General features: G+C 35.4%; 1 protein-coding gene across 3 annotated transcripts; it reads right to left on the bottom strand.

The window, feature by feature from the left end:
• Positions 1-28,898: 28,898 nt before the first annotated feature.
• Positions 28,899-71,151, bottom strand: LOC131030365 (protein WHAT'S THIS FACTOR 1 homolog, chloroplastic). Of its 3 annotated transcripts, XM_059216713.1 has the most exons (6): positions 69,142-71,151; positions 68,910-69,031; positions 68,595-68,730; positions 68,058-68,100; positions 67,627-67,728; positions 28,899-29,042 (listed from the first exon to the last, which is right to left on the bottom strand). In XM_059216713.1, the coding sequence occupies exon 1, from the start codon at positions 70,624-70,626 to the stop codon at positions 69,187-69,189; it is 1,440 nt and encodes a 479-aa protein (XP_059072696.1). In that variant the 5' UTR covers positions 70,627-71,151; the 3' UTR covers positions 28,899-29,042; positions 67,627-67,728; positions 68,058-68,100; positions 68,595-68,730; positions 68,910-69,031; positions 69,142-69,186. The 3 variants fall into 3 exon arrangements, with proteins under 3 accessions (XP_059072696.1, XP_057817144.2, XP_057817146.2); XM_057961161.2 differs by lacking the exon at positions 28,899-29,042 and having other exon boundaries at positions 67,444-67,728; XM_057961163.2 differs by lacking the exon at positions 28,899-29,042 and having other exon boundaries at positions 67,444-67,728; positions 68,595-68,639.
• Positions 71,152-72,089: the final 938 nt, after the last annotated feature.

Raw genomic sequence — 72,089 nt, 5'->3', positions numbered from 1 at the left:
CTTCATAGCACAACTATCACTGCCATAAAACATATTTTCAAGAGAAACTAATCTCTTTGGAATTTTTTTGGTTTTTAACAAGACCACTTCATTTCCAAAAACAGTTTGTTTACCATTTTCCTTCTTAACAAATGCATTGAAATCAATCTCCTAAGTTAAATATTGATCAATGTAGTGTAATAAATTGAGCAGGTCATTATCATCTTCAAACACCTGCCAATTGCAAATGTTGTCAAGTACAAATGGTCTATTATTTGTTTCAACCTTTGATATCCCTGCAAAGGTGGTGTCATCACTCTTCAATACAATATTAACCAAAATATCTACCATAATATTTTTTAACCTTTCTACCCAATCAATAGCAAAAGCATCAAAAAACTCAATAATGTCCCAGACCATGAATTTGTATTGCTCCAGTTGCCTATTATATTGGCATTACAATAAGTTTGTTGGTATGATGATATTGAGAAGGTTGTTGGAGATTGATGATATAATTGATAAAGGATGATTACTGTCTTAATAATATTATTTTGTCATTGATGTCAAGCAATTGATTTTCTGATTCAGCATGATGTTGCCATATCTTAAAGAGTATGTTTTGATGAGTATAAAGATGTCGGTAAGTGACACAGAAAGAATGTGAAAATGAAGGGGAGTAATAAGTTATTCAATGGGCAACTATTACCGAGTTAGACAGTGATGAGATTATGTTATTTTGATTGTTTTGATATCTTATATATGTGTATTCGAAGACTGAATAAGAAGGAGAAAAGATTTCATGCATCGGAATGAGTAACGGTTTGATAATGTTCTATTTTACCAAGCAAGGAGCTAGTCGGTAAACACCAAGGTTATCAGTGTCGGTTAAAGAAGAAAGAAGCTACCAAGATAGTAATCGAGACGAATATAGAATGTCTATCGAGTAAAGTTCAATATTTACCGAGTATCAACCAAGCAGTAACAGAATGCATTGGATGAATAAATACACTATTAAATGAAGGATGCCAATGAGCTGGAGATTTATAGAAGATTGGAATGTCGTGCAAGAAGTTTGTTAAGGATCAACGACAATGAAAATTCAAGAGTTAGATCTATAGCATAGATTGAACAGTCATAACCGAGCACAAGTACCAAGGAAGGAATACAAGTTTCAAGGCAAGATAAAACATTTTCCAGTTCAAAGGATTCAATGAACCTAGTCAAGTTTGAAGGTCTGATGGCTAAGATTAATCATGGGAAATGTGATTAAGGAGATTAAGCGGTTAGGAATTGCTTATAAATAAAGAAAAGTTGATGAACACTGTATGCAGGAAAATAGAAGAGTGGCGATACTACAGAGGTGATTACCGAGTACAGAAGATTGAAGATCTTATTGAAGAACATATTGAGGAGCCCAGTAAAGAGGAAGATAAGTCTTATGACAAGATTATTTTGAGCACATAGAGTCTACTTTAACATTTCAAATGTGAAGTTGCAGATATATTTTATTACTGTAATTTATTTTGTAAGTGACAAGAAATCTCTTAACCAAGTAGACCTAACAGTCTTATTTGTAAATCCTCTAGCAAGGTAACATTCTGAATGAGTGTTTGAAATCCTTTGACAAGGTCACTTCTAACAAAGTGCAAGATTCTGATAAATCTGAGGGAAATCCCTTGACCGGGTCACATCTAGCAATGTGTTTATGTAATCTTTAACAGGATTGGCTTTTAACCAAGCATACTCTAGAAGAATATATTTTCTTAGTGGGTCTAAAATCCCACAGTGGTTTTGCCCTATTTGGGTTTCCACATTAAATCTAGTGTTAAATGTGTTTTGATGTTTCAAGTTTATCTGTTTATGAGTTTGAATGATTTACAGTCATAGTTGCATATCAAGTAAGTTCTACCGAGGTTGAATCTAATGAATATTTTGTATTGTGAGTTTATCTGATTCACCCCCCCACTCTCTCATCTAACTAACAATTGGTATCAGAGCTAGAACTCTAAACGAAAAGTTTAAAGGAACTTGAGGCAAGATTCGGAGATGTATAAAAGGGATGCACCAAAGTTGAACAAGTCAAGTTTCTCTACATGGCAGAAAAGGATGAAGTTGCACTTATCAGGATTTGGAGAATATGCAACATATTATCTAGAGAATGATTACACTGCACCTAGCACCTACCCGATGACAATGGAAGAGATAAAGGCAAAGCAAGAACATATTCAAGCAATGATTGAAATAACATCAGCATTGATCGACTCGGAGTTTAATGATCTAGAAGGTTGTAATGATGCCAAAGCTATGTGGAATAAGCTTATATCTATGTATGGGGGTGATGAACATGTTCAAAGAGCAAACGTAGACAGTCTAAGAGGACAACTTGAATCCATGAGAATGAATGAAGGTGAGAACATAATCCAATACAATACAAGGTTAAAGGAAATTGTCAATCAAATCAAAGGAGCAGGAGGAACTATTGAAGAAAAGGATGTAACAAGTAAGTTGCTGAGAACACTTCTACCTGCTTATGCCATTCGAGTTTCTATAATTAATGAATTAAGGTCTGTACCAAACATGCCAGTCTCTTTAGATGCTACTATCGGTAAGCTACATGCTTTTGAGCTAAGTAATTTTGATAACAGTGGGTCTTCGGTAAACAAAGTTGAATCTGCATTCACTTCTTTTCATCTTGATGAATCTAATGATTACAATGATAGAATGTATAAGTATGCTGAAGGAAATCACAGTGGAGCAAGTGAGAGATTTCACAAAAACATGGAAGAAGTACACAAACTATATGAGAAAATTAGAAAGCAAGAAGAGTTTGAAGCATTATTGGCTAGAAGGTTACCGAGAGGCAAAGGTAAGCATAAAGGAAAGTTACCTTTAAAATGTTTTAACTGTGATAAAATTGGACATATGGCTTCTAACTGTCCTAACAAAGAATCTAGTGAAAAGAGAGAATACCAAGATGACAGACAAAAAGACAACCAATACAGAGGGCACTGAGATTTCAGAAGGAGAGATAGAAAGACATTCCTAGTAGTCGATGAGGAATCCAATGATGATAAATCTGATGGGACTGAGACAGAGGAAGTTGTATATGTGGCTATCAAAGATGGATCAGATGAAGAAATGTATGAAGAAAAATCCTTAATATCACACATAAATAATAATGATTCTTGGATCATAGATAGTGGATGCTCACATCACATGATAGGTGATAAACACAAGTTTCTTAAATTAGAAGATTATGATGGAGGTTATGTAAGATTTGGTAATGATACACCATGTCCTGTGAAAGGTAAAGGATCTATCACACTTATTAAAAATGCTAAATGTGATGATGTATATTGGGTTGAACGTCTGAAATACAATTTGTTGAGTGTAGCACAACTAAACAATACAGGATACCGAATAGAATTTCAGAAAGGAATTGTCAAAGTTCATGACAAACATGGAAAGTTGGCTGCTATCGGGACTCAAACAAGAGGTAATACATTTCATCTTGACTCAACTCAGAACAATTGTCTGTATGCAAAAATAGAAGATACCTGGTTATGGCATAAAAGGTTTTGTCATGTAAATTTTGATAACCTAATCAAAATAAGTAAGAAGCACCGAGTAAGAGATCTACCGAGCTTGGAAAAACCTAAGAATGCAATATGTCGAGGATGCCAGATGGGTAAGATGACAAAATCAATTTTTACAAGTAAGTCTTACACTTCTAAAGGAATTTTAGATCTTGAACACATTGATCTTTGTGGTCCTATGAAAGTTCAAAGTTATTATGGTGATAAATACTTCATATTATTTGTGGATGATTACTCAAGGATGATGTCAGATATGTTTTTAAAAGAGAAATCAAAAGCCTTTCAAATGTTCAAATGCTATAAGGAAAGAGTTGAAAATGAAACAGGAAGATAGTTGAAATGTCTAAGATCTGATAGAGGAGAGTTCATTTCAGATGAATTTAACTTATTCTGCAATGATCCTAGTATAAAGAGACAAGTGTCTGCACCGAGAACACCACAACAAAATGGAACAGCTGAAAGAAGAAACAGATAAATTGTAGATTGTACCAGAACTTTGATGATAGAGAAGAGAGTACCTCAAATATTTTGGAGAGAAGCAATAAGCACTGCAGTTTACACCCTGAACTGAGTACAACTGAAGAAAGGAACTATGAAGACACCGTATGAAATCTGGTATGACAAGAAACCAAATGTAAGTTATTTTAAAATATTTGGAAGTAGATATTATGTTTACAAAGATGACAAAAATGGAAAATTTGGTCAGAAAAGTGAGGAAGGAACATTTCTTGGTTATTCCTCTAGGAGTAAAGCATTTAAATGTCTGATCAAATCAGCTAATAAAATAGTGGAAAATGCAAATGTGAAAATTGATGAATTTGCAGAAAGGAATGATGAAGGAAATTCCAAAGAACCAAAAGATTATGAAGAGTTTGTATATGTACAACCGAGAAGTTTTATCGAGCAAGCCGATGAAGAAAATACTCAATTACCGAGTGATGAAGAAGATCATTCAGAGCCTACCGAGCCTATATTAGCAAAATATGTCAGAATAAATCATGCATCAAGTCAGATTATAGGAGATAAGGATGATCCAGTGATGACAAGGAATAAACTGAGACAGAACACATGTCTGATATCCGAGTTTGAACAGAGGATAGTAAAAGAGGCATTAAGCAATGAAGATTGGGTGAATGCTATGACAGAAGAGATTGAACAAATCAAGAAAAATGAAACATGGACACTGGTCCCAAGACCAAAAGAGAAAATGTAATCGGTACAAAGTGAATTTTCAGAAATAAGCTAAATGAAAAAGGTGTGTTCATTTGAAATGTCTTGCAAAGGTTATGCTCAAGAAGAAGGAATAGACTATGGTGAGACTTTTGCACCAGTGGCAAGACTTGAAGGAGTGAGAACATTGTTGGCATATGTTGCTTACAAAAATTTCAAGGTATATCAAATGGATGTTAAATCTGCATTTTTGAATGGTATACTAGAAGAAGAAGTTTACATTGAATAGCCTGAAGGATTTATTGAAGAGAAGAATAAAAATTAGGTATGTAAGTTGAACAAAGCTTTATATGGCCTAAAGCAAGCACCTAGAGCATGGTATAAAAGGTTGCACTCTTACTTAATCAAGATTGGATTTATGAGGACTAGTGAAAACAGCAACATGTATATGAAGAATGATGAGGATAATGGAATACTGATTTCAGCAATATTTGTTGATGATATTATTTTTTGTGGAAATGATTCTTTATGTAAGAACTTTGGAAATGAAATGTGCAAAGAATTTGAGATGTCATTAATTGGTGAAATAAAGTATTTTACAGGTTTACAGATACTGCAAATGAAAATGGGATTTTCATTACTCAATCCAATTATATAAAAGAAATCTTGAAGAAATTTGGAATGGAGGATTCTAAACTTGTAAGTACTCCTATGACTACTAATTGTAAACTATCAAAGAATGATGAATCTGCATCTGTTGATGAGACACTTTACCAATCTATGATTCGAAAGTTGCAATATGTAGTTCATAGCAGGCCTGATATAGCACATGCAGTAGGTATAGCTACAAGATTTTCTGCAGATCCCAAAGAAACCCATATGACAGCAATCAAGAGAATTTTCAGATACTTGACAGGCACTGAAGATTATGGTTTACTATATAAAAAGAGGAATGATTTTGACTTAAAAGTCTATACTGATGCTGATTGAGCAAGAAATATTGATGACAGGAAAAGCACAAGCGGTGGAGCTTTCTTTTTGGGAGAAAGGCTAGTGAGTTGGCTTAGCAAGAAACAAGGATGCATTTCACAGTCAACAGCTGAAGCTGAATATGTCGCTATAGCATTGAATTGTACCAATATAGCATGGATCAAACAATTGTTGGAAGGTATGAATGAGACAGTTACCGAGCCAGTAACTATATTTTGTGATAATACAAGTGCTATTAACATTTCAAAGAATCCGGTAATGCACTCTAAGACAAAGCATATCTCTATAAAGTATCATTATCTAAGAGAAGAAGTTCAAGAAAAGAAAGTTGTGTTGGAATACGTTAGCACAAAGGAACAAATAGCAGACATCTTCACAAAGCCACTGCCAAGGGACACTTTTGAGTATCTCAGAAGTAAGTTAGGGGTATGACCCCTATCTAGTCCTCACTGACAGAGTTCGGTGAAAGCATCAATTCTATGACTCTACAAAATACTATTTGTGAGTTGATGTTGATTTACACACTTTAGAATGTTGTCTAAAGTTGTGCAAGAAATAGTGAATGAAGACAAGTTGCTCTGACCAGGACTAAGATGATACATTTCTATATGTTTTAACAGCAAGGAAATTACTTCACAGGGGAAGTAATCATGGATTAGTTTTACTTTTCGCATTGTTGTCAAAGGGGGAGAAGACTAATGGCAGGGGGAGAAGATTACAAGAGAAGAATAACAGCAGTTCGAAGCAATTGGAATAAATCAAGTTGGTATTGCCATCAATGCCAAAGGGGGAGATTGTTGGTATTACAATAAGTTTGTTGGTATGATGATATTGAGAAGGTTATTGGAGATTGATGATATAATTGATAAAAGATGATTACTGTCTTAATAATATTATTTTGTCATTGATGTCAAGCAATTGATTTTATGATTCAGTATGATATTGTCATATCTTAAAGAGTATGTTTTGATGAGTATAAAGATGTCGGTAAGTGACACAGAAAGAATGTGAAAATGAAAGGGAGTAATAAGTTATTCAATGGGCAACTATTACCGAGTTAGACAATGATGAGATTATGTTATTTTGATTGTTTTGATATCTTATATATGTGTATTCGAAGACTAAATAAGAAGGAGAAAAGATTTCATGCATCAGAATGAGTAAAGGTTTGATACTGTTCTATTTTACCAAGCAAGGAGCTAGTCGGTAAACACCAAGGTTATCAGTGTCGGTTAAAGAAGAAAGAAGCTACCGAGATAGTAACCGAGACGAATACAGAATGTCTACCGAGTAAAGTTTAGTATTTACTGAGTATCAACTGAGCAGTAACAGAATGTATTGGATGAATAAATACACTATTAAATGAAGGATGCCAATGAGCTGGAGATTTATAGAAGATTGGAATGTCGTGCAAGAAGTTTGTTAAGGATCAACGGAAATGAAAATTCAAGAGTTAGATCTACAGCACAGATTGAACGGTCATAACCAAGCACAAGTACCAAGGAAGGAATACAAGTTTCAAGGCAAGATAAAACATTTTCCAGTTTGAAGGATTCAATGAACCTAGTCAAGTTTGAAGATCTGATGGCTAAGATTAATCATGGGAAATGTGATTAAGGAGATTAAGCGGTTAGGAATTGCTTATAAATAAAGAAAAGTTGATGAACACTGTATGTGGGCAAATAGAAGAGCAGTGATACTACAAAGGCGATTACCGAGTAAAGAAGATTGAAGAACAGATTGAGGAGCCCAGCAAGGAGGAAGATAAGTCTTATGACAAGATTATTTTGAGCACATAGAGTATGCTTTAACATTTCAGATGTGAAGTTGCAGATATATTTTATTACAATTATTTATTTTGTAAGTGACAGAAAATCTCTTAACCGAGTGGACCTAACAGTCTTATTTGTAAATCCTCTAGCAAGGTAACATTCTGAATGAGTGTTTGAAATCCTTTGACAAGGTCACTTCTAACAAAGTGCAAGATTCTGATAAATCTGAGGGAAATCCCTTGACCGGGTCACATCTAGCAATGTGTTTATGTAATCTTTAACAGGATTGGCTTTTAACCGAGCATACTCTAGAAGAGTATATTTTCTTAGTGGGTCTGAAATCCCATGGTGGTTTTTCCCTATTTAGGTTTCCACGTTAAATCTGGTGTTAAATGTGTTTTGATGTTTCAAGTTTATCTGTTTATGATTTTGAATGATTTACAGTCATAGTTGCATATCAAGTAAGTTCTACCGAGGTTGAATCTGATGAATATTTTGTATTGTGAGTTTATCTAATTCACCCCCCACCCCCCCCCTCCCCCCCCCCCCCGCTCTCATCTAACTAACATATTCTTGGAGGAGTATTTGGATCTTATCTAAGAAACAACCGGTTCTAAATCTCCAAATACAGACAACATTTTAACATTGTGCTTAATAGCTAAATTAAGATCAAGAAACAATGCCTCATAATCTGCAATGTTATTTGTACATTCAAATGATAGAAAAAAGGAGTACTTAAAAGTTTTTCTATTAGGTGCAATAAAAACTACTCCAGCTCTAGACCCTTCTCTACTGCAAGCCCTGTCAAAATACATTTTCCATAATCCATCCTGATTAGTGGCAACTTCATCAATCATAGGGTTCGTATTTTGCAACATTGGTTCCACGGGTTCTACCCTGAAATTATTAGTATCAACATCAGAAAAACATACCAATTGGTTAGGGTCAATCTTGTCTATGACTTGTGTAGACCTCTTTTCTCTGTCAATCTGAACCAACCGGTCTCCTACTAGAATAGTAGCATATGATGTATCTAATTATACATTGCCTCCCACTGATGTTGTCCACCGCCTAGATAACAGCAACCACAATGTTGGGCAATGTCAACTACAGTTATGTCCATCTTATAAGAGGCTTTAGGACATTATGCCAACTTCATCTACAAGCCTTGTATGCCTCCTATGACTAGCATTGACCTATTATCTATTGCATAGAACTTTCCATAGGGAGTATCTACCTTCAATCCTAAGTCCTTAATGACTTTGGTTGGCATTACATTAATGGTTGCTCTGGAATCTATCATAAAATTTCTTACAAGCTTGTTATTTATTAGCAAAGTCAAATAGAAAGGATCAATCTGAGATGGGCATTGGGTGATGGTTGAACCTAAATAAACTTCAGGTGTCCTCATCTTATCTGTTTGACTAATATTTATTTGCTTACCTATTCCTTCTTGGGTTGACACAACAGGTGACAATTCATTAGGACAATGAGAAACATTCGAAATCAAAGAAATTTCCATGTTCTTGTACTCCTGAAACTTCATCATTTCCATTAAGGGTACAGATACTTTTATTTGTGACAAAGATTGCACCATATCTAATGCAAGAAAATTTTGCATAGGTAATAAGTTAATACTACTTACCTCATTCAATACACCCTTCTTCTTTTGAGAGGAAACACCAGGTTTGGTAATGTCAGTCTCATGAGTTTTGTCCTTTTGTTTCCCATATAGTTTTTCCTTTTCATCCGACTTCTGGTTCATCATTTTCCCTTTAGCCTGGGGCTCTTTTTCAAATAAAATCTCGGGCTATCCTTGATCAGAATTTATAGTTCTATTTCTTAATTGATAATTTCTTCTAGCTTGGGTCACAATAGCTATCATGAGTGCTCTGATTTCTTCTTCAGAAGGTCTTCTCAAGCTTACTCCCCTTGAAATTCATCCAAGAACCATTGTTTCTATTTCCCCTGCAATGTGATCCTCAGAATCAGAGAACACTTGTTGCTCCAAGATAGCCTATTGTTGCCTTTTATTATCTATATCACTACAGTGAATCTCATCATCTGATGAATCATATTCATGCAAAACAACATTAGACCCTAAGGATAACATATTTATGGTATGCTCATCGTCACATAATTGATTATCATCTTCATCGGGATTCTTTATAGCTAGAGAAACACTACACTGAACGAGGGAGTGAGGAAAATCACATGCACAACACCAAGGGGCTTCATCTACCATATTAGTGTTTGGCCTTTTCAAAGGATCAGAAGTGTCTTTGTTAGTAATTCCTTTTTAAAGGATCAGGATCAAGTTTGTCTTCCTCTTTCAATTGTTTCCCTTGATGCCCCTTTTGGTTCTGTAGGATTTGTATTTCATCTCTCTTTCCAATTTTGTCTACAGCCTTTTCATTGTTCTCAATGCTAATTGCTAGACTTTGAAAGCATGTCTCAAATATGGAGGTTCTCTAGACCTAGGCTCATATCCAAACTTAGAATCAAACGCCTTCATATAAAATATGAGGCACATCTGATCATTTGGTGTTAGGTGATGCGATATTTTATTTAAGATCTTCATAAACCTTGTATTAAATTCTGCCACCATTTCATTTTGATTTTTCTGATTGGTAGTAATTTCTCCCAACTTAAATCTCGCATCAGTGTGATCGACATACTATTCTCTGAATACTCATTGTTCAATTCAAGCCAGTTGTTGATATGCGCATTTGGAAGGCTTCTATACCAATATCTGGCATCATCCACTAATGACTTCATAAAAAACTTCATTAGGACATCTTCATGTTCCACCTCAAAGTTGTCCATGATCTTCGAGCAATTAGTGCTTCAAATTCATCCAGCTCCCTCTCTTTCTCTTCCATCTCTCTTGTCTCTCTTTCATATGTAGATATTTTGCACTCATCAGGATCATATTTCTTCTTACCAGATACACATGTAGATGCTCTAAATATTGTCTCAGAATTTCCATGTGATTAGCCAAATTCACTCAGCTCAAATGCAACAAGCTTTCCAACCAACATATCTCTTGTTGCAGTATTCACACTTTGGATCTCATCAATAGAAGCAACCTTATGTTTATAGGCATAAGGAAAAGATCTCAGCACCTTAGCAACAATTTCATCTTCCTCAATAGTTTCACCGACACATCTGATACCTAGGACAAGGTCATTCACCTTAGCCATAAAAGATTGTATGTTCTCATCATCTCCCATCTTCAGTGACTCGTACTTTCCTTTTAAACTCTACAACATAGAAACCTTCACTTGTTTACCACCTTCATACAACGCCTCAAGCTTCACCCAGATCTCATGTGTGGTCTGAAGTCCCATTACATTTGTCATCTTAGAATTAGTCAGGGCACTAAGTAATGCTTCCTTCTCTCTAATATTATGTTATGCTTCCTTAACCTCATTAGGAGTAGATGGTCCATTCTGAGGAACAACATAGACATTCTTTTTAATCTTCTAATAATCTTCACCAAGACATTTCAAGTGCACTTCCATCCGGTCCTTCCATAGAGCATAGTTACTTCCATTAAATCTCAAATTGTCCTTCTTAAAGATTACACCTTGAGTTGCCATTTTGGATCTCCTCAAGTGGTTAAGCTTCTACCAGAGGATCTAGCTCTGATACCAATTGTTAGCGGCATCAAAGAGGGAATAGTGAGAGGGGGGTTAATCATTCTTCACTGGAATAACAAACTTAACCACAAAACACAGATTTGATAAACTGCAGCAATAAGACAGATAAGCAAATTAACAACATAACACACAACACCAAGATTTTGGAGTGGAAAACCCAGTTAAGGAAAAAACCACGATAGGAACCTACCCACAGTAAGATGATACTCTACAATAGTATGTGAAAATATTACAATGGGGAATGCAGGGCATTCAGGCACACTACCTAGATCTCACAGCTCAAAACATATTTGTCCAGAAGGCTACAACCCTTAAGAAAGTATCACTGACTTACGATAAGATTTGGATTACAATCCGGAATAAATGAACTGAAAGAATAGCATCTCCAAATGCCTGATTATAGTTCTAGTTAAGCATAGATGTCTGCCCTGCAACACCAATCTCATGACAAACTCAACACCGAAGGATAAATCACGTGTTCACACACAAACCTCTCTCTAATAATACAGACACAACATCGACACCTAAACTACATGACTATATCATCTATATATGCAATTCATCAACCTTGATAACAAGGTCAACTAAACCCTCAACCCTCAATTACAAAATTACATCACAATATACAAAGATCGATCACTGGACCAATATAATATTTTACATATCATAGCATGGTCCTAAATTAAATTCCCAAATTTGCAACTCCACCGAAAATCATGCCAAGATTAACCGCAACACGCTACACCACTAGAAATACCGCATAACACGAAAATCATCACTGATTGATAGAAACCACCAAAAAATTGCACAATGATAAATGTGGATCACCAAAACAAATAGGAAATTACTAAGAGACACCAACAATCACATTAGAATCATCTGGAACAACTGCACCAACACCACTTTTCAAATCTTCATCGGTCAATGTCTGAAAGCTCAAGAACACAACCAATCAGCAACTGTCACAAAGAAAGCTAACTTGCGAAGCACCAAATCATGATCCAATTGAAATGAAGATACACAAGACCATCCCAAGCAATATCCCAAAAGCTTGGCACTAGATCTGATCACACTAGAATATACCAGAGGATATACCGAACTCTGCAAAACAGTGATCAACAAACCAACACTACAAACCGGATCAAAAAAACTTCCCAATCTACAATCACCGGAGATAATCATAGGAATATGTTGACATCAATGACAACATGTCCTAGCAGCATCAATAATCAACCATATCCAACAATCTCCCCCTTTGGAATTTATGGCAACATATGAATATGAAAAACAATCAATGCAAAGAAAAGAAGATATCTCCAGATAACTCCCCCTAAGATCAAGACTTAGAAAGAAGTTTTTCACATGATCTCTCTCCCCCTTTGACAACAATGTCAAAGCTCACAAAGAACACAACCAAACTCCCTCCCCAAAAACAGAAACATGAATCTCTCTCCCCAGAAATATATAACCAAATCAACAAACTACTCCACCAAAGGAGCAACACCAACTCACCAATCCGAATAAGAAGACAAGGCTTTGAAATCCATCGGATTGATGCAACTAATGCATCTAGTTCTCATAAGAAGGGGTGGATACCCCTAGCTTGTCTCTCAAGTAGAAAAACATATCTGCAGGCAAAGGTTTAGTGAAAATATCAACTATTTGTTCCTTTGTAAATACATACTCGAGCTTCACCTTCTCTTCAATGACTTTCTCTCTCAAGTAATGATATTTGATTGACACATGTTTAGTCTTTGAATGTTTCGACAGACTCTTTGACATGTTGATAGCACTGGAATTATCACAGTATATAACAGTAGGCTCATCATAAATAACTTTGATATCCTTCAACATTTGCTTCATCTAAACCACCTGAGTGCAATTACTAGCAACAACAATGTACTCAGCTTCAGCAGTAGTTAAGGACATTGAATCGTGTTTCTTGATAGCTCATGAAACCAACTTCTTACCCAAAAAGAATGCTCCACCAGTAGTTCTCTTCTGATCATCATCACCAGACCAATCAATATTAGTATAGGCACATAGCATGAAATCATCATTCCTAGGATACCATAATCCATAGTCCACATTTCCCTTCAGGTATCTGAATATCCTCTTCACAGCAGTGACATGACTCTCTTTTGGATCAGTTTGATATCTAGCGGCCATGCACACAGCATGCATAATGTCCAACCTAGTTTGAGTAAGATACAATAGTCCACCAACCATAGATTTGTACAAACTCTGATTATCTTTAGGAGATTCATCATTCTTAGACAATTTACAACTAGTCACCATAGGAGTTCCAACTCGTTTGGAGTCATCTAGTCCAAACTTCTTCCAAAATTCCTTCACATACTTAGTTTGAGATATGAATATACCTTTTCCAGTCTGTGCAATCTACAAACCTAAGAAAAATTTCATTTGACCAATCATAGACATCTCAAATTCTTTCTACATATCACCGGCAAACTTCATGCTCAAGTTATCATCACCACCAAAGATTATATCATCAACAAAGACTTCAACAATCAGGATGTTATCATTTTCTATTTTATAGTACAAATTGTTGTCAGCAACACCTTTACCAAATCCCAATTTCAACAAGTATTTATCTAGTCTATCATACCAAGCTCTAGGAGCTTGTTTTAATCCATAGAGAGATTTCTTCACCTTACAAACCATGTCTCCATCATCTGATAATGAAAATTCATCAAGTTACTCAATGTAAATTTCTTCCTCAAGATCACCATTCAAAAAGACAGATTTGACATCCATCTAATATACCTTGAAATCTTTATAAGTAGCATAAGCAAGCAACAGTCTAATAGCTTCAAGTCTGGCAACAAGAGAAAAAGTCTCCTAATAATCAATCCCTTCTTGTTATGAATACCCTTTGCAGACCCGTCTAGCTTTATTTCTGACAACTTCACCGGTTTCATTAAATTTGTTTTTGAATACCAATTTAGTACCAATAACATTCTTATCCTTAGGTCTAGGCACAAGTTCCCAATTGTTATTCTTTTTAAATTTATCTAGTTCTTCTTTCATAGCTCTCATCCAACTTTCATCTTTAAAGGCTTCAACAACATCTTTAGGTTCAACTTTGGAAATCAAACATACTTCTTTAGCAGCTAACCTTCTTCTAGTCATTACACCTTTATTTTTAGATCACCAATAATCTGATTTTCAGAATGATTCAATCTTACATACCTTGAAGTCTTCCGATTGTTCTGAATTTCAAGTTCATGCACTCCTTCACCAACAACATTGGAATTCACAATCTCTACTGGATCATTTTGTTTAGGCTATTCAGGCTTAATAGGGGCTAAAACAATATGTTGACCATCATCATAACCACATGCTCTGATCTCTTTCTCAAGCCTCTCATCCACCTTCATATTTGCACTTTCTACTATCTTTCCCAGTCTCTTATTGTATCACTGGTAGGCCTTGCTCTTTGTTGAATATACCAAGAAAATACCTTCATCACTTCTAGAATCAAACTTTCTTGTATCCTCATCTCTTTTGATATGAAATTTGCTACCAAATACTCTAAAATGTCTCACAGTAGGAACATGACCAAACCAAAGCTCATAAGGGGTCTTACCGATATCTCCTTTGATGTGAACTCTATTGAATGTGTAAACATCAGTACTAATAGATTCTCTCCATTAGATATTAAAAACATTCCCTTCAATTAGCATAGTCCTTGCACCATCCAAAATAGTTATGGTCTTCCTCTCAACGACTCCATTCTACTGAGGGGTTCTAGGAGCAAATAATTGTATTCTAATCCCATGCTTCTCACAGAATGAATTAAACTCACCGGAATAGAGTTCCCACCTCTATCAGATCTCAGACACTTCACCTTCAATCCAAACTCAGTCTCAACCTTAGCTTTGAATATCTTAAATTTATCAAATGCTTCTAATTTCTCCTTCAAAATGACAACCCACATCATCCTGGAATAATCATCAATTAGCAGCATAAAATATCTATCACCCTGCACACTTCTAACATTTGTAGGTCGACATAGGTCAGTATGTACAAGATATAGAAATCCAACAGATGTATATTGTTTGTTTTTGAAAGAAATTATTGTTTTTTTACCCAACTAACATTCCTTACATACCAGATTAGCAGGCTTAACAATCTTAGGTAGATCTCTAACATGTGTAGAACAGATCTTAATCATTGAATCAAAATTTACATGACACATTCTCCTATGCCATAACCAAATCTAATCAATTTGAGAAATCAAATATCTTTTATCACCAGCATTCAAATGAAAAATGTTACCTTCAGTCTTAGTTCCAGATGCAATCTCTATAACGGAGGCATTTAAGATCTTGCATTTACCATCCTTCAATTGTAGATCATAACTCTTATCAACCATCTATCCAACACTCAAAATATTATGCTTCAAGCCTTCAACATACAAGACATCATCAGTGTTATTCTTACCATCAAAAGAAATAGAACCTCTCCCACGGATCACACGGGCTTTATCATCTCCAAATCTGACTATTCCACCATCATATGTTTTCATGCTTACAAATTTGTTTTTATCACCAGTCATATGATGTGAACAACCATTGTCAATCACCCATTCATCTTTCTCTTCAACTTTAGCAGCTAAAGCTTTCTCCTCAATAGTACAGCTAGTGGAATCAACAGGTACAGGTCCATCTTCCTTAATAGAAAGGAATACGACTTCATCTCTTTCAGATTCTTCATCTGTAATACCTTCATCGGCATCATAATAACAGTTCTTTTGATTCCTATACTTCCAATTAGGCTTGTAAGGCTTGTCATACTTCTCATGCTTGTCATATCTATCATTTGTATCATGCTTATCAAACTTATCATGTCTGTCATACTTAGCCATTCTCTACGGGCATCTAGAAGCAAAATGTCCAATCTTGTTACAAGAGAAATATTTCAAAGGCAACTTTCCATCATACTTATTGGCACCTTTAGCCAATCTCTGGGCAATCAGTGCTTCAAGTTCATCCAGCTCCCTCTCTTGTTCTTCCATCTCTCTTCTCTCTCTTTCATATCTAGATATTCTACACTCATCGGGATCATATTACTCCTTACCGGATACAAATGCAGAGGCTTTAAATATTGTCTCAGACTTTCCATGTGATTCTCTAAATTCAATCAGCTCAAATGCAGCAAGATTTACAACCAACATATCTCTTGTCATAGTAGTCACACTTCGGATCTCATCAATAGCAGCAACCTTATGTTTATAGGCAAAAGGCAAATATTTTAGCACCTTAGCAACAATTTCATTTTCCTCAATGGTTCCACCAACACATCTGATACCTATGACAATGTCATTCACCTTAGCCATAAAAGAGGGTATGTTCTCATCATCTTCCATCTTCAATGACTCATACTTTCCTTTTAAACTCTGCAACTTAGCAACCTTCACTTGTTTATCACCTTCATACAACACCTCAAGCTTCACCCAGATCTCATGTGCGGTTTGAAGTCCCATTACATTTGTCATCTCAGAATCAATCAAGGCACTAAGAAATGCTTCCTTCGCTCTAATATTATGTTTTGCTTCCTTAACCTCATCAAGAGTAGATGGTCCATTATAATGAACAACATAGACATTCTTTGTAATCTTCCAATAATCTTCACCAAGATATTTCAAGTGCACTTCCATCAAGTCCTTCCATATAGCATAGTTACTTCCATCAAATTTCAAACTGTCCTTCTTAAAGATTACACCTTGAGTTGTCATTTCGGATCTCCTCAAGCGGTTAAGCTTCTACCAGAGGATCTAGCTCTAATACTAATTGCTAGCAGCAACCAAGAGGGAAGACTGAGAGAGAGAGAGGGGGTGAATTAGTCTTCACCAGAATAATAAACTTAACTAGAAAACACAGATCTAATAAACTACAGCACTAAGACAGATAAGCAAATTAACAGCACAACACAACACCAAGATTTTGACGTGGAAAACTCGGTTAAGGGAAAAACCACGGTGGGAACCTACCCATAGTAAGATGATATTCTTTAGTAGTATGTGAATATATTACAATGGGGAATGCACAGGCATTTAGGCACACTATTTAGAGCTCACTGCTCAAAATATATTTGCTCAAAAGGCTACAACCCTCAAGGAAGTCTCACTGATTTACATAAGATTCGGACTACAATCTGAAAGAAATGAACTGAAAGAATAGCATCTCCAAATGCCTGATTACAGTTTTGGTTAAGCACAGATGTCTGCCCTATAACACCAATCTCACCACAAACTCAATACCGAAGGATAAATCATTTCTTCGCACACAAACCTCTCTCTGATAATGCAGACATAACATCGACACCCAAATGACATGACTATATCACCTATATATGCAATTCATCAATCTTGATAACAAGGTCGGCTAAACCCTCAACCCTCAATTACAAAATTACATCACACGATTCAAAGATCGACGATCGGACCAATATAATGGTTTACATAGCATAACATGGTCCTAAATCAAATCCCAAACTCACAACTCCACCAGAAATCACGCCAAGATCAATCGCAACACGCTACACCACCAAAAATATCGCATAACATGAAAATCATCACCGGTTGATAGAAACCACCAAAAACTTGCACAATGATCAATGTGAATCACCAAAACAAATAGGACATGACTAAAAAACACAAACAAGCACATTAGAATCATCTAGAATAGCTGCACCAACACCACTTTTCAAATCTTCATCAGTCAATGTCTAAAAGCTCAAGAACACAACCAATCAGCAACTGTCATGAAGAAAGATAACTTGTGGAGCACCAAATCACGATCCAACTAAAATGAAGATACACAAGACAATCCCAAGAAATATCCCAAAAGATCAGCACCAGATTTGATCACACTGGAATACACCGAAGGATATACTAGACTTTGCAAAACAGTGCTCGACAAACCAACACTACAAACAAGATCAGAAAAACTTCCCAATCTGCAATCATCGGAGAAAATCACAGGGATATTTTGACATCAATGACAACAAAATATCCTAGCAGAAGAAATGACCAACCATATCCAACAATCTTCACCCATTAACCCAGCACTTCCTGAAAACTTTGGCAATTCTATTCTTATATCATTTTCCATGAGATTAGGATACCTTGAATCCCAGTAAAATCTAATTGCCTATATCTATCTAGATGGAGTAAGGGTCTAGCAAAAGGTTTATCCCCTGCATTTTGAAGAGCTCCGACCTCTTGGTTGGGTTCATTTTGAGGCACATTAGGGATAATAGGTTGTGGGCCTGCAATCTGAGGAACTATATTGGCAACAGGAGCTTGAACACCAGCAACTGCATTATGTTGTTGATCCTATGTATTTTGGAATTGTTGCACCAACTAATCATATTGGTTTTGTTGTTGTAACAATTATTGATATAACTGATTTTGTTGATCACTCAATTGTTGAGGCATGGGTATTTGGTTAACTTGAGGTATTGTATTATTATGGTCACATAAGTGGGAAGCGGGATGATTCAAAGGAATATAAATAACAGGCACATTGATGGATGCAGATGAGGTGGGAATAGGCATTCTTGTATTCACACATTCTATCCCTAAAGGTTGTGTACCTTCTTCACCTGTCAACAATCAATAGGGGACTCACTTGTGCCATTCATTTTAAACTTTAGGGAGGGTGAAGATTTAGTGTCCTTATGAGTCAATTTGTCTAAATCTAACATCCATTTAAGAAGCTCAATCTTTCTTACTAGTATATCTTGTCGAGTGTCTTCTTCTTCTAATTCCTCAACGTCTTCTCTTAACTCATGGTCAGTAAGCTCCCTAGTCTTCACTTTTGAGGTTGATCACATATTTATGTCGGTCAAAATAGTCTTTCCTTTGTCTTGAGACGTTGTGGTATTTATCAAAGGCGCAATTGATATGAGGGGCTCCATGACATGATTCACACGCATATCAACAAATAAATCTTCACTCTATCTTTTCCTTTCTTTTGGCTCACTTCTCAACTGACCTTTGCAGGCCTCCTCATCCAACTCAACCTGAAAACCTTTCATCATTTTCTCCAATCTGGCATTAAATTCTCTTACTCTATCTTCATATGTACTCTAATCTTTGGAAGACCTTTTAGGGGGCTCAATGTAAGAGGTTATCTTAATTCTCTCCTCTCCATCATAACAAATCTACTCACCATCATCATTATAATGATAATATCCAGTTCCCTTTGGAATTTCAGAATAATATTTGCAAAATCTAGGGGATGGTTCATTATAAAATGACCTTTGATGGCCAGACATTAACGGAGTTGAGGAATCATACTCAATATCAACTATATCATAATTCAAAGTTAGTGAATGAACATTTTTAGAAGAAGAAGCGTACCTTCCTATGTTCCCTTTAGACTTCCACCTCTGATTCTATTCGTGTGGGGTGAAATAGGGTGCCCTTGACACAAGAGACCTCCTCCCATACATCTTGCTTTTCTCTTTATTCACAGAGAATTGTAATCTTCCGGATCTGAAGCTATTGGGAAAGACTTTACACACCATCTCTCCCTCTGTCATATGAGATTCAAGGCTTCTTCAAGAATTTTATCAAAGTCGCCACCCTTTCACGGGGACAATTACAACTACAAACAATGCTTCTAAATAGATTCAGACATATTACCCATTCAACTTATGACTCAAGACCAACCCAAGTGTATCTTAAAATACCAAGTAGAAATACTTGTTAAAAGAACAATACACAATTTCTTTAAGAACGATGGTAAGATAAATCTAACTAATCAAACCCATATCCAGATCTTGAATAGATATTAAATCATGACTCGGCCCCCAGCAGATTCGCCATCTTTTTGGTCTTTCCAAGTGATTTCAAAGTCTCTCTAAGAATTACCCTTCTTCTATCAACAAGAACCTAAGGTCATTGGCCAATTGACAAGGATTCCTACGGGATGGATAATCCTCCTACACTTTGGGCTTTGCAAAACCCAAGTGGGTTAACCTATGGCAATACTCACAAATTTATACATACTAGACCAGTATTGCATTAAAACAGATAGTTCTCAATGACACAAAATTGAAATACTAATAAGCAATTTAGAATTGGCCTATTTTGCTTATTACACAGGATATTGTCACATGAGAATAGGGATCTTCAACATAAACAAATAACAAAACAAACGGAAATGATTGATTTAAAGATACTATGACTACTAAACATGCATATCATCGGACCAATGTCTTATTCATGAGCACAGAGTCATATTTATGATAGATAAACAACAGTCACACATGTATTCCTAAATATAAATGCCTTACAGATATATCCCACTATTATCCCCATGGATCATTCTTAAACAATCATATAGCTATCCTAAAACCGTTGTAATATGCTACCAAAATTTAATTTCTCCTTTGTAATTTGGAAATGGTAGTCTCATCTTCCAACAATAATTTTTTTCATTTTGCATCTCCCATTGCTTCCTTCAATTCATTATTTTCTCTAGTGATCTGTGCAAGTTTTTCTTTTAACTCCTCAACCTTGGCTTGAATAAACAGGGCATTATTTACATTCAATTCTACTATGTCACTAGCAGAAACATCTTTAAGCCTATAGACCATGAATTGTCCCATTATCTCATTCATATCATTGATTAACCTTCATCATTTCCCCTCAGGATATACGCACCATGTGGAAAGAGTTTTATATGAAGGTCTAAATTCTGAACCAGAACAAAGTTTATCATATCCTTCATCAGTGAGATTACAATCAAACTTTTATTCCCTTCTCAAGTTGTCAAAGATGATGCTAGAGGATATGTCCATCCCTGGGATGATTAGACATCCAGCCTCTTTAAGCAGTTGCCTTCCATTTTTGGGTGTGATATGTTCAAACTCCTCCCTTAGACCTGCATAAAACTTATTGTTGTATTCCTCTCATTGTTCACTAGGAATTTCTCTCTTCCCTCCAGCTATTTCTCTTCCCTTCCATTTGTACATGAACAACCTAAACTCCTGAGAGTGAATCAAGTCATCATCAAATAGGAAAGTTTCTAATGCTTTTCTTCTCACATCCTCTATTAGATACTACTTATTTGAATAAGGTCATCATTATTTTCATCTGGTGGAATGTAAGGTTGCAACCTTACTTTGTGGTTCACTTCCATCTCTTCTTGATGATCACTTGTATCACCAGCCTCCTGAGATAAAGCAACACATGAAGATGGTGTTGGAGACATTCTTACCAATGGAGAAACATCAACAGGTCCTCCTACTGCATAAGTTGATGGAGTTGAAGATTGGGGTGGAGGAACAGATAAATTGGCTAATAGGAGAGGGGCATCTTGAATGATCTTTTCCATCCTCTTTACCCTATCAAATTCATTTGGAAAGATGCCTTCATAAGAAGGGTCTTCAAGTCATTTTCTACTTTCAATCTTTTGTACTTTAAAGTACGCTAACCTCCTTGCCAGAACATCTTCATAAGTAGTACAATTTCTCATCAATTCTTCTCTTAATTCAAATTCATGCTCGATTCTCCCTAATGTAGATGCCCTCTTTGCAAAAGAGTAATACCCTTCCGAGTCAAATTCTCTTGCCTTCAATCCCAATGGTAAGTGAAAATATTTAAGCAATTCAATGGCTTGCTCAAAGCCTTTGTTTGAATTCATTTCAAAGTCGCCAATCTCAAGATACATTGGCAAAAAAGATCCCTTTTGTTTGTCTCTGAAAGGAGCTCAAGCTTCATACATTTGCCACACTATCTCCAGAGCAGCTAGTCAATTTGGTACTATGAATGGCAAAATGTGTGGCATCCCCTTAAATCCATAAATTATAATATATGAATACATCTCATGTAGATACCATTCAGCCCAATTTTGATCAATATTCACCTTGAGTTCCCTCTCTTTCTCTTTCAGCCTCAATAAATTCATGACTTGTTTTGTTAACCGAGGAACCTCTATACCACATGCAAAATAAATTCTTCTGACAAAGTGTTTCTCAAACACAAGAACCTATGAATGTTCATACCTACCATCCCAGATAGAAGTCCATAGTTGGATTGGTACTTTAACACCTTTCTAAATAGGCCTTACACAAAGGGTTGGGTTCCACACACCATAGTTATGTCCCTGAAATGGTAACATGTGCATTAACAACGAATATCATTTGAAGGTGATCTTGGTACCTCCCTGGTGTATTTTTACCAATGAATTGTGTATTGCATCTGCCACAAATTTGGGGTAATCATAAGTTCTATAATTAGTTTCAATTTGGACATCACAAGCGAGTAACATCAACTCTTTGGGCATCATAGGGTCTCCACTATACCCTGGTACAGTTTGATATATTGCATAATATGTTAACTCAAAATATATGTAGAATAAATCAACCTTGTATGGGGGTTTCTCAATTCTGGAAAACTGTTGCAAATCATTTTGATATCTCGGCCTGTGGATGGGCAACCACTTTCTTAGAAAAAGCCACTCTGTAGCTTCATACTCTACTTTCAAATCTTCCAAATCTATGGCCGTAATACAATCCCTACAATCCTCTAGGTCAAATACCTCTAGAATTTTGTCTCTATTAATATCTAATAAACTTCCATTGTGTAACATGCTGAAATGAATTAACATGTTAAAATGAAATAAAAACAAATATGCAACATGTTGATACAATTATAATTGTTAGCAAGAACATTGCAACATAACGTATAAAGGATGAGATTTTTTTATTTTTTTTTTGAGTTGAACAAATATCTAAAAGTAACTAGCTCTAACTAGCTTTCAACTCAAAATTACATCACAATGATTTAAACCAAAAACATGAATGGAAGATATGAAAGTAATTAACACATTGCATTAAAATGAAAGAGAGAGGGTTTAGAGAGTACATTTCATCTGATGCTAACATTCTGAACTTCATAACTTTATCAACATACCAGTGAGGAGGGAAAGTATCATTAGGGCATTTTTCTACCCAACCACAGACTTCTAGTCCCTCGTGCCATATTCGACTAGATTGGCCCGACCCTTTACAGGGAGGTAACGGGAAGTGCAACTCATGCCATTTGAGACATGGTGTTTAGGACCTACACAAGCTATTTGGTCATACACTATGGGTAACCCCCAACTAGTATGACACTCTTGACTAGAGGTGTATCCGGTACTAATGATCTGACAGTAGCTTGCAATATGCAGCACCACTTTGGCCAAGGTTTAAACACTGCAAGCATGATTAGACGTGATGTCAATGATCACCACCCTTCTCAGCATAGGTCTAGGGTCAAGTAGGTTCAACTGGACTCATTTACGTACTATGACCAAATAATATTTTAATATTCTTTGTTATCAGTACTACTACTCTTAAAAGTTACTGTTAAATTTCTTCTCATTCATGATTGCAAAGACTTGTGTTGATCCAGCTAATTCCCTGGAATGGGAAAGTAAAGGGCATAAGAGCCGCCAGTTGTCCATTCAACCCTTAAGTTTGGATGGTTCCACCATGCTTGACATGACTCTGTTGTGAAGGCAATTTTGAAGGTATTCTCTTAAATGGTGATGTTATTTACATCAGGGTACAGTTGTGCCATTCTACCCACTACCTTCCTAGGCTAGGGTATTAGTTTAATTCATAATCTAGGGATGGTAATCTCAATCAGATAGTTTATCCTCATTATTGTTTGACTTTTCAGACAAACAATTCAGAAATAACTCAATAAGGAGGTAATAAATCTTCTTATTTCAGGTCTTAGGAAGAGCACCCTCTCTAATCTGAGAGGTATGGTTTGAAAACTCTTTACTACTTTACTCTACTAATTATTAGTTTTAAACCATACCGGTATACACTTACAGGAATATGTTAAAGTACATATACAATTTTACATAAGTACCTTCACACATACATATAAGTATTGTCAGTTGCTTCAGATAACAGACTTTTTTTTAAAATGATAAGATACATATTGTTCTTATTCAAGGGCATTTAAATTTACTCAGTATCATTAGACTACTGCTACAGTCTAAGGATTTATAACAGTGTAAATTTATTAAAAACTAAACATAGAGATATATGTTGAATAGGAGTAGTATTTAAGAACTCAGATAACCACAGATTGCCCTCTAATTCTATGAAGAAACAGAGGTTATGTCGGAATGCATTGATGCCCTCAATATTGAATACGGATCATGGATCATACCGCGATCAGGTAACTATCTCATCCCATATGAATGGCTCAAGGGACTATGACTACAGATAGTTGCCCTTACGGTCGAGGGCTCTCCCGTTGGTCGAGGAGAGCGGTTCGCTATGCTCACGCCTCGATCTAAAGTTTGAGTTCCTCGTCCCATCGCCTGTAGGTTTATAGGGGTGCCTCGACTTCCTGAAGTCGATCGAGAGCATGCTATATATAGTAAGTCCCCTGACTATGATTATACAAGGAGGAGTTGACAGCAGAATCATACCAGAAAATAAGATGTATATTTCCTTTTTATTTGCACACAACTCAAACCCTTTTCCAAAAATCAGAAGTGCGGGTACTTTAATACTTTTTCTCTCTTTCTAAATCAGAATTGCGGGGACAGATTAGTTATCCTCAGGTGTATACATGTATATATATATATATATATAGCCAATAGGCTTTGTTTTCACTGGACTTGCTCCACTACATCTTCCCCTGAAAATCCTCGCCGGAAATAGGTTGTTGGTAATCAAACGGTGACGTGATGGTTATCTCCAACAACACCTCATGGATGACAACAAATTTCAACTCCTCTGCACAATGTCGCTTCAAATCCAGAAATGGCTCTGAAATTTATCCAATTGTCTTTGTAAATTTCCCCAGAAAGTGCCAAAAAAGTTATAAATTCCATCAACATCTGCGCGAGAGGAATATATCAATGGCATTAAGCAACAACAGTACGGTTTTAGCACACATACTCAGTAATAATGAAAGAGCAGACAGCGTCTCATCGAATATGATCAATGGGGATTACAGAAAAATGGGCATCCTCATGAAGTAGACATATTCTTTCACCATATGCGACGAACAGGCCTCAAACCATATCAATTCACATTTGCTTGCATACTCCCAAACTGCGCCAGTATGGGAGATTTTGAACAGTGTATGGACATCCGTCAAAGCATTGAAGATAGAGGAATTTCTTCAAATCTTGCAGTTGCAGTTGCAGTTGCAATTGCCCTTGTAGACATGTATACGTGAACTGTTTGACAAAATGCCTCAAAGAAATGTGGTGTGATGGACTGCGATGATCGCAGTATATGCACAAATTGGATTTGTTGAAAAGGCTTTAGAAACATTCAAGCGAATGCAATTGGCAAGTGTAAAGCCAAATTTCATAACCTTTGCCAGCGTCCTCCTACCTCTGCCAAAATGAGAGTGTTGGAACAAGGCATGGACATTCATCAAAGCATAACGGAATACAGAGGAGGTCACTAGGCTCCATGAATAATCATAGCCTTAATCTGCAACATTAGGATCAATTCATCTAAATCCTCAAAAGGCATATTACTTATAAATTGTGATTATTTTGTATCAACAAACAAAAATTCATCTTGGACCTACAATATTAAAAACATTTTTGAAAAGTTTGTCAGATAAAGAAGAACCTCCTTTAGCGAACGTAAGGGTGATTCTTTTGCACTAGTAAATAAAGACCGTCTTTATATTTAGATCTATAATAACAAACTAGCAATGCTAAAAGCACTCTTGAAAAGTTTGCTAGGCCAAGACAATTCTCCTTTAATCAAACTCAAAGATAACTATCAATTCGTTTGTAGATGGTAAGAATTTGTTAAAAACTAAATATGTTTTATTTACTTTAACATTTAAGATATAGTGAATCATTGTTAAGATGAAAACAAATTATTGAGTAGTCAATATAACTAGCAATGTTTATAGTATAAATATGGTGAATTGAAAAGAGAGATCTATGTGATAAGAGCAAATGCATACCCATTCTCCATTTTGAGGATGTGTTCAACCACCATTAGGTCTTATTACAACTATTATCACACTACCTAGTGTGATCCTTTTTCTTATTTCATCAAATCATCAAATCCTAAATAATGTTCTAAATAAGTATGTAAATCATTGTGGTTATCAAATGGGTGATCACCTTCTCTTACTGCCTTCAATCATGCACATTTTGCAGTATTCATCTTTCCTCGACTTCCTCTTTTGCTCTACAACCTAAACAAATGTTCATGCATTTAAACAAAAACATAAACATCGAATCAATGCACAAATGCACATTGTAGCCACACACTTTACATCTACAAATTCTCACATCTCTACAACTTATTCATTTATTGTTTGTTGGATAACCTAAACATTTTTCTTGGGCAATCAATCCATATATCACTATTATACTATTGCATTCACTTTTTTATTCTACTTAATGTTATGATTAAGTTCCCTTGATTTCTTTTCCAACATACACATTATTAATGTTTGGATATTTGGTTTCCTTGGTTTGGTAAAACTCTCTTGAAGCTTTTTTATGCTATATTTTGTGATTATCAAATTTAGCGGGGATAATATAATCTACTTATTTTTTAATGCTTTACTATGTCCCTTTGTAATGTGAATCGGGGTCTCAGTTTTGGAAATTGGTGCCATGGGTGAAGAAGCTAACACACATTTTTTTTATTTATATAAGATATGCCTTTAAATAACTTCATATAACTACAAATTTCACACTATAGAAACTATGGATAAAGAAAGATTAATTATTTCACTTAGCAAATTTTTTTAATTTCTTCACGTATCTTTTTTAAGAAACTTATTCGTAAATGATAAGTCATGTACTAATTTTATCCCATTGAAATCTACTTATCCATAAAACATCTAATCACACCTTGAAAAGGGTCAAGGCTGAAGATGTTGGCTTCAATTTATTGGCCTGGACTGTCTAAGGAATGTCTATCCAAGACCCTTCAATCAACACTATGCCTAATAATACTCGTTTGTACATTCATTTGTTTCATCCATGAGTAAACTGTAAACATCTTCCACAGAAAGGATCAAGTCTCCATCTATCATTTTAGTAAAGCCCCACATTTAACATACCTCCACTAGTCAAAGTTGATGTACACCTTGTCACAAAATGGCCTTGAGCAATGATCTCCTCGTAAATATTTCTAGCCCTTTGTTAAAATGTATTCAATCAAAAAATTAAGCTACCATACTAAAACTTTAATTAATATAGTAAAATTGAGTATGGTATATTTAAAATCTTTGTTGTGCATTTCCCTTAACGAAGGAATATCCACAAGTAACCTCTATCATACCTCAAGACCAAGAAAAAATTGCAATAACCTGATATCATTCATATCAAACTCGAAGGCCAACTCCCCCTCACACCATGTAATGAGCTCCCATTGCTACTTATACTAATACAAACTATATCATGAGATAAGTGTAGACAAATACCACTATCCATGGCATGGACTATCAATCAATTATATCATGTTATTCATGTAATGGAATATGGCTAATTAAGTTCTTCAAATGAATATGATTATTTCAAATAGAATGAGAAAATTTAACAAATTTTGAAAAATTGTTGAATAACATCTATATCCAATTATATGTTACAATGATTATTTGTACAAATCAAAATTTATTGACATCATTGATAATATAATACAGTTTGTGCAGTTGAGGTAAGTCACTTGCCAGGGTTTTAGTGAGTTTAATTTTTTGAATTTGTAATTGGTTAGATCATTTCTTTATTGTGTTTTATTCTCTTTCCAACATCTAGCTTGTCACAAACACAAGTAGAAAATATCATCAAATAATTTGAGTAATTTCATAGCATGTAGCTCCTAATTTTGTAAGTCTTTTGTCCATCATGTTTTGTTGATTAAAGACATGATAAGAATAAACAAGGCAGCTTCAAATCATTCCAATTTATACTAGATGAAAGGAGTAGTGTAGGTTAAAAATTATTATCAAAACATGTATGAATTTGAATTATCATATAAATAATTATATAACATTAAAAAATATTTAAATATTATTTTTAATTTCCTATCGGCGTTTCCCATGAACCTCCTATAGGTGCATCTTTCATGGTATGAGAAAATACATTCAATAACTATTAAACCCTTCATCGATTAAAAGAAGATTAGGAAGAATAAGAAATTTAATGTATTTTGTGCTAGGAAGGGAGGGTAAAATGTTTATTGTATATCTTTCCATGCCAATACACTTAGCTTAGCAATATTACCAAAAAGGAATTTGACCCATGGTATATATATATATATATATATATATATATATATATATATATATATATATATATATATATATATATATATATATATATATATATATATATATATCTTTTTATTTTATTTTAAAAAAATTTAACTTTATCATTTTTACTAGAATTTTTGTATAACATATTCATATATTTATATATATGAATATATACGCCTTATGTATCCATGCCTATGGGAGCACGTATATTGTTGGGAATATATACTCTCATATACATGTTATGCATAAGATATAAATATTGCTATGTACATATATAAATATATTTACACAATAAGACATGAGCCTCTGCGAAATTTAATAATAATTAATTAAAAATTCAATATTGATAATAGTAGCAAATTGCCATGAAAATGCAATCAATAACCTAGGGTTGTGAACCCTAAAATCTCTACACAACCAAGTAGGGTTACCTGACACGACGACAGATGAAGTTTGACAAGGTCAATCATGAGACTACCTGACTCAGAGTTAGGGTTTCAGATGGCATAAGTTCATCCTTCTCTTTACCTCCCGACTTGATGATACTTTCCCTCCCTTCGTAGAGGACGACAATCTCCTGCACACACTTGGCCAATTCAACCAGTTAGATCAAGATCTTGTCCTATTCTGAAATTTCATTAATCATTGACAAGGGTAAAACATCATGTAATAATGTTAACTATCTAGTCATCAATTTATCAAGTATGATTCATCAAATCATCATTCTAAGAACAATTGACATCATTCAAATATGCATAAAAAACTAGGGCACATTCATTCAATTTAAACATGAAAAACTAGGGCACATTCATTCAATTTAAACATGATAAACTAGGGCACGTTAAACATCTTGCAAATATTGCATAAATACACTAGGGAAAACATATGTCATGGCGTAATCATTGCATATTAACAACTAGGGCACAAGTGGGATGTAACACATTTATGGCTTTGATGTATCGATCCTCGGATTGTAACATTTGGCAAGGGCCTTAACCAGGTCCACGCTGACAAAACATTAGGGACGACTAACCTAGCCAAGCCTAATCTCCAAGGGTTACACTCTAGAATTTCATACTCAGATTTCATAAAGAAACATTTGAATATATGGTGTCCTCTTACCTTAAAATAACTCTCCCTATAGTCACATTGTTTATAAAGAATTTCGGGACACTAGCCCCTGTTTTAGGCCTTTAAGATGATCTGAGTAACTGAGTAATTGGGTCATCATGGAGATTTACCTCCTTTTGACTCTTGGCTTTTCGTTCTCTACACTGCGAGGTTTTCGAAGGAGTAGACATTTTGAAAATTCACCAAATATTAACCTAGACCTTAAAATTACTCAAACTAGGGCTACGATTGTTTACCCTACAAGGCCCTTCAAAATAACAAGAGAATCAAGCAACAGAACTTACAGGATTTCGTTCATACCGAGAAATTCTTGTAGCAATTGGATCCCTTCATACGGAACACGACTCAACTCCTCAACTCTGCATCAAACCTTCTTAGCATTCTGCAATTGAGGAATTTCAAGTTGCTTGATACTTAAATTTGTCAGTTTTTTCTTCATAAATGTGGTTCGTGTGAAAAATGGTGGCGCAAACGGGTCTCACACAAGTTTAAACATGCACCCTTGATCTCAAACAATCGACGAGTGGTGGCAAAATTCAAGTCTCCCTATCCAAGGAGATCGTCGGTCCCATCACCGCCTCACTTCTTTACTTCCTCTTTCTCAAACACTTGCCAAAGCATAAGACAAGGACTCCACGAGTTATGAGTTCTTGATCCTTTCAGCTCAACTCAGGACTCAGGAAAACCAAGAAAGGGTCCCCACCGAGCTCCCAGTTAACAATATGGAAACCAATTGTCTTCCACATCAAACAGCTCAGCACAAACACAAGCACACTGATGCGCATGGCCCACCTTAGGATGATTTAAACATGTGATCAAACGTGAGTCTTTAAGTCATCATGCAAAAGGGATTAAACCTAATCGACCTAAGGATATAAAAAGACATAACCATTGAAACATTTGCCAAAGTAATTTCCAAACGAAAACCATGACAATAGAGCTTTATTCAAAAGGGAAGGCGCTCAAGACCCAAAAAAAAAAAATCAAAAATGAAAGGAAAAAACTTAACTAAAGCAAAAGGAAAAAACCTGCCCAAAATAGTTCTAACACATTCCTCATTTTTGTAAACCCTTTTCAATCACACTCATACCCACACCTATTTCTATATCTTTATATAGGCATGCTAATCATATGTCTTAACCAATTTATACACCCCCCTTGACCACTCATATTCTCATTTTTTCCACCCCTTTAGACAACTATTCTCATTATTTATTTTGTCCCACTCCACTATTTCCCACCAACTGGAAACCATCATATGGGTGAGTTGAAGAATATGAAAGCATGTATCAATTATTTGCAAATGATTATAAAAATAATTTATCAATGAGTTACTACATAATGCTTTATCCTACGGTATACTTGCTTATCTATTACCCAAAGTGTCTATAGTGCATTGTTTTGATTTGATAATGTTAATGACAAACCCCATAACTAGCATACTATATTTTAACATAACATGCTTAGACTATTACGCCTAGAGGCGTACTACTACAACCGCAACCATCCGTCAAAATTTGTATTCGTCCTCATATTAATTCTAGGCAATGATTTTAATCAATGTCATTCAATGAGAATATTACCTTAAGTTCTTGCCAACATGTGAACGACATCATAAATGAAACTGATCTAGACCAAGCAATAGAAATTCAACAAATTGTCACTATGCAAATTTCAAAGTGAAAGCACTTTAAAAATTCTTTCAAGAATTAGAAGGATTTAGAAGGATTTGTTTTTTTCTTAAATGAGTAGATATACAAAGATATGTAACTAAATATGTATAGTGTAAAGTGTAGTTTTTATATTTAAAGTTAGTTTGCATGTGTAAAGATACTACTTTTTGCAGAGAGGATATATTTTTATATTTTTATAAGTTTAAGTATTTTTGTAATTGTGGATATTTATCTAAAATTTGAGTACTTTTCCAATTTATAAATGTGTTTTTTTTGAACTACAGAAATAATTCTATTAAAAAAAGTGTACATGTAATAAGATAATATTATGTTATAATATTATATAATATAATATATAATATATAATAGTATATAACATAATAAAATAAATTCAATTAGAAACCTTCAATAAATATTATATAACATGCTAATTTAATATTTGAATACATTAATAATAAAATGACTTTAATAGAGTTAACAATTAATTCATAAGACTTTGTTGTTGATTAAAAAAACAATGATGTCTAGCTTTGTGCCCTCCAACGACTCTCATGCTCTTTTAGGTTTGAACGAGCCTACTTGTTATGCGAGAGGATTCCCCCCTTTCCTGTCAGTGCCAATGATGGTGCATTTGGTGGCTTTGTGTTTGGTTCTGGCAGTGCCTCAGTTGCAGCCTTTGGTACTGCCCCAACTACTAAGGTTGCTCAAATCAATGGTAATAGCCAGCCTTTGGTGACTGACTCTATTGTGGGTACTAGTAATAGGGGTATCGTTGTTACTGAGGGAAAGGAGATCGGTTCTTCTACAGTGCATGTGTTGTTACCATTGTTGTCGTGGATGTTCCTCCCAAACCTCCTTCCTTTGCTAGTGGGCGAAGCTTTGCTCGCATGGCCAGCTCTACTACTCACCCTCCTAAGGGAATTTGTCCCCTCCCCTGTGCCAAGACCTCCCCTGTTGTGGTTTGTGGTCAGGAGGTTGTGGAAAATGTTGATTTCTTCCAACACCTCGCTTTGGTTTGCAGATTTACTGGGTTTTGGCCTTCTCTTTTGTACCTTCATTGTTGGGTGAGTAACTCTTGGAAGTCTTTGGTTGCTCACAACGTAGAGCTTTTTCCTTGCGCCAAAGGCTTTTTTATTGCTTCATTTACTTCTAATCATGATCTTGATTTGGTTCTAGGTAAGTTGTGGGCTTGGGGAGATCATTCTCTCTCTATTAAGCCCTAGATAACTTCTTTCAACCCCCTTACCGAACCTCTTAATGTTCGTCTAGTTTGGGTCTACCTCCTAATCTTCCCATCCATTTCTGGGAGCTTTCTTGTTACAAGACCATTGGTAACTCCATTGGCACCTTCTCGAAGGTTGATGATGCCGCAACTTCCATGGGTCATTCTACCTTTTCCCAATTGTTTGTCGATATCGACATATTTGTGCCCCTCCCTAGGGATGTGGTTCTTATGGTCGGGGATAGGCCATGGATTCAACTGTTGGATTATGAGGGTCACCCCTTTCGATGTTGGAGATGCTTCTCAATGGGTCACGTAGCTTCAAATTGTTCTCTCTCACGCTGCAAAGGTGTTGCCACTTGGTCGAAGGATGCTATTGATGATCACCTAGCAGTTAATGTTGTTGTAACTGATTTTGTTGACTCCTCTCAGGAGGAAGATGGCTCCTCCTCAGACAAGATGCACCTTATTGATCTTGATGCCTCTGTCAAACCTCTTGTTACTACTATTGTATCCTCCTACACCCATGAGGCTCCTACTCCTATTGCTCCTCCTCTGCAACCTACTCCTGTCGATTTTGCTCCTAATGTTGTTCCTTTGCAACAGAATGTTGTTGTTTTGTAGTAGCCTACTGCCAGCGCTACTAATTGTAACCCTACGGAGCCCCTCCCAAATGATCTCTCTCTTGATGGTCCTAATGACAGTATTGCCTAGACTATGGTTTGTCATAAGTGGAAGGGGAATTCTTCCCCCCTCCCCCAAACTCCTCTGTGTCAAGGCTTGGATGCCTCTACCCCTCCTTGATTTGGGTTTGGGTTGTTGGCTTGACAAATTTTTCTTTTCACTTGTCAACTTGTTAGTTTATTGTGGTAGTGTCGTTATGGAAAGTTTTGATTTTGTAGCTTGAAATTAATGTGTTGTTAATGTGTTACTACTAGTTTTCTGATTGACTTCACACCCTCTGGGCTATTGTATTTTGGGTCAGCACCCTTGTTTTGTTGCCTTTAATATCAAAATTCATAAATTAATTTAATAATTTTAAACATTACTTATATAATGTATATTTAATATATTAAATAATTAATAAATTACTAAATTTAAAATGTTAAGCAATATTATAAAATATATTAAGTGGTATATTTGGGTGATCCCATAATACTACGTTACACTTTTTGGTACATCTAAATTTTTGTTAAAATCATACATTTTTTAAAAAATATAATGATTTAAGGTTTAAGATGTCTCATTTGAAGAAATTGAGGAGAGTTAGATCAAAGGCTCTTAAATCAAAATTTCTTGGATAGAACCTCTCTACCTCTAAATCACACCTACAATGGAGTCTCCTTCACACCTATCAAAATGCTAATAAAAAACCACTTTTACATTAGCTTTCAGGGGATCAAATGAATTCATTTTGAAGTTTATTTTTTTAAGTATTTAGTCCTTACTATAAGCTTTCCAAATAGTATAATTTTTAATATATTTATGTTTTATTTCTTATGAATGTAGGTTTTTCATCGAATATTATGGATTGTGTTTCACACGTAAAAATAAATAAAAAATAGAGGAAAAAAATGTAAAAACTATTTTTTCCCTAGGTATTGATATCCTCGTTTCAACACAAAAAGAAATTAATTCAAATGCATACAAAAAAAGTTATGCATTATGGAATACACCTCTGTCCAGATTAAAATTACTTTGTCTTAAAAAATTAACTGAAACAAATATATGTAATTGTAGACACCTAAAATTGTCTTGTCTAGTTAAATAAATATTTTTATTTATTTAATTATTTTATCTTAAGTCTTCTATTAATTAAATAAATCATTATTTATTTGATTAATTCATTAATACTCTTCTAGCCTTTTTCTAGTTTAAATAAATACTTTTATTTATTTAAATTGTCATTTTCCTAAATTAAATCAATATTTTATTTATTTAATTGATCCCACTTCCTCTATTAATTAAATAGATCTTTATTTATTTAATTAATTCATTAGCCTTTTCTATCCATGACACATGTCATTCATCTCTTAATTCCTACACCACCTACCCTCTCATTATTTTCTTATTTTCTCTACCTACCCTTGAATCCTAGCCGACCATTTATCTATACACATATTAATCTTATCCTTCCATTTCCTAAAGTGTTCTCTATATAAAAGGATACTCTCTTTCATTATCAACCCTACTAACCGCGTCAATCAAGCCTTCTTGCGATCTTGAGCTATCAACCACATTTTTGTTCTTTGTTGAGCTCTTGTGCACACATAAAATCTGAGAGCAAATGTAGATCAAAGAAGATAAATGGAGATAGGAGACAATGGAGATTGAAACCCTACTAGACATGTGAATGGTATATCTTGTTTTGTTATTGCTTATTTGCATGATCATAAGTATCTTCATTTGTGTATGGTGGATGTTTTTCATTGTTAGGCTAGGGTTTTTGTGGTTGGATCTTTGTTAATCTTTCAATATTATTATTTCTATCATCACTTTTCACCGTATACATTTTTGCACGCTCGGTGGGACTCTTGTCCCTTTTATTTTGACATCTTGTTTGTAGATTTGTGTTTTTTAGAGTTGCAGGTTCGACATTGCGACGATTCTGCGTTTTTTCGCATCTGAAACAGATAAAATCGTCTATGGTTTCTTTTCGTGTATGTGGCAGTTCTGCATGCGTTTCTGATTATGTTATTTATTCCAAATCACAGATCCCAAAATCGCGTCTGTGACTTTTCTAACTATGTTTTTGTTTTATTTGGTGTGTGTCTTCTATTTTCGCGGACCTCTATTTTTGTAAGTCATCTTGTTGTTTTGCAGGATAGGTTTTTTTTCTAAAGTCGCATCTATGGCTGGTGGAATCACATTTTTGTTCATAAATCATGTTTGTGCATCTTTCTACCACGTCTACGTTTCTCTATATGTTTTGCAGGTCTCAAAGTTGGAATCGCGTTTTCATTTTGTATTTATGCATCTGTGTTCTATAATCGCATCTGTGTTCTATAATCGCGTATGTGTCAGATGAAATCATGTCTATGATTTTCAGATTTTCATTTCGTTTTCCTTTAGGGTTTTCAGATTTTGGTTATAATGAAGTGGTGCAGTTGTTTGAAAAGGAGAAAAACGTCTTGTCGAAGGCCCCTATTTCACAATATTTTGGGATTTTTAAAATTTTACCTAACTTGTGTGATTGCAAGAGGGGTATCATTTTAAAAACTACTAACAAGTTTGGTGCAGGACCTTTGGCAAAGATTACATTTTGAAATTGCTTGCTTTGTCTTCTTTAGTCTAGAAATCACTTCAATTGATCCTCTAAAATTAACAAGTGTCTTTTGTGTCTTGAGCAAAAGACTCTTTTTGTTTTACTTTTTAGAGGGCTTGCCTCCCGAGTAGCCCATAAGGCCAAGTGAGAGGGAACGACCTAAGTGGTAACAAGCTAAAGCCAAACTCTTCCAAGCCACTATAAATAAAAGTATTTGTGATGAAAGTTGCAAGCAACGAGTGTTACATGCTGCTATAACGATGTTATGACTCCCCATAAACCCTATAGAGCGTAACCTCTATAGGTTGAGAGGCCTTCCATTTAACAGAGTGTAACATGTTGCTGATTATAGCCACCTGAAGGAATGCCCTTACTAGACACCTTTTTGTGTTAGAAGCCAAAAACCTTCTAGTTGTTGGTACAGGAGGTCGAACCTCTGATGTCGTCTCACATTCTTATGGTCTTAGTAGAGATTCAAAGTTCACCACGGGGAGTTTTCATGGGGACTGGTGCTTGGCTGCCCAGAGAAGTGAGTGTCCTGGAGGGGACCTAGTGGGGTCAAGCATCTAAATATCCGCTCTGAATAAGCATAGTTGGGAAACCAACTAAGATCCAACAACTATTGTCCTAGTCAGCCTTAGGATTTGTTCATGTCTTCATTGTCAAATAACCAATCAAACATTTTCAAACATTGTGTCCATTGTGTTTTCCAAGTGCATGCAAAACAAACAAGGACATTTTACAGTCACACTTGAAATTAAAACACTTTATCATTTTTGGACAAAAACACCTTCACACATTGGGTCTTCAATGTTTTGTTGTGTTTTCTTGCTACTAAAAGTCGTAACATTGAGATTTGGTAACATTCAACAACTTTACAATTGGATAGAATTACAAAACATTTTCTTAACCGCATATGTGTCAGTTTAAACCGCCTATGTGTTGGGAAATCGCGTTTGTGTAGAGCATAATCACGTCTGGGTATCAGAGAAATATACTGCCACATTTACCAGAGAAAAACTTAAAAATTGTGTTTGTGTTGTCAAAAACCACATCTATGTTGGATTTTTGTGTTTGTGTAAAGCAGAATCGTGTCTATGACTTTCAAGCTTAAAATTGTCATTATCACTAGAAATCGCGTCTATGTTTATTGTAACTGCGTCTGGGATAAAAAATCACGTCTAGTTTTGCTAAAACCACATCTATGATTCACAATTGAGAAATTACAAAAAATGTCAAGAGAGAAAAGGACTTAAGTTTTCAGACTCAAAGAGCTTCTAATGTTACTTCCTATAGGGCTTCATTTTTCAGTCAACCTGTCTTGGGTCACACATATTCAATCATTTTCCTTCACTTGCATTTCCTTCATACATCTTTTCTAAATTTGAGTCAAAAGGTTACTTTTATTGTCCTCATCACACTTTGCCAACATACTACAACACAACACTAGGTGATTCTTGCATCAAGATCTATCATCTTAGGGTCTCATTTGGTCTTCTTGAGTCAATGTCAACTTACCTCATCAAGAGGTCCATCATCTTTTTGGAAGCCACACCTTACCCTCAAACATACCTACTTTGGTCTTACACTCTTGGACATTGCAAGTTTACCCTAGATTCATCTACACTTCATACACCTCTTGGTCTTCCATAGTCTTTGCATTTTCATCCTACCTTTCATTTTTGGTCAAGACTTTAGTCTATGGTTGAAACCCATTCACAAAGGTCTAGAAGGGAAGCCGAAGAAGCTTTAAGGTCTATAAACATGAGTACCTATGAGTTTGATGGCGACGAATTTTATAATCCATTTGACAATCGCAGTAATATACCAGACAATGACAATTACAACAATAATGGAAATGATGATGATGATGACAATATATCTGTGGATTCTCTAGAGGTTGAAGAAACCATCATGGATCCCCATTTTAACAAATTGGTTCAAGAAATCATGAAAAGTGATAGACAATACTTCTTTCAAGTCATGGCACAAAGCGGAACAAGACTACCCCATGATTTTGATGTCACAAATTTTGGAGGATGATCCAAATCAAATAAATCAAGCTAATACAAGGCATAGGAGGCCTAATAATGGTGGTAATAGGAGAGAGCGTCTTGCGCTTGAGTCACCTTCCTCCCTATTTCAAAAACCTGAAATTCCAAACATATACTCATTCTCATGCCAGTTATGATAGTGTTGGGATCCAAGAACACTGAAAGGAGGGGGGGGGGAGGTGGGCGGGTGAATCAGTGTTCTACCAGAATGGATAAATTTAACCTTATTAATGCAACAACTCAGCAACCAGTAAACATAAAAGCATATAACAATATGCAACAATGCAACCACAAAGATGAACATCATAACACCACAGATTTATACGTGGAAATCCTCAAAGAGGAAAAACCACACTGGAATTGGAGACCCACAATATCTATCCACTGATCAAATGAATAAATATTACAATAAGGGTCCTACAGATGCAGGAAGGCCAACAGCCTAGAGCACACTGCTCATCACAAAAGGAGTCTCACTGACTACAGAAAACATCGGACAACAATCTGGAAAGAAGATTGAACTGCAAGTATAGCATCTCCCATGCCCGAGTACAGTTTCGATTAAGCTCAATACTAGAGGTCTTAAACCTCTTGTATAAACCCAACATGATCACCTATGATCGACCAAATCCACTGCATTAATTATTATTAAATTATTCGCTTGCATACCATGATCTCATGAACCTACAAAGAGATCATGCACATATATATACAAACCCGGGACCTAAACAATTAGGTTGGCCATCCAGACAATGAAACCTATTACATAATTATAAAACATGTCGGCGTGAGGCCAAACAAATATCATCCAATCCATAAGTCATCCTAGAAACACATCGAGAAGTCCCAACAACACGTTACATTAAGTCGGTCCATAACGTAGATAGCACACGACCCAATTTAGGTCCACACACGCTAAAGCAATGATCCCAATCAGTCAACGCTCGAACACGATCACCATCAACATCTTGAATCCCTACTAGAAGCCGCACCAACACCACTTATGCATAATATCAAAAGATCTTCAACAAAGCTCTATCAGTGAAACCCTCATCGGATCAATAAACTAGGCTTACCAACATATAAGATAGCATCTGATCACCAAATCAATACCAACTGACTAAACATATATCAAAGTAGCATGAATAGTATATCTAAGCCAATTCCATAAGCCAAAGCATACCGGAGTACCGGATCAACATGATTGTACCAACCAGAAACCAATCATCCTACCGGGACTAACCGGATGTCGGTAAACAACCAAAGCAGCTAGTGTTGACATCAATGACAAACATCATTGCAACACATAATCAATTCCTTCAAATTGCCAACAATCTCCCCCTTTGGCATTGATGGCAACACTAGATGTGAAAAAAATCCAAGTGCCAAGAAATTCCAAACAAGTCTCCCCCAATGGAAGACAGTCAACAATCTCCCACAAAATGATATGACAATGAGGTTCTGAACCAAATATCTATGTACTAATTAACCATCCATAGACCTGAACCAAACTCTCCTAGTGGGATCAACCAATCTGAAATTTTGTTCCTCCTCCTTGTGCCAATAATCTCCCCCTTAGACTAATATCTTTGTTAAGATTTGTTTTACACATAAGTATCTCTCCCCCTAATGTATATAACTCCTTAAGTTTTTCACATGAATATCTCTCCCCCTTTGACATCAATGCCAGAAATCTGACATAAACATCAAAGAAAAATCATAAATCCTCTGAACCATATGGCTGACTCCTCCCTCTGAGTAGTAGCACCAACACATCAATCGAGAATGAATAATAGCTCTAATAATGCATATTAGACTGATGTCAATCAACATCACTCGGGTCTCTACCAAAGGGGCATAGAACCTCAACCTGTCTCTCAAATGATAAAATGATTCCTCAAACCAATTTGACTTCATTTGCTTCCACTTACTCCTTCAGAAAATTGTACTTGATAGAAATACTGGATTCTTTGATATGTCAATAGCAGCAGAGTTATTACAAGGAATAACTACCGGTACATTACAATCCAACTTTATATCCTTCAACATATGCTTCATCCATAGAACCTGTGTACAGTTAGCAACAGCATCAACATACTCAGCTTTAGCAGTAGATAAAGAAGTACATGATTGCTTCTGTTGATCCATGAAATAAGTTTCTTTCAAAGAAATAAAGCTTCACCGGATGAACCTATCCAGTTACCTATATCTCTAGCCCAATCCGCATCTGAACATGCTCAAGGTGTAAAGTCATCATAAAACAAAAACCATACCAGAAAATCCTTGAAAATATCTGAAAATCCTAGCTACTTGAGCAAAGATTCAACATAATCAATTCCTTCCTTCTGGAAATATCCATTGCAAACCAATCAAGCCTAGTTCCAATAACATCCAAGTCCATGTGTTGTCCTTTTCTAACTGATCCAATTCCTCTTCCATATCTTTCATCCAACATTCATCCTTACAAGCTTCAATAACTAATGCCAGTACAATTAAACAAATTAAGCATACCTCATCAGCTGCCAACCTTCTTCTTGTCCAATTATCTGATCTTTTGAATGATCCAGCCTTACATACCTAGGAATCTTCTGACTTCATGTTCCTCTTCCTTGATCTTCAATTATTGTTGAATTTTCTGATACTGTCGAAGTAACTAGTTCAGCATTTTGTTCGGGTAAAGGTGTTATCGATTCAGTTAAGACCATTTCCACTACTGGTTCTTGCTCATAAATTCTTATTTTTCTTGTATTCTGCTCATCCACCTTGACATTAGTGCTCTCCATAATTCTCTGCAATCTTTTGTTATAACATCTATATGCTTTGCTTTCATTAGAATAACCAAGAAATATTCCTTCATCACATCTAGGATCAAACTTGCCAATGAAATCATCTCTCTTGATATAACATTTACTACCAAAGATTCGGAAGTACTTAATTGTAGATGTATGACCAAACCATAACTCATAAAGTGACTTACCGATAAACCAAACTAGATCCAAATCCAAGAAATATTTGTCGGTTAACCTTCAAACTGACTTCCAAAGATCTGAAACAGGCTTTCATACCACTACTAGGGGTAATGCAAGATCTGTCATCAATTTGCTTCCCCCTAAGGCGAATGCCTTAGTTACCGAATGAGTTTCCTGTCGGTTCAGGAACATTCTGCTATGTCGGTTGAGGGGATATCCTTCAGCCAAATGAACATCTAGGGAAATTGATTATGTCGGTTGAGCCTCAGACTTCATAACCCACTTCGTCTCATGCTCCTTCCGAGTGTCACCAACCTTTTGCTTTCCCTTCAGAGTGTCATCAACCTTCTGTTTTCCCTTCTCATTAGATTTATCACTTCCTGCCGATAGGTTCTTGCTTCTGCAAAATTTAGCAATATGTCCTACTTTGTTGCATGCATAACAAGTGACATTATTCTTCTGAATTGCCTTACTGTAACCTTGACCATTCCTTGACCTGCATTGATTAGCCATATGTCCAAACCTTCCACATACATGACATTTCACATTCATTCTACAATATTTTGTCCTATGACCATACTTCTTACAATTTGAACATTGACCGGGAACTCCATTATTATTCTGATTAGCTCTATTTCTACAATGTCTAGCCATATGACCAAATTTATTGCAAACAAATATCTACCATTAAATTTATGTGCATTGGGTTGCCTTATCGGTGACCTCTGATTCCGGTTGACCTTCTGACCGAATGTGTTATCCTGATTTGCAGTACCAGAGCGTTCTCCATGCTCAAATCCAAGACCTCTAGTGTCTCCAGTGTCCCTTTGATCCTTCAATAATTCATCAAGCTTAGCAGAACTAACCTTGAACTTATCTTTGTATTCATTTGCAATAGTCAGATCATCTCTTAGGATTGTTACCATTCTTTCCAATTCTTGCTCATTGTTCTGTGATTGCACCAATTCAGTTCTCAACACATCATTTTCATGAACCAACCGGATGCATTCTCTAGATCTGTCTCTCAAAGATATAGAAAGGTTTTCTTCATTCTTCTTCCGGTCTTCAATCTCTTTGGAAATCCTCATAGTTAGGGCTTGCATTTCATTCTTCATGACAATATTCTCCTAACTCAGCTTCTGACATTGTTCCTTAAGGGCATCCTTCTCTTCATCATCCTAGTTTTATAAAATTTCCTTCCTTTTAGCTTGGGCAGATGACAACCCATCCTGCAAGGTAAAAATGAATTCCTTCGTAGATCTCAACTCATCTTGCATCTTCATGTTCCTCAATCTTTCAGCATCATAGTCTTCAAGTGCTACTTTAAGTTCCTTCCTTAAACTTATCTCTATAGATTCTGGATACAGGATCTTCCTCAAGATGTTAGACTTACTCCGAGGCACCAGGCTCTGATACCAATTGTTGGGATCTAAGAACACTGAGAGGGGGGTGAATCAGTGTTCTACCGGAATGGAGAAATTTAACCTTATTAATACAACAACTCAGCAACCGGTAAACATAAAAGCATATAACAATAAGCAACAATGCAACCACAAAGATGAACACCATAACACCACAGATTTATTTGTGGAAAACCTCAAAGAGGAAAAACCACGGTGGGATTGGAGACCCACAATATCTATCCACTGATCATATGAATAAATATTACAATAAGGGGCTTGCACATGCAGGAAGGCCAACAACCTAGAGCACATTGCTCATCACAAAAGGAGTCTCATTGACTACAGAAAACATCGGACAACAATCTGGAATGAAGATTGAACTGCAAGTATAGCATCTCCCATGCCTGAGTACAGTTCTGGTTAAGCTCAATACCGGAGGTCTTAAACCTCTTGCATAAACCCAACTCGATCACCTATGATCGACCAAATCCACTGCATGAATGATTATTACATTATTTGCTTGCATACCATGATCTCATGAATCTACAAAGAGATCATACACATATATATAAACCCGGGACCTAAACAATTAGGTCGGCCATCTAGACAATAAAACCTATTACATAACTATAAAACATGTTGGCCTGAGGCCAAACAAATATTATCCAATCCATAAGTCATCCTGAAAACACATTGAGAAATCCCAACAACACGTTACATTAAGTCAGTTCATAACCTAGATAGCATCGGACCCAATTTTGGTCCACACACGCTAAAGCAATTATCTCAATCAGTCAAGGCTCGAACATGATCACCATCAGCATCTTGAATCCCTACTAGAAGCTGCACCAACACCACTTATACATAATATCAAAAGATCTTCAACAAAGCTCTGTCGGTGAAACCCTCACCGAATCAATAAACCAAGCTTACCAGCATATAAGATAGCATTCGATCACCAAATCAATACCAACTAACTGAACATATATTAGAGTAGCATGAATAGTAGATCTAAGCCAATTCCATAAGCCAAAGCATACCGGAGTATCGGATCAACATGATCATACCAACCAGAAACCAATCATCCTACCGGGACCAACCGGATACCGGTAAACAGCCAAAGAAGCTAGTGTTGACATCAATGACAAACATCATTGCAACACATAATCAATTCCTCCAAATTGTCAATAGATAAAACCTCTCATGAACAACCCCACACTCATCCTTTCCCATGGAGAAGAACTACCACTACACATGACCAGGATAATACCCAAGATCATACCAATGCATACAATTACACTCAAGCAAACATTCAAAATCATGACACAAGGAGACCCCGTGTCAGATTTGGTGCCAATACTCAAGACCATTCTTATGATACCTCCTATCCTCATGGTCATGGCATGTATCGACCTAGACCTAGTGCTCCTCACTACAATACCATACCAAGTGGTCCATATGCAAGTTATAACTATGTCCCTTCTCCATACAAACACATCTATGATCAATATCATCCATATATGCATTATATCCCTCCTCCTTCACTGGTGGCTAGAGCATGGGACTAGCTCAAAGAGAAAAGACACCACCCAAAACTGACATGCAACAACAAATCAAGGATTTACAAAAGCAAATGGCACACATGAATACACCAAAACAATAGCACACTTGATGAAAGATATATGTCCTTACCCATTTGATAGAAGCATTCCAATGCCTCCATTTCCTCCACATTTTTTGACAACAAATTTTGATAAGTACAAAGGCAAAGGGGATCCTAAGGCACACATAAGACAATTTTTCATAGCTTGCATTGATGTAGCAGGAGAAGAAACATAATTGATGAGATTGTTCCCACAAAGCTTAGGTGAACAAGCAATGGAATGGTTCCCCCAACTTCCACCTGAAATTAAAACATGGAGTAACCTTGCAGAAGCTTTCATACAACATTTCTCATACAACATTGAAACAGATGTGTCAGTGGCTACCTTGTGTAATACTAAGCAGAAAAATGGGGAATCTTTTTCTTCATTCTTACAGTGATGGAGAGGTCTTGCTAGTCGATGCTCTTGTGATATTCCACAAAAACAAATGGTAAAAATGTTCACTCAAAACGTCAACAAGGATATTGGATATGAGCTAAGAAAAACTTGTTTGTCTACCTTCAAAGAGGTCATTGAGAAAGCAATGGCAACGGAGAAAGTCCTTATTGAACAAGGTGTCATCAAGATATTCAAGGAGAACAAAGAGGAATCAAATGGGAAAGACAAACCCCGCTTTTGGAACAAGAATAAGAACACGGTTGATGATGGGGTAGTAGATGAAAATGTTGTGAAACCTAAGATAACATTCCCCGATACAAGTTCTTCTAATATGAACAGTCAAGTGAACAATCAAAGGCAATCAAAACCTCGAAGGAAATACATTATGTTGGGAGAACCGATTGAAACAGCATTCAAGAAGTTAGTGGAAAACAAGATAATAACACTACTAGATAATCCATCGTATGAGCCAAAAGTAAAACCAAATTGGTGGAAGGATGATGAATATTGTGAGCATCACAAGAGTAAAGGGCATTTAACTAGCAATTATCATAGATTAAAGAATATCATACAAGATCTCATTGACAGAGGCAACATAGAAGTTGAGGGACACGCCTCCAATGAAGAGCATGCAATGTTTGAGGAGTCATTTCCTAAACATGACAGAGGAAAAGCCAAAACTACAGATAACCAAGCTAATTATACTAAGACGCCCTATGACTATGATTCTGCTATTAGTCACATTTCAATGGATAATCATGTTTCTACCATCATCATAAAGGACAAAGCTCCCAAAGGTTCTACCCAAAGGAGTAAGGTTGTTTTAAAAAGCATTGGACCATCTTCCTCATCCTTCAAAAATGAAACCTACGAATGTAATGTCACAACCCGTCAAGGTAAAGTCACCTTGCAAGGTGTTCCGTCCAAGACCACAGCCTCTTCATCCACCAAGAATGAGTATGACCTTACAAATCAGTTAGGGAAGACACCCACCCTCATTTCCATCCTTGAACTTTTACTCATATCTCCTGCACATAAGGTCATTCTTGATAAAACTTTGAGAGAGACCTTCGTACCCACTGATCTGAACGTGGACCAGTTTCAAGCCATGGTGGGATACTTTTTCGTTCCGCATAGCCTTACATTCATAGAAGCCGATGATGCATCTATAACCCAACCTCATAATGCACCTCTACATATTAAAGCCTTTATCTATAAACACTGAATAAAATGAGTCTTGATAGATGGAGGAGCAAGTCTAAACATTTGTACATTGAACACTATTAAACAATTGGGATATTTTGAAAACGTTGTGAATCCTACACATGCAATCACATTAAGGCATATGATGACGAAGAGCACCCATCCAAGGGAACAGTCATCTTACCTCTCAAAGTGGGGCCAGTTATGAAGGATGTGGTATGTCAAGTCCTTGATTTAGAACTCACATATAATATACTCTTGGGACGTCCATGGAATCATCAAATGAGAGCCATTCCTTCAGCATATCATCAATGTGTTGTCAAGTTCCCACTCAATGGAGTTGCAGTAATTGTTAATGATGATCCAAATCTATTCATATATTGCAATAATATGTGACCAAAATTGGAAACAATAATACCAATCAATATAGAAGCAACTCCATCAACCGCATATGTTGATCCTGAATCATTAAAACCTTCAACATCAAAACAAGGTGAGCTTAAAGGGAAATAACAGGACAAATGCATGGGCAAGTACACTCTAAATCAAACTATGTACCTAAGATAAGTAATGGATTCTCCAAAAGAGTATGGACAACCACATCCTTCTAAAAAGGTATCTATCATTACACTAAAATAGGATCCTACTATTTTCAAGAAGTGGGGTGAGATGGAAGAAGAGGACTTATACAAAATGCTTTATAAATAACCTGAAGAGGATACACAAGATCACATCAAGATACCATGTGAAAAGTATGGTAAAGGATTCAAGTTCTTACAAAAATTTGGATATGAGGGAAAGAGCCCTCTTGGATTACAAAAGAAAAGAAGAGTTGAACCATTGCAACCAGAGTTAACATTCAAAAAGCGGCACTTCAAAGGACTTGGATTTATACCCTTCAGATTAGGTACTCACAAATCTAAAGAAGCATTGCAAATCATAGACTCTAATGATCAACAAGAAAAGCGCTATTCTACAGACTCTAATGAATGGGAATGGGGTTCAGATAACTCGTCTAGTGATTATGAGCTCACTGAAACATTCAGAGAACCAGATGAACCGATGGAAGAAGAAGAGTTTAACATAAAATTCAAGGTTGGTCAAGCTACTTTATCAGACTCTACATCACAAGAAAAGAATGATAAAGAAAAAACTTCTGAAGATCCCAAACAGTTCTCGTTTCTAGGTTCTAGGCTGAAATAGCGTAGATGAAGGACTCTTGTTGTTGAATTAGCTTCTAGTGATGTCAATTTGGATTCGTTTGCGATTGAGAGAAATGAGGAGAGTGACCTCGACAATTACCTAGACATACCTGAAGACACTTGTGTCTTTACCATTACTACCACTGACTTTGAAAACATCGATGGTCTTCCCCTTGTTCATCCACAACTCATTAATTAGGACCAAAAAGGACCTTTACAACTAGACACATTTGAGAACGATGATGCTTTCATAGACTATTTGGGCATACGACATGGTCTTCTGCTCTGGGACCCTAAAGCACGATACACTATAAAACTCAATAACGTGGCATACTTTGGTGAGGGTGTTGGGCCTTCTAGTCGCAAAAACATAAAAATAAAAACAAATCATGGGTCTTATGGTGAAAACAACGTTGTAGCGTTTTCTGACCCCGAAAAAATAAAAAGAAAGGACGTATCTGAGGGTGAAAACCTCTCTGAGGTGCCCGAAGATGGAAGGCTCACCATTCTCTTGATGACATCATATGAAGAGAAATCATCCATGTTGGTGGAGGAAACCATCAAAACAAACATTGGCACAAAAGAGACTCCACATAACATATTTTTAGCAGAATCTTTAATAGAAGAAGAAAGACTGAAGTTCATAAGCTTCTTCACAAAACGACAAATCAACTTCGCATGGTCATATACAGATATGCCTGGACTAGATCCTGACTTGGTTATGCATCATTTGACAATCACACCAGGAGCAAAGCCAGTGAAACAAAAATTAAGGAAAATGCATTTGCGGGTGGCACTATTAGTGAAACTAGAACTTGAGAAACTATTGGACATTGGATTCATAAGACCAATTGATTGCCCTGAGTGGATTTCTAACTTGGTACCCATCAGCAAGCCAGATCGCAGCATCAGAATATGTACAAATTTCAGAGATATCAACAAAGTTTGTCCTAAAAACAATTTTTCGCTGCCAAATATTGACTTGACAGTGGATCTTACAACTGGTCATGCAATGTTATCTTTGATGGATGGATTCTCCCGGTACAACCAGATAATAATGGAACCTAAAGATCAACACAAAACAACATTTACCTGTTCTTGGGGAACTTTATGCTGGAATGTCATGCCCTTCGGACTAAAGAATGCAGGTGCCACATACCAAAGAGCTATTAATACCATCTTTCATGATCTCATGCATGTTATAGTGGAAGATTATGTCAATGACCTCCTCAGAAAATTATTAGAAAGAGAAACACATTTGGAAATCCTTTTAGTGGTCTTCGATCGGTTAGAAAAATACAAAGTTAGCTTAAACCCTAAGAAATGTGTCTTTGGAGTAACCTCTGGGAAGCTCCTTGGATACATTGTCTCAAAGAGAGGAATTGAAGCCGATCCAGCAAAAGTCGGAGCCATATTAGAAATACCACCACCAAATAATATCAATCAACTTTGGTCTCTACAAGGTAGACTCTAGTCTATACGAAGATTCATTACCCAACGTGTAGATAAATGTCATACTTTTCAGCACCTGCTCCACAAAAACATAAAATTCAAGTGGGATGATAAATGTCAATAGGCTTTTCAGATACTCAAAGATTATCTCCTAAATCCACCAGTTTAGATGTCATTGATTCAAGGGAAACCCTTATTGCTCTACATATCAGCTACACAAACAACGTTGGGGGCACTTCTAGCACAACAAGACAATGATGGTAAGGAAAGAGCAGTGTACTATATCAGTCATACTTTGATCGGGTATGAGCTTAATTACACACCAATTGAACATGCGTGTTTGGTCATAGTCTTTGCTTTGCCAAAATTACACCATTACATGCTCACTCACAAAACAAAGCTCGTTGCTAGGATAGATCCACTAAAATATCTTCTTAATAAGGCAACACTCACAGGAAGATTAGCTAAATGGGTTATGATCTTAAGTGAATTTAAAATTTAGTACGTTGAAAGAAAATCTATAAAAGGACAAGCTAGTGCGGATCAACTGGCAAATGCACCTATGTTTGATGATACTCCTATGACTTCAGAGTTTCCGAACGAATCCATTCTGATCGTGACACACACAAAACCTTGGCAATTATATTTTGATGGTTCATACACGTAGCATGGTGTGCTGGCATCCTCTTTATCGCACCTCAAGGGGATTCCATTCCTAAATCCTATCGATTATCGTTTCCTTGCACCAATAACATAGCAGAATATGAGGCATTAACATCAAGTTTACGAATTGCAGTTCAGTGGAAGATCCAAGAACTCCATGTTTTTGGGGACTCTCAACTTGTAATTCGTCAAGTAAATGATGACTATCAGACAAAAGATGAAAAATTATTACCTTATAAGAAAATGGTAGATGACTTCAAACAATACTTCACAGAGATAATCTTTGAGCAAATTTCAAGGGATAACAATCGAGTTGCAGATGCTATAGCTACTATTGCTTCATTGATTTATCTACCGCAGAATGAGACCCGTTGAGTTCTTGGTGGATAATATTTTGGTTCCCTCGTATGAGATCACTCCCGCTGAGATGATATGTGTTGTTGGTCCCGATACCCCTTGGTACAATGCCATTTTCACATACCTTTGCAACAATACCCTTTCCCCTGACTTTTCCAACAATCAGCATCGTACTTTCATCCGTCAATCCTCTCGCTATGTCATTTTAGTCGATGCCCTTTACCGCTTAGGTCTAGATGGCACTCTTCTTAGATGTTTAGAAAGTGATGAAGATCAGATTGCGTTACAAGAAGTTCATGAAGGAATATGTGGTGCCCATTCTAGTGGTCTGACCTTAGCCAAGAAACTTATCGGGACTAGATACTACTGGCCCACTATGGAAAAAGACTCATATCAGTTTGTCAATAAATGTAAGCAATGTCAGATTCATGGAGACCTTATTCATGCGCCAGCTCAAGAAATTCAACAGATCATGACTCCTTGGCCCTTTTGTTAGTGGGGACTCGATCTCATAAGCAAGATTCACCCTCCTTCTTCCAATGGTTATAAATTCATTATCACTGCCACAGAATATTTAATGAAATGGATTGAAGTCATTCCTCTCACCCAAGTTACTGGAAAACAGATTGCTACATTCATCCTCAACTATATTATCTATCGATATGGTGTCCCTCTTTCCATCATCATAGATAACGGACATCCCTTTAAAAATTATGATGTTCGTGAACTCTGTGATTGCTTCCATATTAACCACCACTTCTCCACTCCATACTACCCCCAAGGTAATGGTCGAGTTGAGGCATCTAACAAAACCATTCTCTGTATCCTCAAAAAGACAGTTGATGACACTGGCCGAAATTGGTATATCTAGCTCAATCTCACACTTTGGTCTTATCGCACAAGTATTTGCACACCTACTGGAGCCACTCCTTATTCACTTGTCTATGGTGTGGAAGCTATCTTGCCTATTGAGGTCAAGTTACCATCCTTATGAATTTCTTTACGCGATATAATCAACGATGAAGACTACGGGGTCTCCCGCTTACAAGAGCTAGAACTATTGGATGAGCGACGACAAACTGTTTTTAATCATCTTAAGGTTTATCAATAGAGAATGAGTCGCAGCTACAATCATAAGGTAAATCCTCATACATTTGAGGTAGGTGACTTAGTATTGAGAGAGAATCCTAAAAATCAATAGGACCGAGAAAAGAGAGGAAATTTTGAGCCCAATTGGATTGGTCCTTATGTCATCACAGTAGTCTATGGATTAGGTGCATATCAGCGCTCAACACCAAATGGAGAACCTTTAGAAGATCTGATTAACAACATGCACCTTCGCAGGTTTTACACATAGCTTTTCAGAATATCCTAATTCAAAAATACAAAAAAATATCAAAAATACAAAAAAAATCAAAAAAATAATAAAAAATTGTTACTTGGTGAAAACCTAGCAAACAAGCACCTTGTGACACAAAAAATTGAAAAAATCGAAAAAGTAAAGAGAAATAAATTCATCTAACGGTGAAAACCACTTCGGTGGCGCCCTGGGAAAGTACCATGGTGAAAACCGGGTTACTGGCGCCATGTGTAGAGACATTGCTCCTCCCTCCTTCAGGATTCAATCTCATCCTTTCACTTTGCACACACTCACAGCGTATCCATCCATAATAACTTACTCATTCCAATCATGGCTTGTTATTGATCTACCTAAGATTGGTTAGCAATTCATAATAACCTCCCTTTTCACCCTATCCTTCCATAATAAATCAAGTCCAATCTACATCTAATGATGGAAGTGGAACCCCGAGCATCGCATGTTTTGAGAAGCATCATCTTTTCATTCTTCTTTCTTTTCGCGCACAATCCGCAATAAAAGATCACTTGTATCGCCAATCCGCAATAAAAACCCATTTTTCTTCACAATAAAGTATCAATTTTATTGATTCAATCAGTTTTAGATGAGACACGAGCATTAGTCGGCTTTCAACAAATCAAATCTTTCAACAGAATTTGGTAGCAACATGGTTTCACTCAGTTTTAGATGAGACACAAGCAGCAGTGGGCTTTCAACAAATCAAATATTTCAACAGACTTTGGCAGCAACATGGTTTTTCAGCATGATCTATCCTTTATCAAGAAAACAACATTGTGACCAAATCAAACATGTTAACATACGTGGAAAGAAACAAAAATAACTTGAAGATTTCATTGTGTGTTGGTGTCAAGTCTTGGTTTTCTTTTTATTTCATCTTTTGGTGACATGTCTTTTAGCTTTTTCGGGATGTCTCTGACTAGAGATTATATCTCCAAGATGTCTTTGAATAGAAAGGAGAGGATGGGATATGTTCACCTATTGTTTTGTTGTTTATGGATTGTCTCTTAGTAATGCTATGGCGTGTCCAAGGATATGAGGACATTGTGAGTCTAGTGTGAATTGGGGCATTCCTTGTTTGCGACTGTCTGGTCTCCATACAAATAGGAACAATGACTTTCTAGGTCGAACCTATACCTCAATTGTCATAACCTATTTGCCATAATAAATCTCAATGATGATAAAGCAATAGAAGCTCTTTCAATTCCATATCTTTTATCTTCCATTCCCCTTTCGTGATTGTCCTCCATCGTAGTTCCCTGAGTCTGTGTAGCTTGTTATCACATGACTGAGTATAATGATACACCAAAAATATTTGCATTTTATGTAGTTTGCAACTGCATCATCACATATTAGCATACCTCATCTCATGCATACATATAGATATCACAATAGCATCACATCCTGCATATATCAGTGGTTAGTATCTGCATTCTCATATATAAAACATAAAATGCCAAAATAATAACACATCATGTATCTCATCATGTAAATAATCATAGCATATCATTATTATACATCCATTTACATATAGTACATTCACATTTGCATCATGAAAAACATAAAAAAAACAAAAATATATTGCATTTCATTATGTACATATTTTGCATCCATATCATAATCATCATCATAAGCATCATGGAATCATTATAAGAACATGCGTACATAAAATCCATCATTATATACAATCACACACACATAGTACACATGTATATAACTGCCGCAAGGAATGAGTCATCTCATATATATATCAAAAAATAATAAGTGTCATGATCCAATGATGTCAATATCTCATATGGCTACAAAATCACCCAAATGTGTCTACATCATCATACAAAAACTAATACAAACTGGATCCAAGAGAGCTATGACGAAGACCCTCCCTCGAAGCCAGCTAGCTTCGAAGGAATTTGAGCTCTCGAAGTCCCTACTCCAGGATCAGCCTGTCTATCCACTCCTCTATCTCCTCCTCCTGGTGGTGCAGGTGGACCCATAACCCCACCACTGGATGCTTACCTCCTATCTCTCCCTATGGTCATCGTCAGAGAGGCTCTCATGTAACTCCATTCTCTAAGATTTGGAGGAATTAATGCATAATATAGATGTCTTGTTGTTGAGGAATGAATTATGTGAGATCCAGTGAGAGGATTATGCCTCATTGTTGAGGGTGTATTTGTATATGTGAGTAAGATGAATGTGTACATTACTCTTGTTATTGTTATGCTTCCAATGGTTAAGGCTCTCACTTTATATGTTGTCTTTATGACTCATATTGTGCTTCAGTTGGTATCAGTGATGTGATTTTGGATTCATTTCATGTTGAGCCATCATGATGTTATTGTGATGTCATTTTGATTCATGTTTACCCTAAGGTATTGGTCCACAGATAGGGAGTGTGCTCTTGCATGTGTAGGACCGAGGTCGTGAGCAATAGGGTCTAAGAGGTTCCTAGAGAGGATGCTTAGGGTCTAGACCTGCCATGGAACCACATGAAGAGTATGTTTAATTTGCAAGTGATAACCATAATAATTTGATTAGTGGGTTGAGTAATTAGGAATCACATAATCAAGATAATGTCTAGTTGTTGTGCCCCACTCATAGCCCTTGAGGAGAGACTCGGGATGAGCTTGGGAAGACCATTGCGATGATAAGTCAAACTCCCTTGATTGAATCCAAGGTTGAGATGGATCCAAATGTCTATCAAGGTGTGGCTTGGCCCCTTCTTTGTGAATGTGATGACACTCTTTCCTTGCATGTGTCCATGATCCATATGTCTTGATTGTTGGTACGCCTCTGGGAGTTTATTGATTTATGATTAGCCTTGTGATGTGATTTGGTTCATTGTTATTGGTTGTTATCTATTTGTGGATGTTGAGTTGAGTTCCTTGATTGTTAGGTGTCAGCCTAGATCTAGAGTGTTAGTTGGAACCTTGTGTCATCTCCTAGCACGGCGAGTGGTTCCTTATTGGTTCCACATGGTCGAGTGGTTCGATGCCTTCTTCCATTGGGATGTTCTTCATTGGATGCTAGCGTGCGTGGATATGGATTTATATTATCTCTTCATGTTGATGGATCTTTGCAGCATAATCTATGTAATTGGGATTGATATCATGTATCTTGTATCATGAGAAAGATGTAATTGTAAAAGAAGATTATGTAACTAGTATCTCGTGAACATATGTAATAGGACTTGTAGGTTGAATTCACGATAAGATGTAATGGACTATGATTATTTTAAATAGATATTTAATGTGTATATAATTATAGATTTGAATGGAATTTAAATGATTAAGTGATGTGATGAGATTATCCCATGTGTATCTATGGTTGTGACGAGTTATTGATTATCTCTTGGGAATGATTATCAATGAGTAGCTTATAGGATGTATGGTTATTCTTTAAGGAAATGATTTAGATATGCATTAGATGATATGATCACGATAGATGATTTTAAAAGGGAATTTAGGAACATTTGATTCGATGTTTTAAATGAACCCAAGAGTTAATGGGGGTTATGCAAGATGTGCATTTGATAGCTCATAATTCTCATGATAAGAAGGAAGTAATTGAGTAGAAATTAAGTGCAATGTATGTTAATGGTATCATGATATATGAATGTGTTATTTTTAGTTAGCAATGGTGTTGAGATACCCTAGGGAATGAATGTTAATGAGATGTATTGATATTTCGCTTGTGTATTATGTTGTTAAGAATTTGGTTATGTTTTAAGTTGTTTATGCAATTCTTGGTATTTTATGATTTGTACATATTAGTAATGGTAGTTTAATATGATGCATTAGTAGATGATTTTTTTTTAAAAAATTATCTCTATTTGTTAGTTAAATTAATTATTTTCTCTAGGGCATTTTGGTGGGCATTATATGAATTATAACCCTAGAAACCAAATTGAATATTAATCATAATCATAAACCAGATTAACTCCTAACCCTTATCCTCATTAAACACTAACTAAATTGAACCCTATTTGTAAATGAACACTAAACTTGTTTTAATTGTAAACTTAAATGAAATTCTACCCTAACCTTAATAGTAAAATAAATTGAACCCAAACCTTGAACTGAATTAAACCCTAATCCTAAAACTAAACCAAATTGAATTGTAAACAAAATCAAACTCTAACATTGTACCAAATTCAACCCTCACATTAAACCAAAACAAACCCTAACCCTATCACTAAACCAAAGTGAACCCCAACCCTAAACCAAACCAAATCTAAATTATACACCAAAACTAACCTTAACACAACCAAATCTCAAAACCGTAACGCTCAATAAGATTCAACCCTAACCATACTTGTAAAATTAATTGTACCCTAATCTTAATAGTAAATCAAATTAAAAATAGACCCTAAATTTAAACATATTGAACCCTAATACTAAACCAAATTGAATTATAAACAAAATTGAATTATAACCTAACTTTAGACCATATTGAACCCCAATGCTAAAGAAGTTTCAACCTTACCACTAAACCTAACTGAACATCAAACCAAACTAAACCCCAAAATTAAACAAAATTGAATTTTAACACTAAACCAAGTTGAACGCTAACTATAAACCTAATTAAACCCTAAACCAAATTGTATTGTACCCCAAAATTAATACCAAATTGAACTATAACCATAAACCAAATTGAACTCTAAACCTAGCACTATACCAAAATAAACCCTAACCTTAATTCATATTGAACACTAACAATAAACCAAATTAAATGCCAACTATAAAACTAATTGAATCATAAACCGAATCAAAACCTAACACTAAACCAAAACAAACCCTAACACTAAACCAATGTGGACCCTAATCATAAACCAAACCAAATCCAAATCATAAACCAAATAAAACCTTAAATCAAATTGAATGTTAAACCAACCCATAACAAAATTTTGAACCATAAATCTAACCTTGCACCAAATTGAACCCTAACCCTTAACCTAATAATTTATCTTTAACTTTCACAATTTGACTCTAATAATTTATCTTAAAGTTTCACAATTTGACTCTAAACCAAATTGTACCATAATATTAACACATTACCAAATTAAACCCTAACCTTACCATTAACCCTAAACATGATTGAAAGTAAACCCAATTCAATCTTAACCATTACTAAATTATATTTAAACTATTTTAACCCTTACTCTAATTTTATATCTAATAAAAATCATGCCACTAAAAATTATTATTAAATTATAAACCAAAACAAAATTACACCCTAACCCTAAGACTAAATCAAATTGAACCATATTGAGGTGTACACCTAAACATAATTAAAGATTTTTTAAAAAATCAAACTTTACCCTAAACCTAATTGAACACCATAATGTTTTTTTAATTAATTTATTTTTCTTATATATTCAAATTCCAAATCCTATTAGCTTGTATATCTTAACTTTAATTTATATAAAGTACGCCAAGAGTATCGAGCAATTTATTTCCATTTAATCAAATTTTTAAATGTAGCATATAGAAAGGAAAAAAAATGCCTTGAGACTCTCGGCGTACTTTATATAGATTAAACTTAAGATATATAAGCTAGTATATTTTGATGATCAATTGCGTACTCTTCCCTCATGCTTCTATTCATACCTTTGAGGACATAGTGATTCTTACATTGACCATTTCCTATTAATATTGAGCTTATAGTCGTGATTACCAAATAGTTATAGTTTAAGCAAGGAGAAAATGCTCCAAAGATCAATTCTTATGTATTTATGCCAAACAATTCTATCCGATATGATTTATCAATTTCCAAATAGTATATTCAAAAGTTATGTTTGAATAGTGTCCCTACCATGAGAAAATTAATGTTTTTTAAAACTTACAATTTGTTTCAATATCAATGTGGTAATGCACATAATTATAAAATTAAATTCTTAGATAAAACTTCCTACAACATGACACCTCTAATAGTTCTCTTTCATCTCCATAAGTTTAACAAAAAATAGATATAGGGGTTGAAGGTGGATTCCAACACATGTATGGTAAACCAAATAAGGTCATTGTCATCAATGGGTCTCATGCCAATAGTATTAATCTTAAACCAAAAGAATAAAAAAGTTTTACTAGATCAAAGGATCCCCCATAGTATTGATAGAACTACATTTACATTATCAAATTATCACTTTATCTCCAATGCAAATAGTTTATAGATGTATAACCAATGCATCTAGGCATTTGAGTTCCCTCTCGGAAATTCTATAAATTTGAGTCCTCTCACCCTATTTGGATATCTACTTCTTCCATAGTCTTATTCTAGTGAAGTTTCTATATTATATTCCATTATCATTTCCTTATTCTATATATTTGACCTCTCATCATATCAAACCTATTATCATGTTATTGGTTTAATAAGCAATAACATTTCTACATCAAATGAGAAAATCAAGTGGAGCAAGGTGCACTCTAATTCAATTTAATCTGAAAAGAAAGAAGGATTTTAGGCGAAGTTATTGTGTGTTTATTTTATTTATCTTCTATATTATTTGCCTTGAATCTTTTCTTGTTTTCATTTTGGCACACCTTGTGGTAACCTCGTCCCAATTTTAGCCTCTATTCGTGATTTTTTTCAATATCTTTCATCGCAAGTTCTATCTTGAGGCTTTCAACTGTGATTAAACAATTATTTATTCTAGATCTATGTCTCCAATCTATGTTAGGGCAACCTTTTCCAATATCACAGTTCCTTTGTTCCTAGTTTAAGTGCCCTTATTTCATGGATCAGTTCCCTTTATCCATATATCAACACCAATGTTTCATATATCAGTGCCCTTGTTTCATATATCAATGCCCTTGTATCATATACTAGCAGCCATGTTTCATATATCATTGCACCTATTTCATAGATCAATGCCCTTATTTCATATATTTGTGCCCATATTTCATATATTAGTGCACCTATTTCATGGATTAGCGCCCTTGCTTCATAGATTAGCGCTCTTGTTGCATATAGAGGCACCTATGGTCTATGCTATTATTTTGATCATCTAGGGTTTTTAGGGTTTTGATAATATCTTGTGTCTAGGTGTGCATCTGTATGTCTCTCTAGCAATTTGTTTATGTAGGTGGTTTAATCTAGTTTTATATAAATTAGGATTTTCTTGAGGTTTCTAAATTTTTGCAAACCTTAGTGTTTCTTTGGGAGTTTTCTACTAATCTATCATTTATAAGTTCCTTGTGGCTTTTTTTAAATCTCTCCTAACTTGTGTTTGTAACATCTAAGTGTTTTCCTTTATTTATCACTTTGTTTTGGATGTTTTTTAAGGTTTTTGATCAAACAACATTTCTATGTTCTAAAAAAACATTTATGTAAAGTATATTGTAGTTTGTATTTTTATTTCTTAGTTTAGTGCCATTGTTTCCCAAAATAGTACTTCTATTGCATAGAATAGCGTATTTGGTGCCTCTATTGCACACAAAAATGCCTCTACTACACAAAACAATGCCTCTATTTCACAAGCCTATTGTGTTGCATAGAATGACACGTGTTTCACAAAACAACCCCTAAATAGGCAATTTAATTAAATCGAGCATAACTTTTGCATAACATATCATATTTTCAAAATTCAAAAAACATTAGAAATCTACTTTGACACTTTACACAATGGTTTAAATGGTTTTTGCAAATATTGTTCTAAAGATTAGGTACACAATCAAATTAAGTCTTTCTTTTTCAACAAAAATGTTTATCTTTTCATATCAAATCATTTTTCAATGATTTTTTTAAATATATCATAAGGAATCCATTCCTTCAATAAATTTTTGTTTTATATATCCTATTTGGTGTGTTTTTTCACAATTGAAAATAGATTTAAAATTTACCTTTCACATTTAGATTTGGGATCTAAAATGAACAAGTGTCTTTTAATCCCCAAGATTACCTTATGTATGCTCTCTCTTGGTGCCTTAGAGAGATCTTAAGGATAAAATATAATTGATATTGTTTTCTTGTTTAGAGGGCTTTCCTAGGAATTTCATCACCCTAGAGGATGACCGTAACTCTTGTGTTATGGTAGACTATAAAGAGAGGGGGGTGAATTGAAAGACATGCCTCTTGGAAGTAGAATATTGTCAGATATGACTAGGCCTCTTTAGTGTCATAAATTGTATAACTTAAAACTTTTACATTATTTGGCACATATCTTAGAGTGCTTTCCCCTAGATAATTTTAAGCATGTTTGTGCTCTATGCTACCCTATAATTTTGTTGCTAACACTACAACTTTATAGTCATCAAACACAAAATTCTAGATTAGGCCCTATGTTTTGGACCCCAACACATTGTTTCCTCTTTTTTTGGCTCTCTTTTGAGTGGACTAGGGTGCCCAATACCCTAGTCCCTCCAAAAGGGGCCCCAAATTTGAATATTTATGAGTGTTGGCCTCCATCGTTTCTGATCCAATCTTGATCTTTGCATTTGATCATTACTTGTTGACCTAAATTTCATAGTGCCCAACTTTTGTACCACCCTTACCCTTAGATTGCTAGATGATGAATCTTTAAAACAAAGAGTTGAAGAATTAGAGAAATTAGATGAGAATATATTTTTCGCAATCTATCATCAAAATTCAGAAAGAAGACAACAAAACATGCGACATGATAGAAATTTACGACTTGAACATTCAAGAAGGACGGCATGATTCTCCTCTGTGACAATAAATTCAAAGAGCAAGGAAAACTAAAGGTCAGATGGCTAAGCCCATACTATATCAACAATATACTCCAAATAGGAGTCCAAAAGAACTTTGAACACTAGATGGAACAAAATTACAATCCTATGTTAATGGAGCAAGGTGGAATAAAGCATTACCATCAACCTCTTAATAGTTAAAGTAAAATGATTCAAATGTCCTTAGGACAAGACATTGTTTTTGTAAGGAAGTCAAGATCGCAAAACAACTTCCTACACTAATCTTGAGAGGAGGGTAATGCAAAAACTTTTTAGATCATTACAACAATTAAATAGAAATAGCACAATAGCATTCATACTATAACACACTGATTTATGCGGTGAAAATGCTTTCGAGAGAAAAACCCCACACACCAAAAGTTGTCCAATATATTATTCGGAAATCAATAACAAATTACAATATACTTACTGAGCAAACTTCTCACAAGAGTATCACCAACCAGAGATTTGAAAGAAACTCAATAGCTAAAAGACTTTCACACAACCTCAATCTCATGCACCTCGTATATAGGAGATACAATACATGAAACTATCAAACGGTATTACAAAACCATGGGCTAAAACCACCCAATAAAGTAGCACCCATCTTATATGCAATCCAAGATGCCCTATGATGTGTCAAAACATACATCAACATGTGTACCTCCCTCTTACAACTCATTCATGTGTCCAACACATTTTTACATTTCTCATTTCAAGAGACCCAACTTACAAAGGCCATAACTTTTGAACTGGGTGTTTGATTAACCAATTGTTTGAAGTGTCGAAAAGTTTGCAATGTGATCTATCAAGCTATAACTTGGTGCGCAGATTATGGACACTTTTAGGCCATTTCAAGGCCTCTAAAGCCTTCAAATTTGACTTTGAAACTTTTGCTCACCATTTTCAGAAACAAAAACTTTAATATCTTTGAATCTAGACATGATCTTGCAGGGGGAATTTATCAACATGCTTATTTAGCCAATCTAAAGTTTTAGGGGAAGTTTCGAACCAATTAACCAATTCGTGCTCAACTGAAAACTTACTATAAATAGTAACTTTATGTATATGCAAGGTTGAGACACAATTTTCCTAACACTTTTGAAAGTGGGGATGGTGTTACCAAGGAATACAATAGAATTGAGATACAAGAGTACAAAAACATACTATAAACCACCACAAGAAGGTTGTGGAGCTCCAAGCTGATAAGTTACATAAAAGACACGTACTTTGTAAGGGACACGTATTAATAGAAGAATATGTGTATAAAGTAGAATAGAATGTAATTGAAGAGGTAGTGAGAGAATCTACGCAGGTGATATATATATATATATATATATATATATATATATATATATATATATATATATATATATAGCAAGAAGATTATATGAAAATAGATATATAATAAATAAGATATGTAATGAAATGATGGAAATGTAATATAAAATATATCAATATACAATAATTTCTCAACATTTATTTATGATGTTATGGATTGTCATTTGACTTCTGTGTATATGTTATTATGATATCTTGTCTAATTTTTCACTATAACTTAATGTCTAAGTCCTCTCCTACTAAGTCTAGGGTGTGAATAAAATTGCTGAGAACATGTGTTAGCAAGGAGACAATCCCCCTCTTCATAACAAGTCCCCAAGTATTAAAAAATCAACTACCTTTGCATCTTCATTAACTATTTATATCAAAAGCTTATGTCTTACATAAGTGGTCATGTGTTTGTCAAAGGAACAAATATTTATTGTTAGTCTAAATAGCAAGGTCAATCTTATTTACATGATGATAGGTTTTTATGGTTGTAGGTAGAGCTTTGAATATGGGAAGACAAATTAAAAAGGCCAAGTGTAAATTAAGTTGATAGCTTTTTGGAAAACGTATGCATGACCTCAGAACTACCTAGTGTATCAAAGGAATGTTCAATGTTAATGGTTCAAGAAAACATGTGTATTCAGTACACATTACATACAAAATCATCAAAGAGTATGACATTAAGTACATCAAATACTACACAACATATTGAAAGAATGTGTCTTTAAAGAATGGACAATATTGGTTTATACCTATAATAGACTTTTACATCTCTACGATAAGTCCAAGATTATTATATATGGACAAGAATGAACCAAATGAATATGAACACAAATGAAAAAGACAACAAATTGAATATACATAATTGTGAAGAACCTATTAAATCATGAGAAATGTATGTTAGTGAATATAGTTCTCCAAAAATGTTATAAAATCTAAAACAAAGTGGGTTGTAAACAATGAAAGGAAGTTATATAGCTATCATATACTATATATGAGTTTAGAATACAAAGTCCAATTGAAACAACTCATGCATGAAAGCTTCTTACTTTTAATGGATTTTCACAAATGTGCAAGAGAATAAGAGACTTCCATCTACTTCAAAAACTTTTTGACAAAATATAATCATCATCTTTGTAAGATCTTTAGGCAATAATGAAACATAGAAGATTGGGACCTTTTGTATAAAGTAGTTGTTTAACCTTTGAGAAGACCTAAAGAATTTGGCATTGGAAAGTAGTTGCATCATAAATTTTATGACATATCATGCATAAAAAGGAAAGTGGCTAAATTGATGTGAATATAAAATGAGAAGATTTGAAGCAAACATGCCTTAATTGAATAGGTTGTGAGAGTTCGAATTGGTGATGGAAGATGAAGTATAAATGATGTAACACACATAATTGATCAAAGTTTGCAAGGCAAACATAACTCATTCAAAATGAGCATGTGAAAGAGTTCATGCATGAACCCTACTAAAGTACTCATGGGATCTTCCCTTTTCGTTGAGCATTTTATTGGTAGGATTTTTACTCCTTTCTCATTGAGTTGTTTTTTTGTGGCCATTAATGATAACATTATGGGGTGCCCATTAATGTCACTCAATTTTATTATATAAATGACAACATTAGAAGCGATGGGGTTATTATCATATTTCATGTATGTTTTATTTTCATGCCTACTTTTGATGGCTAAGAATGATGCAAAGTGACTTTTATATGACTAGGGTGTATCATAGGTGAAAGTAAATGCTTGTATAATGATACAATTATGCATCCTTCAATATGATAATATTTAAGCACATTTTGATTAAATCTACCTTTATAAAATTGTAATATAGGACCTTCCATCTTTGTGATGGTTGTTTTCTTCTCTAACAATGATACAACTATCCATCAATATGGTAATATTTAAGTACATTTTGCTTAAATCTTCTTTTTATAAAATTGTAATATAAGGCCTTTCATCTTTGTGATAGTTACTTTATTTTCTCATACAATAATGCTACAATAAACTAATACAATATGGACAATTCGATATATATTTACAATATTTAAAAACTTCCCATTTATAGCTAGACTAGATGTATGATACAAGATTAATAGTTAAGATTAATCAAAATTTAAATTTGAAATTTGAAATTTTTGAGGATATAAAAATGGTTGTCGACAATGACATGCTAGAAAAAGGATATGTACTTTAAATAAAATTTGGAGTGATTGACGGAGTAAAACTTAGTTCCTTGCAACAAGCAGATCATCACAACTAGCAATAGCAACTCATATGGCAGGCACCACAACCCAAGCTTGTACAATTTTATCCCCAAGATTGTAAAGAAGTTGTATTTTTTAGTCTTCATCTTTAATCTCTTGATTTTATTGATATTCCAAATCTCGAAATAGCCATCTAATTGGTTGCATTTGCAAGTGAATCTAAAGCATAAAATTACATTTAGACAAAACAATTCCAAGGTGGCATGTTGGTGTAATTATTTATTCATCTTGGATATAATTACACTTTACTTAAGTTTACTTAGGTACATGCATAACATTGTAGTTTGCATATGAGACACTTAAGGAGATGTGCATTCATTGGGAGTGTATGCAGGAGAGTTTCCACCTTTTGTGGTGTGATATTGTTATTGCTTTATCATATCCACTTATTGTGGAGTGATAATTCCACCTTCGGTGGGTGATCCACCTCATATGGAATATTTTATTATTTCTCCTACCTACCCTTGCATCTCATTGAACCACATGTCATGATTGTGTGCTCACATATCCATATAGCCTTGCCTTTATAAGCAGGCTCATATACTTTGTATACAATTCTTGATGATCCAGTTGATCAGTATTTTCATCTTGATTAGAATACAGTTTATTCTTATCAATCTATTTTGTCTCTCTATTGTGCTATTCATTGTGTCCTAGATCTTGGCTATTTTCAACAAATTCTCACATGGCATTTCAAGTTTCAACCAATCCACCCCACTTGTATTACTAAACATATTAACAAATGCCTTGTACCCTTCCTCCATCAACGTATTAGCAGAGACCGGACATCTGCATTACTTTTTTATTTTGAGTTCTAGCTCTTGATTTTTATGATAAAAAGGAACAACAAAAATATCCTCGGATCTCAAGGAAGAAAAAAATGGCGAGCATAGCGCAAAAGAGAAGGGTAGAAGCGGAAGGCGACAAATGTGAATCAGAAGACGTTGGCAAGGAAACCATTATTGATGTCACAACAGAGGTCGAAGATGACATCAATATTCTACACGAGCAAGCAATTATATGCAAGTTCTTCAAACTTAGGGCTTCCAAAGAGGAAATCAAAAAATGGATCAAGGATGAATGGCGCGCGGATGTTATCATCAAATTCTTGTCGAAGCAATTCTTCATCACAATTTTCACATATGGGGCCAATAAACTTACGGTTGTCAATGCAGGATTATGGCAAATGAAAGGCGCTCCTTTGTATATCCAACAGTGGTATGAAAATTTTGATCCATCCAAACTGCACCCCACAAATCATCCTGTATGGATTAGATTATACAATCTACCACTATTGTATTGGGCAAAGGATTGTCTGGTGAAAATTGGCTAGACTTTGGGGGCCCTAATCAGTATTGATTTAAATATGATTGATGGCGACTTGGGGAAATTTGTTCGAATTCAAAACACGCCAATTAAGATGATTCCCAAAACCCTATCCTTAATGGTCAATAACCATAAATGGGTTCAAGAAATTCAGATAGAAGAAGACAAATTCTTCTGCTTAAAATGTCAATCTAGAAAACACAAGGAGATCGATTGCCCTCAGAAGCCTAAAGTTAAAAAAGCATGGCGCCCTATTAATCAAAAGAACAAAACACAGGATTGTCAAAAGCCTGAACAATATGAGGCTTTGAAGGTAGCCCCTTCATTGCCTACACTAGCGATTGAAGCCGCCCCGAAATATACTCAGCATGCTCATGAACTTACAAACACCGGGTCCAAGGGGGATGCATCAAAAGATGAACTTTATGGGGATGAACTAGATGTCATTAAAGAAAGATCCATTTTGCAAACTGCAAAGCAATCATGTCTGAAGCCGAAGGCTAACAAAAAACACAAAGGGAGGAGATCTCTTAAGGAACTCAGGGAGCTGGAGGCAAAGGAAAAGAAATTCACCAGCATCACAAAATTCCTGGCTAGTACCAAGGGGGGTAAGGCCTCCCTTGGGAAGCAATGAGGATACTATCTTGGAATGTCAGGGGTTTAGGGGCCCTTGCCAAGCAACGCATGGTGAAGCATCAACTACAAATTTTCACCAGACATGGTTTTTTAACAAGAAACAAAGCTTTCTAAGACAAATGGTGAACGGTTTTTAACATATTGCGAAGGATGGAATGGTTTGTTTGTGCAAGCTATAGGTTCGGCTGGTGGTATTGGTATTTTATGGAGGAATAGAGAATTATCAAGTCCCTTATTAGAGGCACACCCTAATTGGATGGCTATGAAAGCTTTTAGCATGTCCTTAAACTTGGATTTCATTGGGATTTATATTTACGGGCCTATCAAAACTGAGGAGAAATAGAGAATTTAGTGTCAGATCATTGATTTCATCAATCTGTAGAGGCACAGCAAGTTGATTCTAGGAGGAGACTTCAATTCGATTTTAGATGTATCTGAGAAGCTAGGAGGTAATAATCGCATCACTCAAGGAATGGACTTCCAGAACTTTGTATAGAACTCGGGGCTTATGGACATCAGCACCGAAAATGGCATATATACTTGGCCAATCGGAGGAGGGATTTCCTGAACATCTCCGAAACACTGGATAGGTTTCTCATCTCCCCTGAATGGATATAGGATGGTTCCTCTGTCAGGGCAAAAATTACGCCATGTTCCATCTCTGACCACTTTCCAATCGAATTGCATATTGAAGGTAACACGCACAACATTAAGACATGCTTTAAATTTGAGAATATGTGGTGGAGAGACCGAACATTAATATCACTACTGGAATCATGGTGGATGGAGGCCAAATTTGGGGGATCAATTAGCTTCAAGATTCACAAGAAATTAGAGCATATTAAAATGACGCTAAAGGACCGAAACAAAAATGTTTTTAACTAACCCCAACTGTGGGAGACGTCCAGCCGTCCCCGGGACGGATTGGGGACATCCCAACTGTCCCCGAGACATACGGATGTCCCCCATGGCTGGGGCAAACGTCCCCCCATTTCTGAGACGTCCCCAGCAAATTCCCACATTTTGGGGACAAAGGGGAAACGTCCCCTGGTCATCCCCAAGTCCCCGAAACATCCCCGAGAACGGGAGGGGGGTTTTCAAGTCGAGGACGCATCCCCGGGTTACATAGGTAATTTTTCCTCTCAAGACATGAATTCTATAGAAAGGGGCAATTCCAATGATTTTTAAATTTTAAAGATTCTTTAATTTATATCCTAACAACCAAGTTTCTCAAAACTCGCTATATTTGAATGTCTTGATCCAGCAAATTGACTTTGCTGATTTGCCACGTGATTTGAGTCACCTCGGTAACTATTTGGCGAGTAATTGGAAATCTTGCAATTATGTTGAAGTAGAAAATTGGAAATACTGTTCACTTGGTAATATTGGAAACAAAACTAAAGATGCAAGTACCACTTGTTCTAATATATCTCCCTACCTACTAAGGAAAATAGGTTAGGCTCATTATTGGCATCCTCAAGCTTCACTCCACAAACATCAGCAATGTCTTCTCTACAAGGAAATATTATCATAACAGCTAAGCTCATTCCTAAAAGTAATCACGGGTTCTGTATCACCCCAGTCTAGATAACCCGAATTTATGTTCACTGGACATTTTTGACAATATATCATAATCATACAAGAGGCAACGATCCTCTACTCAAATCCTGCCTTATGTGGCATACCTCTGATGCATGTTAACTTATTAATGGTAGCTTCATATGCTACTCAAATTTGTTCCAGTAAAAGCTCATGAATCAAATATTTTGTGTAAATGTATATGTTGTACATTGTCATATCTATATAATCTTTGGTGTAAGATGTGACACTGGTTTCTCTGTATTAAAGTTGAATATATTGAGTTGCATCTAGCATTCTCTGAGCTCACATTTTATTTGATGCTAGGTTTTATGTTTACTTTTTGTATTTTAATTATTTTTGGACAAGATTTTCTAGAAACGCACCTAAGGAGTTTCTATGCATAGCATGGACTTCTTTTGGCACAGAAGCCACATCAAAGGAGTATCTATACCACCAAAGTTGCAGTGTTTTGCACTCATTTTCAAATATCAAGAAACCCAAGCATATGGCATGAACATTCGCCAACCTCACTAGTGCACCCCAGGTCCCATTGGAAGTAAGACATTGTTTAATCAAAATATGAAATGCTAATTTGAAACTCTAAAGAGACCAAATGGAGTGCATAAGCTTCTTGTAAATCTCCCCTTGAAAAAGTTTGAGAAGCACATTTAAAAACCTTTCTATAAAGTCTTATAAACAAATGAGAGATCAACTTAACATATCTTCATTTTGCATAGATATTTATATGTTCCTTTTCAAAAATAATGAATACTTCATAGCAGAGGTACTTAATAGCTCTGTTAAAGATAGAGAAGAGACATCATGCACAGATCTGCTTGTTCATAATTAATTTTAAAAAGTAGTTAAGGCAGTGGTCAGCTTGGCATGAATAACACGAAATGAAATAAGACACCAAATGAGCGCATGAAGATAAATTTTGTCTGCACCAAGACACCAAACCGGCCCATGAAGATAAATCTTCTCAACAACAAGACACCAAATAAGCCCATAAATATAAATTTTCTTCCGAGTCACCCATTAAATTGCACGAGTAGCTTTAGAAAAACGCAAATCATTTAGCAATCAGCTGAACGGAATATAACTCAGAAACTGAAAAAACAATTTCATATCCTACTTGCACAATCAGTCCTTCAAAATCTATAGATGAACATAAATATCGTCTGGAATTTCTTTGATATGTAGAAAAAAAATTAACAAATTTAAAGCCACAACTGGAAGGTCCATAAAATCTGCAGGCATTCAGTTCCAATATCAAAAATATTATAAAGTTGAATGTGACCTTTGAAGAAAGACATACCATCAGTTAGAAGTAGAAAACAATGTTAATGAGAAATGTGTTCAACTAAATCAAATGCCCATGACATTCGGGGTCCTCCGTACAATATGCGAGAGCCCAGTCCTAAATTGCAGTTACAGAGAATCAGGAAAAATTCTGTGTTGTTGATTAAAGATCATATATAGTTCAGAAACATCATTTTTCTCAATTATTTTTTGTTTCTGCCTCTTGAGAGGACAACGAGACTTCAAAGAGAGGAATGCAAATCAGTGTTGCAAAAAATTATTTTCATTAGGACATTTATTAGAGACCAAAAACAACTTAATGTATCTCAAAAATGATGTTTAGATTCTGAAATATGTTATTGTCTACCAGGTAATTTAATCATTTGGCAACAGAAATAAAAAATTTCATTGTTAATCAGACTCCTGGCTAAGTCAAAATATTCATACCTTCACAATCTGAGTACTTGCAGAGCCTGTTTCGTATCTTCTTCTGCAAAATGGGAAAAAGTCATGCATCTTGCAATTAGAAAGAATGGCATACTTAGAGCTTACATACCTCATCAGAGTTGCAAGAGAAAATTTTCATCCAGGACATTTATTAGAGACCAAAAGCAACTCAATGTATCCAAAATAGTGTTTAGATTGTAGAATCTGAAGTTGTCTATGAGATTTTTTAATCATTTGGCAAAAAAAAAGAAGTATTCATTGTTAATGAAATAGCAGCAAAAAACTTTCTCAGCAATAAATAGGCAGACCAAAAGAAAGATTTTTCAATTAGTTGAGATTTGATCAGGAAAAAAATCAGGTTAGGGTTAGGTTTAGGGGAAAACCAGAAAAAATTGCTGCTGATATCATTGGGAAAAAAAAAAAAAAAAATTGCAATTTAAAGAAGAAACAGCCACCTTATGACGCACCAATTAATCCCAATTCAAAAACAAATTCTGCTACTGTGAATGAAACTAATATAAGTCAAAATATTAATACCTTTCTACTCCAGGAGAACTTGCGGAGCCCATTTAGTAATTTCTGCTGCAAAATGGTGAAAAATCATGCATCTGCAATCAGAAAGAATGACATCCCTGGACCTTTTATTCTGAAAAGATCAGAAATTTCTTCTCCTCTGCAATAAAAAATTATTATAATAGCTAAGCTCATCCCCAAAAGTAATCACGAGTTCTGTATCACTCCGTTCAAGATAACACTAATTTGCGTCCATACGATGTTTTCAGTAATGTAATAATCAAATAAAACTTTAAGAGGCAATGTTCCTCTACTCGAGCTCTACCCAATAAGGTATACCTCTTATGCATGTTATATTTTTAATGGTAGGCTTCATGTTCTGCTGAAAATTGTTCCAGTACAACATCATTAATTGGATGAGTACTAGTGACGCCCATTTGTATTTTCATTTGTATTTTCAGCTGCAAAATGGTAAAAAATCATGAATCATACAATCAAACAGATTGGATTCTGAAAAGGAGCATGTAAGTAGTGGCATTTAAGATTTTATCTAGCTTTAACAAATACATGCCTGCAATGATCCTAGGGCTCTAGGCCTGTAGAATATTGTCTGTAACTAGTCTTCACCTAATTTGCCAATCATCGCTTCTTGCCCTTCCTTGCCCTTACACTTATCATCTTCATCTAGCCTGCTGGCATTCAAAATCTCCTTGAGCTCTGGATCACCCTGTCTCAAGAAACCATAACTAAACAACTTTTCCTTGAAAACCACCAATGGATCTTTCTCAATCAAATGCTCCCCTATGTAAGCATCTTTCAAAAATACAGTCCAATTCATCTCCGTTCCTGCCAAATAAAAGGTGCGATGTTGCTCCTTTAATAACTGGCAAGTGTCTTTGGCCAGCCTGAATTCATCCTTGAACTCGGCTAGATGATGTATGGAAGCCTTTTTCTCTAAAGTCAAGCTAACAAACTCATGAATCAAACACACTCTATACTTCTGCCCATTCAAAGAGTCCGGATCAATATCGGATGTATCAGAGTAGGGTGAAACGAGAGGAAAGGTGTTAAGAGCATTCAATTTCTTGACTCTTTCCTTGCCCAAATGGAGACTTTTACCGTATTTAACACGAAACACAAATGCATTTTTAACTTTCTCTTCGTTACCAATATAACTAGCCTCCAAGGCTGTAACTGTTAATGAAGGGTCCCATTGTGCAAGCTCCACAAACCGACAACCCTCTTCTTCGACAACACGAAAAAACTGTGGATATAGCTTAATCCTGTCTCGGAAATTGTCTGGAAGGCCAAAGATGTGCCTACAATGGTGGAATTTGGCCATAGTAACACGTTTGTTCACAGACATCATAATGAGTTTTCTTACTGTATTCATCCTGCTTAGCTCTGTTTCCTCCATAATTTTGTGTTCTTCCTTCAAAAGCCTCTCCATAAGGTCAGTGAAGCCAAGCCACATTTTTCCATCAGTGTGTCTATAGAGCTGAAATAGGGCAGGATGTTTCTCAATGGACCTTGTGACTTTTCTTCCTCTTGGAAAGCCCAGTTCCCTGTACATTTTTCCTGCATCGTCCAGCTGGAGCACCTGTTCAGGTTCTTTTGATAACCATTCTTTCGTTTTTATCAAAAACCTAAACTCGTCATCTCTATCCACTATGTTTTCAAACGCTGTAACCTTCCGGTATTGTGGCTGCACTTTCTTCTTCGTGCGGCCCTCTTTTATTTTCTTGGGTCTCTTAATATGTGAAGCATATGTCGTCATCCCAGCATACTCTAAGCCCTTAGTTTGTATCGAATTGGATGTGCATGATCTCCAGTTTAATGCATTAGCACGAGACAATCGATGCCATGCATATATTAAAGCACTTAAAGGACCAACAAGGGAGGAAACTTCAGACCCATGCCTACAACATACATGATTATCACTTCTGTTACTTGACTGGATCCTCCGCCACTCAAACAGATTAGTAGTGCTATTGCTATTGAAGAATAGCTTAAGACCCTTTTGCTTCTGCTGAACAAACACAAATGCCTCCCTCATTTTCCCCCTTCCTAGTCAGTGTGATCAACAGTCACTCTGCATCTTTTGAAGTACCATGTCTAAGATTCTTCTCAAGTCAGAGCAGAATAGCATACATATTAGATAACATGGTATTTTATTACCTCTGTGGAAGTAGAAACTAGGGTTTAAGCGTTGTATGAAGGGCATTGCATTTTATTGATTTAAAATGCTGGACAGTGCTTTTTATTGAGGAAAAGATGCAAAATAAAAGAGACTGATATCGAATAAGGCTTTGAAGTGACAAATCGTACATACCCGCCTGGCACAAACCGGGAACCTATTGATCTAAGAGCAACTGTTCCTCCTTGACTCTGCCTCCTGCTTAAACACCCTGATCCGATAAAGGCCCATCAAAAATAACATATAATAAAGAGTTATTAAAAGGTTTGGATCTTATTTCATGAAATTTACCACAATCACACAACTGTTAACAAATATTCCATGTGTGGGTGATCGGCAGTGTTGTTTTATGCTTCTTTTATGTTGCATCTTTCTCCTGCTTTGTAATAAGGTTTCTGTTTTCTTTAAAAAACCTGTTTTTAAATAATCAAAACAAATATTCAATTAGAAGAATTGGTGACTCAATTTTATTATTTAAATTTGTCTTGAAATATAATGAATAAAGTAAACTATAATTTAAATATATCATTACAATCTAAAATCAATCATACATTTCTATACATTTCTAAATCTCTCTACATAAATGGTGATCAAGTAGAGAAAATGACGACAAATCTCTTTGTGTTGGGTTGTGATAGTGAAGTGTTGGGTTGTGATTGTGAAGTGTTCACTTGCATAGTACTATCTTCAAACCTTGAAACATATTTTTCCAATTGATTGATAGCCCCCTGTAGACACCTAAAATTGTCTGATTTTATTTATTTAATTACTTGAGCCAAATTCTTCTATTAATTAAATGAATCTTTATTTATTTAATTAATTCATTTATCCTCTTCTAGCCTTATTTCTCATTTAAATAAATACTTTTATTTATTTAAATTACCCTTTTTCCTAAATTAAATAAATACATTTACTTATTTAATTGAACCCACTTCTTCTATTAATTAAATAAATTTTTATTTATTTAATTAATTCATTAGTCTTTTCTACCCGTGACACATGGCATTCATCTCGTAATTCTTACACTACCTACCCTCTCATTATTTTATTGTTTCTTTTACCTACCCTCTCATTATTTTATTATTTCTTTTACCTACCCTACCCTCTCATTATTTTATCTCTTAATTCCTACACTACCTACCCTCTTATTATTTTATTATTTCTTTTACCTACCCTCTAATCCTAACCGGTCATTTATCTTTTACACCTCTCAATCTTATCCCTTTATTTCTTATAGTGTCTTCTATATAAGGAGATGCTTCCTTCATTATCAACCCCGATTACTACCCGGCGACCCGACAACTCTTGCATTCGAACTTTCA

The sequence above is a fragment of the Cryptomeria japonica genome, chromosome 2 (genome assembly GCF_030272615.1).
Source record: "Cryptomeria japonica chromosome 2, Sugi_1.0, whole genome shotgun sequence".
Classification (NCBI taxonomy): domain Eukaryota; kingdom Viridiplantae; phylum Streptophyta; class Pinopsida; order Cupressales; family Cupressaceae; genus Cryptomeria; species Cryptomeria japonica.
Note: the sequence above shows the minus strand (reverse complement) of the source record. Positions and strands in the feature narration are given on the sequence as shown.

Excerpts from the sequence above, each read along its gene's own strand:
- LOC131030365 (XM_059216713.1), bottom strand. The coding sequence starts at position 70,626 with ATGAGGGAGGCATTTGTGTTTGTTCAGCAGAAGCAAAAGGGTCTTAAG.